Consider the following 69,180-nt stretch of genomic DNA (forward strand, 5'->3'; position numbering starts at 1 on the left):
GGTCCGCCAGTTGCCCGCGGTTCGCCAGTTGCCCGCGGTCCGCCAGTTGCCCGAGACCTGCCAGTTGCCCACGGTTTGCCAGTTGCCCATGGTCCACCAGAGGCCCACGGTCTGCCAATTCCCCAAGGCCCACCAAATGACCACAGACGGTCAATTCCCTGTGGCCCGCCAGTTGCCCCTGGTTCGCCGTTGCCTGCGGTCCATCAGTTGCCCGAGGCTGGCCAGATGCCTGAGACCCGCCAGTTGCCTGAGGCCGGCCAGATGCCCGCGGTTCGCCAAGTCGCCCGCCGCCCGCCAGATGCCCGAGACCTGCCGGGTGCCCGCGGTCCACCAGATGCCCACGGACTGCCAATTCCCTGTGGCCTGCCAGTTGCCCGCGGTTCACCAGTTGCCCGCAGTCCACCAGTTGCCCGCGGTCCGCAGCGGTCCGCCAGAGGCCCGTGGTCTGCTGGATGCCCACGGTTCACCAGACGCTCGCGGACCGCCAGTTGCCCAAGGCCCACCAATTCCTGGTGGCCCGTCAGTTGCCTCAGTCCACCAGTTACCTGTGGCCCACCTGTCATCCTGCAGCTTTGTAACTGCCACACGGGATCTGCGCTGATCCCCTAGGTCCCAGCCTTCTTTGCTTCTCTGTGATTCACCACCATCCACCTTGTTGCGACTTCTTGGATCTCCGTGATTCTCAGATCCGCAGCTTCTCATTTCAACGTACCTGCATGTAATCACGCCTACCCCAGTGGTTCTCGGGCAAATCTGTGTACCCTCTTGAGGATTTGCTGAAATTCTGCAGTGGAAATTGCCCCTTCCTCCTACTTAGGGAAACTATTTAGGGGGCTCCAAAGATCCAGTTCTCCTTCTGACAGCCCATGTGTAACCCCAAATCTTTCCCCTGACGGTTGGTATGGTTCTGGTCCCCCGCCCAGTGACTGAGAGAAGCCAGTTTGGGAGTCTCCAAAACTGCAGGACAGAAAACCCATTTCCTCGCACAGCTGCGGTAAACAAATGAAAGAAGCGTTGTAGTGTGGTTCCTGAAAATGCTACGAATTGTGTGAGCGTGCCAGAACCAACACCCTCAAGAACCACAACGTGGTTCTCTTCACGTCTGGGGAAAACAGTGTCACCAGAATGGCCCTGCCTGGGTTGTTCTGGCAGCTGACCTCCCACTGAGATGAACTCCTTAAATTTCATCCTTAGATGCTGTTCCTTGCAGCCCAGCCAGGGACACCCTGCTCCTTTAAGAAGAGAAAGATGGGCTAGAGAGAAAAGACTAACTCACCTCCCGAGCTCCAGAGGTGGGGTGGCCCCCAACCTGGCCTGCTGTTTTGCAAATGGCTCTCCCCTGCGGAGGCTGAGCTACGAGGTGGGGGGCAGGGGGACGGCCCGATTTGCTCCAAGAATGAGGTCGGCGGCATCTTCCTCTTTCAGGCCCGGGATCTAAGCTATCGAGTTTTGGAGGAGGTTTGCCTCCTGCAAACCTCCACTCTTCGAGAAAAGAGAGCACAGCTCTGCCGTGCCGAGGGTAGGCTGCTGGGTGGCTTGGGGGCCAGGGCAATATTCAAGCCCCAGACTCAAATTGGGGATTGCTAAGAGCTCGTGGGTCTGAGAAGAGGCGGCAATTGCCGGGCTGAAGTCCGTCAGTTGCCAGCGGTCCGCACCGTAATCCTGCAGTGCCGTAATTGGCACACTGGTCTGCCCTGACCCCCTGGCTTCCGGGCTCTTCTTCGCCCAGATGCATTTCTCTGCAGCGTAGCTCCCTGTGATTTACCACAATTCGCCACAGTTGGTGATGTCATGGGTCTCCGCTGTTCTCAGTGCTGCGGTTATCTACGGTCTTCGGGCAACTTTGTGCGCAGGCTCAAGTCTTCGGGAATAAGGCTGCGGCCAAGTTGCTCCAGGCCCTGGTCCTGCACCTCCCCCATCTGAAACTCTGCTTTTCCAGACGAATTGATACTTGACTCTTAGTCGACCCTCCCCCCCACCCCCGCCCCGAGGCTCTTGGTTCCCGGGGAATCACCCGCCTGTGGTGGGGCGGGGGGGATGGTGGAGTCAGACGGAGGTGCAGCCTTGTCTCCAGCTCCCAGGCTGACTTCAGCCCTCTAGGAGGTTTGAGCAGAGGTGATCGAGTCCTGGGGGCCCCCGTCAGCACTGGGCTATGATGCCAAGCTGGGTATCATACTCCTGCAGGCGTAAGTCTGAGCAGTGTCCTGGGCTGCAGCCCGACTCACTCTCACTGCCTCCACACCCACGTCTGGGAGCTTGTGAGAGGTGGTCCATCCCGGGGGTGGACCTAGGCCGTCTCCTAGTGCCGAAGGTGCAGGGACTCAAGCCCCGTTACTCTGAGGAGGATCAGTTCTTGTTCCCCAACACTGAGCGGAGTGCTGGGTCCTGCTTTTCCAGAAGACTCTCCTGCAGCGGTGAGGAGAAAGCCCTGGCTGTCTGCAGACTGGCCCTCGTCTTAGCCCTGCCAGATCATAGCTGGGGAACTTGGGTGAACCTCAGCCGAGGCTTTTATAAACGTGAAGAGTGGGCAGGATTTGGAGGTAAATACAAGAACACAGCACCACAGCACGATCCCTTAAATCACGATACATTGTAAGGAGAGGCCTGAACTGGTTCCCTGGGGACCCAGCAAGAGCCCTAATACAGTGGTGTTGCATGGGGTGCCAGCGCCTTCCCAGGCTGTAGCATGAAAACTGCACAGCCTGCGGGATCTGTGGGTTCCCTCCCCGAGCCTGGAGTGAGGGTAGTGCTGCTTTTAGCCCAGGAAGTGATTGAAAATGAATTCCCCCAGGGGAGGGGGTCTTTGATCCAGGGGCTGCTCCCAGCTGGGTGTGCTCTGTTCCTTGACGGAGGGGAAGAACTCTCCTGGCGCTGGGAGGTTTCAGGCCCCCAGCCCGGTCTGGCTAGTTTGCAAAAGACCGTGTCCTCTGTGGGGGAGGAGTGAGGCTGAAGGCTGCCCATCCCCCTCCTCCTGCTCAGCCCCAAGGACTGTGGAAAGGGCTTTAGGGTCGGGGAGTCTCAGAGGAGGCATGGCACCCGTAGGGTTCACCACCAGACCTCCGAAGCCCCTTAGACACTTGCTAGCAACATTTGCCCATTGTGCTAACGCAAAGGGGGCTTTGGGAAGCACCAGTGTGCGCCTGGGCTGCTTGATGGCCTTGAAAATACGGTAGTTTGAATGCTATAGCCTCCGAGGCAGTGATTTTGAACCCTTTAAGGTCCTGTAAGAGGCCAGGATCCTTGGCTGGTGCGTGCGCCTTGCTAGTTACCCCCGTGCCGCTGCGCTTCAGCTCAGCAAGCTTCCCCTGCACTCTGTGGCCTCCGGGGTCCTCGGTGGTGGGTGATGCGTAGGAACCTGCTGCCCTTGCCATGGGGCCTCTGTGTACAACACCGCGGCTCACTCGGACGGCAGCACTGGGAGCCCCAGGACTGTGGAGCTGGGCCTCTCGTTCACCGCACTCCCTGCAGCGCAGTTCACGGCAGCTCGGTCAGTGACCCCTGGGGCCATGTCTTGCCCCTTGTGGTGTTTGCTGAAGAGTCGGGGTGGGAGACGCTACAGGCCTTTCTCCCCAGTTAGGGAAACTGAGAGGCCCAAAGACCCAGCTCCTCTGTGGAGGGTCAGCTCAAACTGATTTCTGCGTGGAGCTCCGTCGTACACCAGGGTGCCCGCCAGGCGCAGCGATACCCCCTCCCCTGGCCAAATATGGGGGTGCACGTGGCCCTTATCATGGCTGGAGGAGAGAGGGATAACTCCCAGCCTGGAAAGTCCTGAGCCCCTGGGGGTTCCCTGTCAAGACCTGAGTTCAATGCCTTGAGCTTTTGCATGTTCCCTGCCCTCCCGGTGGGCAAGGGGTGGGGGGTTGAGGAGAAAATGTGACTACAGTGCGACAGGGAGGACTGCCTTGTGGCCCGAGTCCCAGGTCGGCCCTTCACTAGCCGTTTCTCGGTGCCTCGGTTTCCTTATCCACAAACAGGCTTGATCAAGTACATGGGTGAAGGTTAAACGAGCTATTAAATAGGTACGAAAAGCCTTGAGAACCCACCGTGCACAGTTTTTGGTTTGCCGACTGACAGGATCCAGATACCCCTGTGGCCAGATACCCCTGTGGCTCTGCGTCTCCGCACCCTTGCGCAATCCTTTCGGTGGGAATCGTTTCTAGAGGAAATGGCTGGGCTCAGAATCCTGTGCATTTAACTGTTTGGTCTCTTCTGCCAGAAGGCTTTTCAGAGAAGTCGCGCCCGTTTAGATGGCGGACGCGGTATCAAGTTGATGAGGGAACCTGCGTGTGTTTGTGTGTAGGGGGTGGGTGGAATTTTATGGTGAATCTTCTAATAGTTTAGTAAAAGAATGTAAATCTCAAACAAACAAGGTCCTGCAGAGACATCTTGACGTGGGCCAATCAAGCGTTTCCCTTTTCGCTTTGTAGCCCCTCTGCGGGATGATGCTGGCCCGGGACCCAGAATCCCACTGGCCATTACTCCTGGCTGCAGGTCGGGGGTGAGGGGTGCTAGAGAGTCAAAAAGCTGCATGTGGCCTCGGCACACGGTTTTGCCGGGAGCGAGTGAATCTTGGCGCGGAGTGGAAGGACGAGACGGGGTTTTTCACTTTATTTAGGAGGAACGTGGGCTCAAGTGTGAATCCTGACCTAGGGGAACGCAGCTCTGCATCTGTGCTCTGCTCAGCACGAACGGCCACCGGGGCGGCTGCCTGTTGGCCTGAGCCCACGTCCATGGTTCAGAGAGCCCCGGCCCACCCTTCGGGGTGAGGCCACCCTGAGCCCCGGAGCAGATGTTAAAGTCCTTCACACCTTCCTTCTGCCTCTCTCTGCCTTTCTTCCGTTGGGTTTGAAATGTAGGCACAGCGCTGCCTTTAACATATGGGAAATGGCACCAACTTCCCAACCCCCATCCCGAGACCTGCCTCGAGGCTGGGGCCCCCGGGATCGCCTCCGAAAGGCTGCGGTGTGAGTTGCTTCCTGTCTTCTGCTCCAAAGCATTTCTGAGCGGGAGGGGCACCACAGGCCCCGCCTTTTGGGCTGCCCTCCCGGACCCCCAATCCTCCTCTTAATTCACAGAACGTGCAAGGACCCTGGGGAGGCCCAGAGTGAACGGGGGCTGCCTCTGATCTCCAAGGTCCCCCTAGCTGTGTGTTGGGGGTCTCCCTGCCCCCGTGCCGGGACAGCCTCTGATGGGGTATACGACCCCAGACCTGGGACCCCGCTTTCTCCCATCCCACATTGCTCACGTGCAGCGCACATGGCGGCAGCATCTCCACCAGGCTCCCAGGCACCTGTTCCATCTTCTGCCTCATTCACTGGGGATGTTTGTTTTCAGCCTCTGCTCTCTCTGGTGAGCTGGACTACGGGAACTCAACTGGGACGTTTTAACACGAGACTGCAGTGATTAGGATGCTGGAAACAGAGGGGCTTCTCTTAGGACTTAGAGCCTTCCTTCCGGCCCCCTCGTTGGTCCACATTTCTTCTGTCGTGGTCGCTCCTGGGTGGGATTGGCCAGCACATCCCTTAGACAAGGTCCTGGGATGGGGCAGGGTGGAGCCTTCTGGTTCCAAGTGGACATGCTGTTCTCCTGTGGAAGCCTCGCCCAGGGAGGGGACTTTGAGGGGGCTTGCCGGTGAGCACCCAGTCACCTGGACCGCCTGCCCACCCTCCCCATCTTCCTCTCTGCACCTTCCGGCCCCTACCTCATCCCAGCTTCCTCTCTAGCCTGGTGGGAGATGGCAGCTTACACACGCCTGCAGCCGCTCCCCGCTCCCCGCCCTCTGCCCCAAGTCGAGATGCACTCAGGCTTCTCCAAATTAGGGCCTTGATTTGGTCTGTGGAAATCAGCCCTAAATCCGGGCCTGGGTCTGCACTGGCTGTTCAGGGAGTCTGTGAGGGCCCCGTGCGAACCCCCAAAGCAGGGGGCCAGGGGGTATACACTGAAGCCTTTCAGGGACAGTTCAGGCCGGGCAGCCAGACAGTTTTGCTTGGATCTCTGGGGTGGCCACGTGGCCATACGTTCAACGTTCTGAGATGTCTGTGCCCCGAGCCAGCCAGAAAGTGACTTACGGCCGAAAGCAGAGTTTGAACGACTTCTGCTGTGGGGAGGCCCCTCAGAGTAAACAGTGAGAATTTCTGGGAAATGTACATAAGGCCAGACTGTCGGGAAAGGACATGGGCCCAGGATTCCTGATACTCAGACCTGGGAGAGAGGTGCCAGCTTTTCGGGGGCAGCTCAGCCCCAGTGGCTCTCTCTTTTAGGTAAATGACAGTCTGCCACTAGTTGGTTCTTCCTTCTAGGGAGGGTGGGGCACACTCACGTGCTCTCAGGGCCTGGGCTGAGCACACTGTCTGCCTGAGATGGGAGCAGAGACACCCAGAGCCGAGCCCGGTGCACAGTAGGGGTGCAGCCCAGCTCCCGGAACTCCCAGAGGCAGGGAGCTTGCCCATCACTGGCCGTTTTATCCCCGGCACTTGAAACAGTGCTGGTCCTAGGCACCCAGTAGGTGTTTCTTGAACTGAATGAATGAACACATTAACAAAATTATCTGGAATTCATCTTTCAAAGTTGACAAAGCTCAGGCTAAAGATGCAGACCCTCAGCGGTGTATTTTGGGGGCATCCAGTTTTGAGTGTGCCCGGCCTGGCTCCCCTGCACGTGTGCCCCTACCAGGTGACTGGTTCAGAGAGAGACGCCACCACCCCAGCCCTGGACCGTTGACCCTCAGGGTCTCTCCGAATAAAGCAGGAGGCTTTTTGTTTTTAATAGTCTGTCAGTCTGTCTCAATCTGTGTTCAGGGCAGACCCGTGGTGTGAGTCCTGATTTCCGTATTTTTGCAGAGGAAACCGGAGCTCAGTGGGGTGAGTGGGCAGGACCCTCCTCAAAGGGCCTGGGCCTCCCAGAGTCTTCCTGAAGCCCTCCACCCCCACCAGTTCACAAAGGCAACGCTGTCTTTAGGTTGGAGCAGGCTTTGAAAGGTGGCCTTTGTTTGCTTTTCTTTATCATCAAATGTGCAAGGGCAGCTCTGTTTACCTAAAGGCAGGCGCCTTTAAGCTCATCCTTTCCGCAAACACCTAAAGGGTATGTTGAACGTTTGAGCCCGTGTCTCAGAGGGCGAAGCGTTTGCAGAGCATAAGCCCAAGCAAGTGGGTAGATGGGGGCCAAGTGCGGAGACCCGCGGTGACCTGCGGTGTTCAGAGATGACCCTCGGTGACCCGCAGTCACCCCCAGCAACCCTGGTGGTGAAGTTGCCCTTCAAGGAGTGGTGGGGAGAGGTTTTCAGGGGCTGAGGCTGCAAGATGCGTCTGCATTCTGGCTCTAGGAAGGGCAGGCAGCAGGGGCTGGCATGGAGGGCACCTGGCCACCCTCGGAATCTTTGCCACTGTCCCTATCCCGGGAGTCCCAGCATGGAGAGACTCACAGCTCTCATCTGCCAGGCCCAGAGCTGCTCCCCCTGAACCAGAAGACTGTGGCAAAGGTTTCATGCCCTGTGTCCCTGCGGAAAAGGTGGCCTTGTTAAATCAACTCTCTCTGTGGGCAGCAGGGCTGTCTGCGTGGGCAGGGGGAGGATGCCACCTTGGTTGGTTTACTGAGCCTCTACTGGGTACTTGGGCACGGTTCTGAGGGCTTCACATGTATGGCCTCATTTCATCTTCTCAAGAACCCTCGGGGGGCAGGTACGATTATTATCCCCATTTTATAGATGGAAAAACCGAGACACACAGAGGTATAAGAGACTCACTCAAAGTCAAGCTGCTAGTAAGTTGGTGGTATCGGAATTTGAACGAGCCTGTCTGATGTCAGAGTCTGTGTTTTCACCCACCTCTCCTCGCTGCCTCCTCGCAAAATGTTTGATGCTGGCCGCAGAGGGCTTGTGTCCTACCACAGACAGGAGAACAGCAGGGAAGTGGGGGGAGGCAGGCCAACTGTTCTGGGAATATTTTTATCTGGAAGATCTATTTCCCTACTGAGCTTGCAGGCTGCATCTCACATCCCGGTCTTTGGGACAGGGGTCCTGCCGAGGAAGAGAGTTGGCTCTTGTTGGCGGTGGGGATGGAGGGTACTGGTCCAGGTGGCTGCACTAGGGTGGCCAGCCCGGTCCACAGAGAACCCACGGGGCTCAGCCAAGAGGCTGAGAGGGGGGGGCATGTTTCTCTTTACATGCCTGATTGTGGGGACTAGCAGAGCCCATCCCCCAAACTTCAGCTTACAGCAGCCAAGCTCTCAGGAATTTTGGAGACAACGGAATTCAGGGGTGTCCCACCCACATAGGAAGGGCATGTCCATGTCCGTGTAAGGGCAACAGGGCACACGTGGCACAGACCTTGGCTCACTTCGAGCACGTATGTTGGATTTAACTTTGTAAATTACAAAATAAACGTATGCTTCATTGAAAGCAGCATAGAAAACAAGAAGATCTCTCCCCATCCCCAGCCCTGGTGTCAAACACACTGGGGACACATGGTGACTACAGCACACATTATTTTCTGCCCACTTAATCTTCCCTCCCGAAGGAGGCATTTACCCTCATTCTACAGATTGTGCATTGAGGTCCAGGGAGGGTAAACAACTAACTCAGGGCACGTGGGTAGCGAGTGGACTTGCATCTGAGGTCTGAGCTCAGGGCCCCAAACCCTCACCCACCGGCGAGACTGCTGGTCAACCCAAGGGCTGGGAAACAATGCTAGCAATCAGCCTCGTGATTATGGGGTCTTAGCCCCTCACTTCGGGTGGCACTGCATAAAGTGGCCCCTACCTGCATGCCAGGCTCTGCCCTCCGTTTGTTTCTTGTCTCCTTTCAACCCTAGGAGAGCCCCAGGTGGCAGGATATTATCACCCCCTTTCATGGTGAAGAACCTCCCCCGTCCCTCCCCGCTCCTGACCCCCGTTCCTCCCAAGCCTCTCGTTGGCAGACGAGCTTCTGAGCTGGGCTCTCAGGCAGGGGTCTTGTGAGTGTGGGTTCTTCTGGCTTTTTGGTGAAGGGGCGGGGGGTTCCTCTGTTTCTGGGTGACCTCTCTTGGGCACCGACTGTGACATGGACGTCGGCAAACCTAGGGTCGGCCAAGGAGGATGCTGTGCGCCCTGGAAGTCAACCTCTGAGGGCACACGGGCTCCAGCTGCGGAGTCCCCCAGGCGCCGTGGACTCCACTGGTGGGCTAGTGGCTTCTGGGTGAGCGCCGAGACTCAGGTGTCACCAGGCTTGGCTCAGGGAAGCCAACCGTGGGCTTTGGAAGGATCCAGACCTTGAGTGTTTAAACCGAAAGCGAGCCTGCAAATAGTCCCCTTCCCCTGGCCATTAAGGAGACAGGTCCCTGTGACAGTCTTTGCTGAAATCCAGCACAGATGTCTTCTCTTGGAGCCTCCTGGGTGGGGTGGCAGTTTTTCAACTGTTAGCAAATCTTTTAGTTTAAAAAAAAAAAAAAAAAAGCAACCTTCCCAGTCCTGTTCTACCTGGAATACATTTTCTCCTTGGCGGGAGGGGGGGGGCCCTCCCCAGGCCTCTGCAGTCTGTCAACACAGTGAAGCCAGCCCCCTCCCTAGCCGCAGGCAGTTGAATGAAGCAGTTCTTTGCTCCACCAAAGGAAATATTTCCATGGAGTTGGGCCAGGAAAACCCCTTGCTTGAATCCGGGCTGGCCCACGCCCAAAGCCAAGGGGGCTGCATGTGGGCGGGGCGGGGCAAGGTGGCCACCTTCTCCTGGGGTCAGGGTGTGACTCCTAAAATCCACCTCACAGTCAGTGGGCTGCTTCGCTGCCTCATTCCCCTAGTAAATGAGTTTCCTGAGGCCCCTCCTGTATGAAGGCAACCATTGAAGTTCATTTTCTTTTGCTGTTACCAGCTTGGAATTTGTTCACCTCTGCGGCAGGTTCAAGGGAGCCCTCCAGAAGTCGGGTGTGGCTGTAGGGCTGCCCCTGGACACCTCCACGCCCACTCCATGCTCCAATGCGTCCATCCAAGGATGGTGCCTCCACCTACTCAGGAGGGGGGTCCTGAGTCTCTTGATTTTTATTTACTTATTAGAAAAATACTTCCCATTTGCGGTCCATCAGAAAGAGGCTCAAATGGTCAGTCTTCTTGGGTTGTTGCATTTAAAAAAATACACATAATAAAAGCAATACATGCCAGTAGAGAAATCCACAAAAGTAGAAACAAGAGCAAATCATTCAGAATTTATTCACCCAGAACAACTAATGGTTTGGGGTGGGGGTGGTATTTGGGGGTAATTTGGGGTATTACCTTTCAGCTCTTTTTCATTGGCTCTAGTCATGAAAAAGATCCCTGAAGAGCAATGCCCACCCTCTCTCCCACATACCACACACCCCAGAGTCCCACACATAATGCACTGCCTGGAAGGCCAGCAGTCTACTGGGAAGTCAGCTTTATCCGTGGCCTTTTATGAAAGGCGCTGAATTTTATTTGTCTTTTAGTATCTACGGTTTGGCAAACTCTTCTATGCAAAGGTTGGGGCCGAACCCGGAACTCAGGTTTCCTGGGTAGAAAATCCACACGTGCCCAGGCGGCCGTGGTGCTCCCACTTACCAACCCCAGGATCACGACGCACGGCAGGGACCACCAAGCATCCAACTGGCAGGAAATGTGGGTAGGAGCAGTGTTTGGATAAGTGACCAGAAAGAAAAAAGGGAGCCCCTCCTACAAGTCCTTAAAAGCCAAACTCGAAAGTTTAGACTTTGTTTTGAAGGCAAAACCAAGTTCCTGAAACTTGGTTAGCATGGGAGCCACAGATTAGTGTGCATTCTAGAAGAGGTATTGTCAATTCCAGGATCCCAGAAGACAGGACTGTATTTGATCATTTCCCCCCAAACCCTTGGGGGCTTGATGCCCTGTCTTGTACTTTACAGAAGGCACAGAGGTGGTACCCGACAATTCCAGGCTCCCTCACTCCAAAGCAGCTTCATAGGAAGACCCTCTGGGTGTCCTTCTGCTTCTCTGACTTGGGCTGAGGTCTAAGGGTGCTGGGGGTGGTTCAGGGACGTGTGATCTTGGGTGGTTTGAATTGACAGAGGCTGGTACTGGAACTAGGAATCAGGAAGGCAGGAGCATCAGCTGTCACTGTAGCCACCCTCGGGATGTGTGGAAGAGGGCCTGGAGGGGAGATCTCTGGGGAACACGAGCATTTTACCTGGGAGGCTGGGAAGGCCTGCTGAGAGGGGCAGGCACTCAGGGGTCGCTGTTCAGTAAAAGCCTGAGAATTGTTTTTGCGAAGAGAGTACATGTACCCACGCCTGGAAGATGGCTATAGGAGGAGCTTGTCTTCATTTCCTGGCTGAATCTTAGGACGTTTGTATGCTTGCCCACAAGTATGTACATGTGGATAGGAGACTGCTCACACGGCTTTTGAGGGTTCCCAAGTATGAATTTTTAAAAAAAGAAGAAAAATGTATGCTTTGAATTAGATCTACGTGAAAAAAAGAAAAAAAAGGAGAGGCAGCGGGCTAAGCCCTGCCTGCGCCTGGGACACTGGCTCTCCTCCAGGGCTCTGCAGGAGAGGTGGGTTTCAGCATGTACAGGAAGAAAGTGAGCCGTTTCTCAAACCTGGATTTCCTTGTCTGTTTTGCCCTATAGATACGAATCTGAGCCCTCAAATGTCCTTTTCGAGAAAGTAAAGCCTGCGCGACATTGTTCAGATTGAGAAACAGTTCGGGTCCAAATAGTACCATAGATTTAGCTCCTTCAAGTTATTTCTTTTTTTGCTTTGGACCAACAGATATTTAACAAGTTAGGTTCTGAGCTCCAGAAAAGCCAACGAAAACATTTAAACATAGGGATTTTGTGTGTGTGTTTGTGTGTGGTTGAACCATGCTCAGGAGAGATTAGTTTACAGCAGTCTGTCTTTCTCTCTTTGCCTTTTTCCCCCCTATCTTTTTCTTTCTTTCTTTCTTTTAGGAAGCCAGAAGGATAAACATGTTGCCATGGAGTTCTGTTTAAAATAAAATACAATGGAAAGAAAAGCAGCATGATGAAGTAACCACATGGACGGCAGGATACACCTGATACTAATTACTGTCATGCAGAATGTTCTGGAAGACATTTGACTCGCCTGATGTATACATTCAAATCAAGCAAAGCAGGACTGGAGGGCTCCTTGGGGACCATCTTGTCCAACTCTTTCCTTTTTCCAGATGAGGAAATAGGGGCCCAGAGTGAAGGGCCTGGACAGCAGCCTCCCAGTTAGGAGGGAGGAGAGCTGGGATTCAAACCCGCGGTGTTTTTGTCAGAAACGTAGAATTTCCAGGGTCTTTTACCTTGGCCTGTCAGTGAGACCTTGAAAAAGAGGAGTGGGATTTACTGTTAAATTCTGAGCAGCAGCCTGAGGAGTCAGGGAGCCCGGAAAAAGAAAAAAAAAAAGCAGAGAGGCGGCCTTTGCGCTGGGAGGCCCACCTCTCCTCCCGGGGGCCAGGCCTTGAGGACAGAGATGCGCATTGGCCATCTGGAGTTTCTCCTTCCAGGGCCTCTCAGAGGCACCCCAAACAGCCGGGGGCTCCTCCCAGAGCATCACTCATGTCCTTTTGGGGCGGCAGGGATGTCGCCAGGAGGCTCTGTCTCTAGGACAGCCTCCAGGGACCCCGAGTGCGTGACTACTGAGCCTCTCTGGTGGCCGCCTCGGCTCCCACGCAGGCCTCCCACGCGCGGAGGGCGAGCTGGCGCCCCCATGACAATGCGCACCCCTCGCCTCTGCCCCCGAGAGGCTAGCAACCGGGCCTGCGGGTGTCTGATTGGCCGCGCCGGCTTGACGACAGGGGCTCCTGGCCGCTGATTGGTCCCCGCTGGCTCCGGCTGTTTCCTAGCTATTAATACCGTGGCTAATAAACGCTCTCCTGTTGACTAGGATGCTCGGAGCCATGATTTTTTGAAGCTTTCTTGACATCCGCGGTTGGTGCGGGCCTTTCTGTTTCGCAAGTCCTGCTGCTGCGGCTCTAGTCTCTGGGGCGCCGTGCATGCTCCGCAGGCTGTAAATGGGGTTCTCTCCCCGCTTTACGTTATCTGACACTTTAAGGTAGCTCCCCGCCATGGCCTCCAAAGGCCACTTTATCTTCATCTCCCCAATAGCCCGCCTGCTCCTCTATAAATGAGCCCTCCCACCAAGGCTCGGTGTCTCGTGCAACCCGGTGGCCCATTTTCACCTCCCTGTCGCTAGCCGTGGGCTTACAAATAGACCTGTCCCTTCTTTTCAGCCCTGGAATCTCCCGACTGGGCTATAGTTACCTACAGGATCGCCGGGCATGGGGGGCTCGCTCTGAAGCCGCTGCTTTGAAGCCCCTCAGAAGTGCGGGGGAGCTGTTCTAACTTGATACCCCCGCGGGGCCCCTCCGGCTTTCCCCTTTGGGACTCGTCACTCATCCTCACCCCTCTTCTGTCACCAGGAGCTTCAGCCTTGCCCTCCCGGCTGCCACCCACCTGTCGCCCTAAGATAGATCCTTAGTCCCTTTCAACAGCATTTTGACCTTTGCGAGAGGACATTTGATTGACGGTTCTGCCCGCTTTGCCACTCGGTGCCCGGCAGAGCTGCTGAAGGCGCCACCTGTTAAGGATTAAGTCTCATGTGCCAAGTCCCGGAGCACAAGGCCGTGCAGCTATGTTCTGCCGCAACATGTGTCGCTGCCTGTTTCCCCGGGGGCGGTGTGTGTGGGGGGCTTTTCAAAGTGTATGTGTGCGGACATCATCTCACATTTGGGGGGTACCCTGTGCATCTCCTTGTGGGACACAGTCCTCCTCCAAAAGTACTTTCCCTATAGGGACACGGCTCGTGTCTAGATTATTACAACCCTGGTTAGGGGGTACCCCCTTGTTAACGTGGAGGAAGCGGACCCCCTGGCAGAGGAGGGGGCATTGCAGGGTTCAGGGCACGCAGGTTGTAAGCGGCAGAGCTGGGGACTCAAAAGCCAGTTTTTCTGACTCGGAGATGCAATATCGAGTCTCCCAGTCGGAAATGGACGAGTGGGCTAAGAGGGGGGTGACAGACGCTGACTTACATTTGGGTACCGCTTATCTTGCCTGGGGCATTTTATTTCCCAGGACAAGAAGCAGAAAGCATCATTTTCTTTTCCTAAGCCGCATCCTCTGATGGAGGTTCCGAAATAGCCAGGTGTGTGATCTGCTGCCCCCGGTGCCCCAGCTTTACCCTCGGCCCGCCTGAGGATAACCACCCCTTGTCCAGTTCTCCCAGCAAATTGTGCACAGAAATCTGCCTGCCTGGCGCGCGGGGCTCATGCAGGAAAAAGCACCAGCGAGCTCAGGGTGTTGGTCATGGCGGCGAGGGGCACTGCGGCAGAATTTTTTCCTCCCTTCTTTGCTGCAATCTGGGTGCGGCTAGAGCAATTTGTCATAGAATCTGGGGGGCTCATTTTTCCGGCCAATCACTTTTGGAGAAATGAGCGCATTGCAGCAGAATGCGCTGACGTCAGAGACCACCCCTTCTGCGCCTCGATATAAACCCCACCCAGCCAGCCCCTAGCGCAGACGGCGGAGAGCTGGGATGGAGCGCGCCCTGGCCCGCTGGCCTTGGCCGCAGCTCCTCGGGAGAGCCGGGGCGCCCGCGCGAGAACCTCCCTACCCTGGTGAGTGGTTGGCCATCCCTTGCCCGAGAGGATGTGCAAAAGGAAGACGACACCCCCTTCTGGGCTGGGCTCCGTCCTCCTGGACATGCCGCAAGATAGATGCCGGGACCTTCCTGAAGGCGGCCACTTCGCCTTGTCCCCGAGCATCGGCAATGAAATTCTGTCAGGAAGGAAAATCTCGAGGCACATTTTCCTGGGGGGGAAAATCCCAGGGCCACTTTCCAGTGCTGCCCTTGAGGGAAGGCTGGGTGGTAGGAGCTCCTATGAGGATGAGTGGGAGGAATCTAATCAAAGCCCTGTCAGAGGCCAGTGTGCCGCCGCAGCCCCTGGGGTCCAAAACCCAGATTTTCTGTTTGAAGCCCCCTTTAGAATCACGAGTGGTGGGAGATATGGCGGCGGATGTCTTCTGCATGCCATAGAATTAGGGGGGAGAGCACCCGAAAAGAAGAGTCTCCTGGGCAATATTTTCCCGCTAGTTTTTGGCCAGGTTCTTGGTGGCCGTAGGCGTGACGAGTAGAGGTACTTATCCGCTAGGGATTCTGAATCCAAGTACACAGGTTAGTGCAAAGCCTACTCCAGTCAAAATTTAGACAGTAAAATTGCTACCTGGTATCATCTGTTTACTTAAATAGTGGAGATGTGGCGCCCAAGTGCAAACCTACCAGAAGCCCCTCTAGGATGAGTTCGGTAGAGAAGGGCGGCTGGGGGGAGGGTCAAGTAATTGGGGGCGAAGGCAGGATAGAAGCAGGAGGTGGGCTGGAGTGGAGATAAGCCTGTGTCCTTGGGTCTGGGAGAGGCTAATTAAGAGGGAAGAGAGAAATACAGAAAAGGGGGCGTGTTGGGGGGGGTCTGGGCACTGGGAGCTGAGAATTGGGGGTCGGGGGGTCTTTTCAGTGTTGCGTGATGGTCGCTGGAAGATTCTGACATGTTGTGGGCTTTTGACTTTTGACTTTTGACTTTTGCCAAAAGTCGCCTTTTGCCATTTCCTTTGTCCCTGTCAAGCCCCCCCCCACGTCGCCCCCTCCCCACTGGGCCGGCTGGCTTGGGGAGGGGAGCGTGAGAGGCTTGCTACGTGGCAGGTTTCTGGAAGGTTTTCTTGCTGGCCGCCAGAGGGCGCTGGTGGCACTGCGGAATTTTGGGGGGCGGGGTGGGGAGGGGAGGTGGCCTTTGTTCTCCTGCTGGAGGGGGTCGGGCGCGGGATTTACTGGAGAATTCTGAATTCATTTACCTAAGGGGGAAATGTTTTAAGACCCCCGGGTTCACTGGGGAGCGGTTGCAGGATTCGCGCTGGGCAGAGATGCCGTGATCGGCCCTGGTTGCATGACCTAGGGTGTCGTGGAAAAGCGTGGACGCAGATTAGTTTATTTTCGGTCGGTTTTGGTTTTGAGGGTCTTAGGAAGATGTGGCTCATTTGAGTTGGATGTAGAGGCTCTAAGATGGTTCATTAGGCGCCATCGTGCGGGGGTCTTGAAACTCTTACTGTGACGTGGAAGGGAGGTGAGATTTGGGGGTGGGGGGCTCGATGGTGGTCTGGATAATTTTAGGCGGTTTTGGTCGCCTTTATATTATTTTCTAGTGGTACCATATTTTGTAGCATGCGTCCAGAGACCATAAGTGAGTGAAAATAGTGTATTGAGAACTGGGGCTTTATAATTTTAATTAATTTATGTTTAATTGCATTTTCTGGAGGTTGGAGCCAAGATTTCTGTGTTTTTACCTATTAAAAGTGGAAAGAGTGTTCTGGAAAGACCCTTATGGCGACTGTCTCCTTGAAGTCCTCATATCTCTCTGGTGCAAGATGACAGTTGGGGGGCGCAGAAAGACCCCAGGACGTGTATGGGGGCGTGCTGCCCGATGTCCACAGGTGGATTCTGGCTGGTGATGGCAGGCGTGGCGTTTAGGGGACACAGCGGCCCTGCGCGATGAGCTGGGGTGGCCCCTGTCCCCCTTCCTAGCCTGAGACCTGTTGGGCCCCCCCCATCTTATGCCATATATGCCCCTGGCAGCTGCGGGCCAGGCGCGGGTGGCGGCGCAGAAGTTGTCTCCCGCGCGCACACCGCAGGTGTCTGTGCTCTTGGGCCCTGGGTGCTGGCCGCGCGCCCCCTAGCGGTCTATGTCTGAAAATGGTTCTCGGCCCGCTACACCGGGCTTCAGGTTGCGCACGCGCACACAGCGAACACTTGTGCCCTGTCAATCAAATTTTCCTTACCCCCTCCCATTTCTCTCCCTCCTCCCCTTTGCTCTTCTCTCCCTCCTCCCCTCCCTTTTCTCCTCTTCCCCCATCTCCCCTCCCATTTTCGTCCTCCCTCCTTTCCCGTCCCCTCCCTCTCTCCCATTCCCTCCTCCCTCCTCTCCCCTTCCACCTCTCCCTCTTCCCGCCTCCTTCCTCCTCTTTCTCACTAACCCCTGCCTCTCCCTCTGACTGCCCCCTCCCTCCCCCTGCTGTTCCTGTGCTGGCCATTAGAGGTCATCAAGATGGTTTCTAATCCCGCCCCCTCCCTGCCATAGGGTCTCTCTTCAAGGATGACATCATCCGTTTGCCTCCCTGTCTTCAAGGACCACCTCTGGATGCCAAGCTGATGCCAAGGTGCTTGCTGCTCACCTCCACCTCATGGTACTTCAACCCCTCCTTGTGGCAATTTACACACAACATGGTGGGCAGAATCCCTCACCCCTGCCACCCTCCTTGCACCACCCCCAGACCCATTAGCAGTTAAAAGGCAATTTAAAATTTTAACTAATTAGTTTTAGCTGTAATTAATTCATTTAAAGTTTAATTAATACTGAGACTTGGGCTTGTAAGTGGTTCCTCTAACCTTTGATCTATTGCAGAGGATGCTAGGAGCATGGATCCCTGGATGCCACCAGCATACAAAGCAGCCACTGGCAGTGACCCCTAGGACCAGGACGACGGAGGATGAAGAGGACCAGAAAAGACCAGCTGTCCCTCTTGGCTAACGGCTTAAACCAATGCCCTAGTGAGGGGGCATTGGTCCTTAACGCCGGACCTTTGCTATGCTTCTGCCTTGGTGCTATGACTGCTTTTCTATGTGTCTCTGCTTGTGTTAACATGTCAGCGACCTGGAGGGTTTCCAACCCCAGGGAGGTGTCAGTCTTTCTCAGTCCACCCCGTTGTTACCCCCATGATGCTCTGAATGGAAGAGTCCCTTTGGGAACTTCTCAGGAGGAGGACCTGGGCCAATGGCTTGACCAGCATCTCACTGGCAATTCCAAGGCCCAGGGTGGGCTTCTGGAATGAGCATGCGCCCCAACGCCATGCTACTCAACTGCCAAGGGCATCCCCACCACCTTTGAGATCACCCTGTCCTTTCTGGGAACGGGGTTGAGAAGAGCAACCTCCCAGGGTGTTGTGAGTTTGAATGAGTCCAAGCAGCCTCGGATAGGGCCAGGCATAGAGGAGGCAATCAACAAATGTTTGTTGAAACAGTTTGGTTGGCCAGTCCATCCCTACCCCTCTCACCTGTCTTACACCTCTTATTTATTTTCCCACAGCGCTCCGGACAGCCCTAGTCCACGGGGCTCTCCCTGCACCAGGTAGGGGCTGCACCCAGGTGGGTGCTGGGCTGACTTGAGTAAGGACATGCATGGTGCATGTGGTCATTTCCAGAGCACTTTCAATGTTCTGTGCCTATGTTATTTCTATGTACGATGTCCATGTGAGTGAGGCCGCCTCATTTACAGGTGAGAATGAATTTGGCATCGATTTGAGTAATTCTAAAAGATGGAGAGCAAGAAGACTGTATTTGAACAGAGTGCCCCTCCCTAGGGGACGGACCGATTCACATTTACAGTGAGGTCGCTGAGGCTGGAGGAGCGTAAGCATTTTGTCACGTTGCTGGCAAGAGAAGGGGTCAGAGTTGGACCCTGGGTGCCATTTGTGGCTGCCCCTTACCCCCTGCCCCAGAGTTATACCAAGAGCCCTTTGATTTCCAATCAAACGTTTGACAATGGGGCAGCCTGTTTGAAATCCCAGCTGCCCAGGGTGGTCTTGGGGGTCTTGGGTGGCCCCAATGCTGGTACCATGTGCTGGCCTCACCTCTCAATAATGGTGTGACCTTAAATACGTTGCTTAACTTCTCCAAGTCTCAGTTCTTTTCATGGCCTAAATGGGGATTAGGGAAAAAAAAAAAAAAAAAAGCAACACAAAAAAACACCCGCGTTTATCTACCCCACAGGGCGCTTTTGAAGGCCAAATGATGTAACCACTATGAAAGTGCTTTGTAAATTGCTGTGGAAATTGCGAGATACTTAACACCAGGAAGCTGTCCCTGATTATCGCATGCCCAGCCCTGTCCCCCCTCAGTAAATAACAGCTAGCACCCACTAGGTGCTGTGTTTGCGCTCAATAAATAAATTCCAGAAGAAATAAAAACAGAATAATTCAACAAACATTTTCTGGACCGCCTACAATATGCCCCGCACACCAGGCCTGGTATGTGATACAAAGATGATGAAAACAGTCTCTTGGAAGCTAATTGGGGTCCTCGTTTGACCGCCACTTTCTTTCGTCCCCTTTTAAGCCAACCAGTTTTGTCCGGACGAGACAAAAACAACTTGGGCTGCTTTAGAGAAACCCGGCTTGGTATAGACAATAGCTCCCGGGCTTCTGAAAGGGGCTGATTGGATTATGTGGCAAATGAAGGTGGAAGGGTGACTTGGAAGGTGACAAATGAAGTGGGCGGAGATCTGCTGTGAGTTAATCCAGGCTATTAGGAGAGACCTTTTGTCTTCCAGAGGCTAGCGGGAGCTTTTACCGCTGGGTTTTACATCCTTAATGTAAAGGCCGCATAATTCATGGTCAGTGAAAATCCAGGCCCCAGTGAGATTGGAGTGGGCTGTAAAATTGAGCCTAGTGAGTAATTACGGGGAGCATTTATGTCTCCCTTTGCAGTTGGCAAAGGCCTTGTGGCAACCATCAATTCATTTGAACCTCACAACTCCCTGTCCGGACCCGGGGCTGGCCTGAGCCTCCTAGGGGAAGAGGCCGTCAAGCGGCCTTCAGATTAGGGCATCTGAGGCATCTGACACAGTCAAGGGAGAGGCCGTCCCCTGCCCTGGCCTCTCCTGTCTCAGACCTGGCCTTCCCTCCAAATTCCTAACTTTGCTCTGAGCCTCCGGGCCCCTCCTGCCCTGCTTTCTAGCCACTCTCTCTTTCCTTTCGCAGCCAAGCTTCTCGAAAGGCCTGTCTACACTTGCTGTCTTCCTTCCTCACCTCCAGTTTCCTCTCCAACCCACTGCTTCCTGACCTCTTCCACTCCGCTGATCGGCTGTCACTAAGGTAATGACTTTTCTGGAGGTTAACCCTGGACACGTTTCCGGCTCACGGGCACATGACACACAGACACGTATCCAGTGTTTCTCTCACATTTTCCAGCTCCAGTCACTTCTATGGACAGACACGCCCCTGTAGACTTCACAGAGTCACCGGCTCCTGGCTTTCCTCCTTCTTAGTGGCTCCTAGGAACTGGAGTAGCCAGACCTCTCACCTTCTAGAACCTGCCTCTTAGCATCTCACCCTGGGGTGGAATCTAAACCACCTAGAGCTGAGGCCTTGGGGTAGGTCAGTTTTTCCAAGCCACCTTTTTCTCAGTTGCAGTATAGGGTGTCTTGACCTGGCAGGTCAGGTGAGCAGTCTTGCAGGTAAGATTTTAAGTCCCACTCTTTGAGGGACTTGAAATAAATTCAATAAAGTGTTCATGAGAAAGTACAATTGGGGTCATCATCAGATGTTCTTGTAGGTTAAGTTCCCACAGGGAGGACCAGAGAGAGAAGAAAGAAGTGGGGGGAGGGGGCAGTGGGAGAGAAAGAAGCAAAGAATAGAAAAAGGCACCAAAGACAAAAAAGTAGGAAAGGGAGACTTAGAAAATATGAAAACCCACCAAAAAAAAAAAAAAAAAAAAAAAAAAAACCACATCCAGAGGAAGGGGTTTCTTCTTGGGTTAGGCAAAAAGAAAGTAAACAGGAAAAAGGTTTAAAATTGATTATCCCAGTGACAAATCCCAGGAAGCTTTCAAATCAAATTGCCCCATTTTGGGTTTTTAACTCCTTCTATCAGGTTTAACCTCTTTACCTCCTCCGTCCTGGTTAAACGCCCCCTCGGCTGGTGATTAAATCCCGAAGCTACACGGAGTCTTTCAATGAATGAATGGCCGACAGAAAGAGCCCCCCCTCCCCCCAGCTGTGTTTTTCAGTTTTATTCCACTTTCCGCCCTTTTCCGTTAATGAACACAGGGCTAATCTTGGGCCTTGTCAAGGAAGAGGCTGCAGACGTTAATGAGGTAGCTGCTGGATTCCAATATTCGCCTCATAAGGAGGCTTCTTTGTCTGGGAAGGAAAAACACACTGATTATCATAATAAGTGCCGCTGGGCCGCGGCCGCAGGGCACGGGCTACGTGGGTCTGAAGCCACACTTCTAATTTTGCTGCTGGAGCCCACGATTCATTTTGCTTCCCATTTAAGTCTCTGCCTCTGTCCCAGCTCGCGATCCATTGAGCGGGGTGGAAAGTTGCAGGCAGCTTTGGGCCACAGATAGGGCTGCTTTGCAGAAAGTTCCTTTGTTTGACCCTACACGCAGACCAGCAATGGGCCAGGGCGTTTCAGGCTTCTGGGATCCGTTTTCCAAAAGCAGAGAGATGGGGGTGCATGTTTCCACCTCTGCCTCACACCAGACTTGTTTTTAGGACTCACTGGTGTTGAGCCTTTAAGATCCTCAAATGGTAGAAAAGTCAAGGCTTAGGCGTAGTGCCCGTGGAATGCTCCTTCCAGGTCAGGAAATGGATGGGTATTGGTACCCCAGTCCCCCCACCAAGGGAAGGGCATGGTTGGGGCTCACATTTGGCCCCCACATAGGATGAGAGGGATGAGAGGGCCAGCGATTTGTCAGGACCACTCAGATCCAGCACCAGAACCTGTAGTCACTCCTTTTATCCCCTAAACGTGCCCCTCCCATACGTCCTGCACGCCACCTCCCCCCCCACCCAAATTCTCCCTTTCTGTCCTGATTCTTAGACTCCCAGGAGCCCATGAATGTCTTTATTTTTAATTGTTATTACCTTTTTTTTTGGCCGCACCCTGTGGCATGTGACATCTTAGCTCCCCGACCAGGGATCGAACCCACGCCCCCTGCATTGGAAGTGTGGAGTCTTAACCACTGGACCACTAGGGAAGTCTCCCAGTAATGTTTTTAGAGCAAGTGTGCCTGAGTTGGAAACTTGCCCTTAGGAATCCCGAGTTCTGGATGTTTCTCACCCCAAGACAGATCAAGATGAGATCACTCCAATTAAACTTAAGGCTCTACCCAGACCTTCAGCCAAATTGGCGGGGGGGTGGGGTGGGCGGGGAACAACTAAGGGAAAAGCGAGGTGTTTGGTGCAAGAAAACTTTTAGTTGAAAACTTCCTTAACTTGTTGGCTAAAGGTTCCCTGGCCTTCATGGATCAGAATTTGATGCTCTTTCCAAGTTAACAAAACCAACCCTCGTCCAGCCCCCTAAATGAAAATGTTGAAGGAGGCCCAGGTGGCCAGTTGGGGCAACTCCACTCCTTTTGGTGGCAGTGACCTAGATGTTGCCTGGACTTGGGGACTGGATGAGGGTGAGCACCTCTGAGAATAGGGATCCCACAAAAACCTACTCCTCCGTGCACTTTTTGGAGAATAAAATAATAGAGCGGTTCCTGGTGTTTCTAAAAGAGGATTTATTTTAAATAGGAAAAAAAAAATAACCCATAGGCCCCTTTTCACCCTCACATACATACTAATTAAAATACATGTCCCAAAGTCATTAATATTCCAGCACTTGAGAACCTGGGGAGGGGTGGAAGGCAGATGAATTCAACTTCTGGGGCCACCAGCAGAGGGGTCTGTGCTACTTGCTCTTGAGTGTATGCAGCCTGTTTTAACCTGCATCCTTGTTTCTGTGGTCCCCCTTCTGTGCCTGGACGGATGCTGCTCCCAGCTGCCTATGCACACGGGACCCCTGTGCCCCACTCTTCCAGCCCAGAGGTCCTGTCAGGCTTCCTGAGTGGGCCCCGTGGCTCCCAGGGCCCACTGGTCTCAGCATTCACCATTAAGTCAATCCCAGAGGCTCAGGAGATCCCCTCGACCCCAATTCTTCTGATTTTCTGTTTTTTCTGCTTTTATTGCCCCCTTCTATTCTCCATCTACCTTTTCTTCTCTCCTCCATCACCATTTCCTCATCTGGTCCTCTGGGGGTGTCCTAGGCCAGCCACTCCTCCTTTGGGTGTCCAGCACCAGCCTGGCACAAAGTGGGGTTCAGTAAGAGTATGTGGGATGTATGTTTGGACAGGTGAGTCAATGAAGGAACTTGACTGCCTACTTGAGCTGCTAGGCGGGGGTGGTTGAGGATGCAAGAAGTTTTAGGTCAAAAGGGTGGAGGGTGGATGTCTTTTTACTGAGAGGAGTGGGCATTACCCCACCCCAAGCCCCATTTGAGTGGGGGCCTCACCAGTCTCACCCCTTTGTTCACTCATGCGTCCATCCCGTCATCCAACAGTTGATCCTTACTGAGCAAGCCCACGGCCCGGCCCTGGGCTGGGCACCTGCCACCCTAGCGCGTCCCTTGATGGCCTCTGCGTCCCTGGGGGGTGGTAGGCCAGGGGGTTGCTTCTGCCCAGGGTGGCCTCGTGGCTCCCAGGCGTGGGAGCAGCGGACTCCCGCTCTGCAGGCAAGGCAGGCGGGGTGGGGTGTGAGGGGCGGGCCTTGCTTAGCCGGTTGGCCCCCTTTTAATTCACACCCCGGGGAGGGGCGGGGGCGGGCCTGGAACCTGCCCTTCTCCAGGGCTCGGCTGCAGGTCCCAGCCCGCCCCTCCGGCCCTCTTGGCCTCCCACCCCATCCCGTAGCTGAGTGCTCATGGCTGATCTGGAACCCCATACCTGAAGTTCAGGACTGAGGTGGCGGCATAGGGGCAGCCGTGGTGTATGTCCCCTTGGGCTCTGGCCACACAGGTCTCCCTCTTGAGTTGGGGTCCGTGAGCTGGACCCCTCCCTCCATGATGCCTTCCTCCCCCTGGGGCTAAATCCAGCTCCTTTGCCCCCCACTTGTGGGCTGGGGCATGTCCAATGTCAAGGGCCCCTGGCCGGGAACCTCCAGGGAGCACTGCAGGCTCCGCCTCTGCCTGGCTGCCCACCTGCTCTGCTCTCCCTGGCAGCTCCTCCCCTGGCGCCCCCCCTCCCCGTTGCTGGGTTGACTGCCCACCTGGGTCTCTGCTTGCCCCACCTGACCCATTTCCCCTCCTCTGTGCCCCAGTCACTGGGCTTGGGACCCTCTGGGTCTCACCCATCCAGCCCTCTGCTTAACAGGTTGGGTTTCCTCGCTGAGCCCACACCTGTGGTTACCTGGCCCTGCCTGCTGCCCCGCCCACCTCCCACCTGCTTGCCTTTTGCCTGCCTCTCCCCCAGGGCTAGGAGGCCCTCCCCCTCAGGGTCACCCAAGTTTCCAGTTGGTCTCTAGTGCTCATGGCACACCTCCCCTACCATCCTCAGAGGCCTCCTCCCATGGGCCTGGCCTCCCAGGCTCTGAGTGCCCGTGGGCTGCGGCCAGACCTTTGTCCTGCTCCCTTCCCCCCACCCCAATCCCCCCAGACCGCTTGTCATCATGTCCTACCGGGCCTGCCTGTATGGCCGTCCTGTACCCACGAGTCCCAGGCTCTGCCTTGCCCCCGGCCTCATGGCCGGTCTGGGGGCTGCCACCTGGCCTGTCGCTTCTCTTCTTGCGCTTCTCTTGCACCTTCTCCTGTCATTGCCATCCCTATGAGCCACCTCCCTCCACCGAAAACCAGGCTGCAGGTGAGACTGGGCTCCGTGTGTTTTCTGGGGGTGTGTGTGGCTTTTCTGGGGGCTCGCCTTGCCGGCGTTCTAACTTTCTGCCCCTCCCCAAGGTCAGCCCGTCCTCGACACCCTGGCGGCGACAGTCGGCTGAAGAACTGGATGGAAGAGGCCGAAGAGTTGCCCTGGACCAGCGCTCCTTCAGGACGGTCACCTGGCATCTCATGCCCACCTGGTGCCTCGCGACTCGCTCCTGGTTTGGGGTGAGTTTCTTGCTTTTTTGGAACACTACGATTTCATTAGGTTCAGCTCACATCTCTCAGTTCAAGGATGTACGCATTTAACCTGGGAGGGGTCACTTCCAGGCAAGTCCTCTTCCACACCAAACATGGGGCTGGGGTTCTGGAAGCTGCCTAGAGCTGAGACCCTTGTGGGCCAGCATGGTAAGTGGGAAGCGTCCCCCTCAGGTCTGGGCCCCTGAGAACCAGCTCGGGCCGGGCACATAGTAGGTCCTCACAAAGCTTTACTGAGCATGTTAATGAAATGAATAATGGTGCATTTGCACTCCTCATCCCGGCTTGTGGGCTGCTTTGGAGACGTGGAAACAGGAACGCTTGTTTGCTGTGTAGCTGGGAAAACATTTCCCCCCACAAGCCACAGTAACGTCGTCAGTCGATGTGAGAAAGCTGGTTTCTCACACATGAGGCCTTGATAATGTCTTTTAATCAAATAGTGGTTTTTTGAGTGAGTTCTTCTCTTGGGCTCTTCTCCTCACCCCTGAAATGGCAATGAGGTGGGAACGTTTTGTTTGTTTAAATAAAATCAGTAATGGTAGAGCAGAAGAAAGCAGGGGATTACAGCCCCACAATTCACTCAGGGATTCCTCGTTTGTTTATCTGGAGTTCACTTATTCAAGATGCGTTAATGGAGCCCCAGGAGGCCCAGGGTTGGGACTCTTCTCTGGGTGCCCAAGACCAGCTTTGCCTTAAGGACTAGAGGGTCTAGTCGGGTGCCCCGGGAGGTCCCATGCGGTGACGTGGCTTGTGTGGCAGCTAAGCAAGGCGGACAGGGAGAGAGGGGGCTCCGCCGAGGGCACCTTGCTTTCTGCGGTCCGGGCGACTGAGCCCATGGCAGGGCTCACGGAGGGGCCTGGGGGTGTTTTCAGAGCCAGCAGCCCCAGTGGAGTGTGGCTGCCTCTGTGCCCCACAACTGAGACATTCGGGGTAGCTACTGGGGCACTTAGACGGCCGGGGTGGTCCAGGGGGGAGATGGGAAAGGCCTGGATGATGGGGGGCGAAGTTGACTCAACTCCCCAGATGTTTATGGAGGCTCCAGGGAGCCCAGCACTGTCCTGGTCCCGATGCCAACACCCCCCCCAAAACCACCTGATGCTCATACACGGCGTCTGTCTCTGTGACAGGGAAGGTGATGAACGGGGCTCACGTCAGAGCCGGGGGCCCTGCCTTGGGGTATGCCCGCCTGTGTGTGACCTGCTGCCCAGTGGGCAGAGCGGCTGGACCCCCTGCACTCCCTGAGGGTCTCCGGTTTCCAGCGCAGCTTCCATAAGGCTCTTTTGTCAACCCGATTTTGGAGACAGCTCTTCTGTAGCCCTGCCCTTCTCCCCTGACTTGCAAATGGGGTAGGGATGGTATTTTTTAATAACACCTGGCAGTGCAGGTAAAGAGGGGTAGAGGTATCCAAACCCGGGGGCTGATGCCTTTGTCTGCTTGTTTTCACTCCCCGGAGAGCTCATCAGGCTACAGAGAGGTGGAGAGGGTGTGCCCAGGTCTAACTCCAGGGAAGGGGCACCGGGCAGACTCTGCCCCGTGACATTTACTCCGCAGCTGGCATTTGCCATCTGCAAACACAGTGACGTGGAAGAGAGGCCCGGGAGGGGAGCTTTTCAAAGGGCAGGATGCGGGCTCTGGGGTGTCATATCCAGAGCTTACCAGAAAGATCCGTGTAGCTCATTGGACGGAGCCAAATGCCCACGGCTCCTGGACTCTGCCTGAGGGATGTCTCGGGACACCCTCAGGGTGGGCTGGGCCGAGGGGCAGAGTTGAGGTGGAGGCAGGTCCCCAGCCAGTCCCAGACTTTGCCCCCCTCCCCTCATCCTCCTCAGCATTTGGGGTGGCCTGTGTTTGGGGTATGTTGTATTTTAGAGACACTTGTGAATGCTCAGTCTTGGGTAAACACATATTCTGGGTTTTGTGTGTTGTTATGCAGAAAACAGAGAAAAATAGGTCAAGTTCTCCATTAAAGAAGTTGAAACATAATATCATCTATCAGCTTCGCAGCCGATCAGCCCAAGAATTGCAGAAAGGCCGTTATCCAGTGTTGAAAGAAATGATCATTTTCAGGAAAATTCTTTTTTGATGGATTGGCCCATCCCTGAGCAGTAAGGGGTGGAATGATACCCTCGCTGGCCAGACAGGCAGAGGACCCTGTCCTCTTGGCACGAGGGGTTCTCTGGCCATTTGTCTTTGTGCTGAGCTGGCCTCCGGGGCCACCTCTGGCTGAATGCTTCCACGTGGGCACAGGTATCAGGGAAGAGATTGGTGGTCTTGCCCGAAAGCTGGCCCTCGGGTTCCACCTGCTTCCCCCCAGGTGGATGAGAAAGGGGGCCGAGAGCATAGCTCAGCCTCTGCGCTCCCGGAAAGGAAGAAAATGCCCCCTCTCTCACCCTCCAATTTCCCACCTGCAGGTTGCTTTTGGGGCTGATTGCAGCTTTCAGGGCCCCTGACCTAGAGCCTCCTGACTTGTGATTCAAACCCCAAATGTATTTCCAAGTACATTTCTCCAAATAATGTCAAAAACTGGCAAGACTTAAGGGCAACAGGATGCATGTGTTTCTTATTCATTCATTTACATTAAGGAACTTAAATGTGGTTTTTTTTATGAGCAATCTGACTTCCAGAAAGAAAAAAAAAATCACCCGTCTTTAATGAGCTTGCTAATGAATTTTTCCTTGAAAAGAGGAAGGCGGCTTTACACAGAAGGGGGTGTGGAGGGAGACAAATTAAGGCCCCAAAGGGTTAAAGGGCAGTGGACAGTGTCGAATCCGGCATTGTCAGCTGAATCAGGAAGGCTTTGGGGGCACTGGGAGCATTTTCTTTTCAGAAGACTGACATTTAACAAGTTGCAAGTGAGTCCCAAGAACTGGTTCCCTTTTCTTTCTGCGTCTTTGAGCCCTGTCCCCTGTCCTCAAGGAGCTAGGGGAGTCGAGTCCAGCCTCATCTCCCATCCCCGGTTTGAGCAGATGGAAACTTCTGGAAAAGAGTTGTATCTTTCCAAATGAGGCCATCTCAAGCGTGGGGTCCCCATTTTGAAAGGGAGAGGCCAGTCTGGGTAGGGAAGGAGGGGGGACTTTTTACTCTGGTGCCCAGTTCCAGTGGGCAGTCCCAAGTCCCAGCTGCCTGAGTGTGTCCTCAAGAAGCCAGGGCCTTTCGGGGCGAGGGGCCTGAAGGAAGGGGTGTTGCAGAGGTGGCCTCCCCTCCTGGGTATGGAGTGAGTCAGTGTTTTGGAGCCAGGAGAGGAGGGGACGAGGATGCCCTTGGGAATCCACTGGGAGGAGGCCGGCCTCCGACGGTATCACCTACCAGGCATCCCCACACCCTGCGACGCCAGCGGGAGAGGTCCCTAGTTCATTTGGATCCAGCAGAGGTGAAGGGTCCCCTTCTCTGTGCCCAGGTGAGCACAGAGAAGTGCCCGAGAGCCCCATCTTTGGGATTCCCACACAGCCTGGAATTCCTAGTGCCTTCCAGATTTTAGACACTTGGTCCCTTATCCCAGGCTTCATTGCAGCCACGCTTTGGGGAACTAACTGAGGGCTTTGGCGGTCCAGAGCAGAGCAGGTGCTGGGTAGCCGAGGCCGGGGTCGGCCCTGACTTGGGGGAAGGGTGTGTGAGAGAGGAATTCATTATGGGGGAGGGTGGGTGGTGGAGGGTGTAGTCATGACTCTCTTAATTGCTCTCCAATTTCTTTGGGCTTCAGAAAAAAATCCAGATGGAGAGTTCTTAAGTCCTCCTTCCTGGGAGTGGGGGGGCCGGGGTAGCGGGGGAGGAAGGCTGCCCACCACCTTTTTGCCTGGCGTCTCTTTGCGGAGTGAATAGGGGCCTTTGGCGGGGGCTTACGGAGGAGACTTAGGCTGGGAGCTCCCAGGGCGGTGCGGATGGAAACAAAGGCCCAGCAGAAAGGAATGTGGGGAGCCCCCCATGGAGAACAGCCACCTGGGGATAATTGGGAGGCTGAGCACAGATGAGTTTTCCCAGGTTCTGTGAATACATTCTCTCAATAGAAGGTGCCTTTTCTTCCCATGAAAAGAAGGAAACCTCAATTACCTTCCCCTGAAACAGAGTGTGTGTGTGTTCCCTCTTGGTGGGGGGAGCCGGGGCGCTGCTGAGGGCCCCTAGCCCTTGTGTGTGGGTCGGGAGCTCCGAGGTGCGCAGGCGAGAGGTGACACGATGCACGTCTAACCAGCCACCCCGTTGGCGTGACCCTGGACATGCCCGTGCTCCCCCGTTCTAGGGCTTTCTTTTTGCGAGTTTCTCAGGAGGAGGCATCGGGGTAGCTGTGCCTGTCAACAAGAAGCTGATCAAACCAGACCTGATGCCCAAGAGACAGCCAAGGAGACAGAACTCAAGGGTGGAAAGTTGGGGCAGGAAGCCAGTCAGGGGGCCAGAGGCTGACTGCACGTCTGTGCTGGCCAGCCCTTCTGCATTCTCAGCCCTTTCTCAGTGCTGTCCTGTGGGGTGGGGGATAGAGGCATTCCTACCGGGTTGAGAAATTGGGGGTTTTGGGGCTCGGAGATCACGGGGCTGGTGTTTGCAGTTAGAAGGGGTAAGGGAGGGGGAGTCGGCAGGGCCCGTGGGGTTGGGGGCAGCCCTGAGCAAGGGGACCCTCTGAGTTGGAGGGAAAACAGTTTGCACCACCACTGCCCCAAACTGCCCAGAGGGCTCAGGCCCCTCTGGAGGAACCAGGGGCAAAGTCCCTGCCATGAGGGGAAGGAGTCCTGGGTCTCAGTCTTGGCCCGTGTCTTTGTTACTGCTGGCTTCTGGGCCTCAGTTTCCCCATCTGTAAAATGAGGCGGTAGCCTCTCCGTTCTCTGTGTTCTATGAGGCAGAAGAAGCATGGGATGTCAGCGCTAGAAAGGCAAGGGCCCTTTCCCCAGAAGAGGGGAGGGAGGGCCCCAGGTGTCCAGATTGGGCCCCCACGGGCCTCCTGGCTGAGAGCAGGGCACATCCCTGCTACTCAGGCCTTGTCAGTCAGAGGAGAGAGTTCAAATCGGGTGCTTCGGGCACCTGAGAGTCAGGCAGGGGCCCTGAATTGGCCCTCTAGGACCTGGTTCCAGCCTATGTTCAGCTCACACTGTGGGTGTGACCTTGGCCCCTGTCTCCAGCCCTCTGGGCCTGTTTTCCCATCTATGAAATGGGACAGTGCAGGCTCGAGGTCATCTGAGGGTCTTTGGGGCTCTGGATTCCTTCCAGTTGCTCAGTGGTCATCTGTGGGTGGTTTGTTTGCTAGATCTTTAGAATCAGAGGGCTGGAGATCTCTGGTCCTTTGCCTTCCAACCCCCCTCTACTTTATTATTTTTTTTAATTTTTAATTTTTTTTTGGCCGTGCTGAACGTCATGTGGGATTGTAGTTCCCCGACCAGGGATTGAACCCTGGCCCCCTGCAGTGGAAGGTGGAGTCTTAACCACTGGACCGCCCACAACCCCCCCGTCTACTTTAGAGATGAGGAAACCAGAGACCCGAGAGGTCCGGGGTGGCAGGCTGTGGATGTGAAGCCCACCGCCCATGGCCAGGTAGTGGGGGAGCAGTCATCAGCCAGTCTCCATGGTCAGCTTTTTGTGAACACAGATCTAATAGGACTCACACTCCAAAGCAGCTTCAAGGGGCTGCCTGCCTGCTGCGGTGCAGGGATTGCATTTATGGAACATTCTTCCACACAGGTGGGCTGCCGGCCAGGCCTGGAACACCTTTCTGGGCTGTGTAATGAGCCTGGCCCCGTGGCTGCAGTCCCAGGAGGGCGGGCCTGGCCGCACCATCCCCTGTGGCTCGCCCTGGGCCTTTTGGTGCTCCGGCTCGCTCAGCTGAGAACTTCCTGAAAAAGCCATCAGGGAGGCAAGTTCTGGAAAAGCGATCAGTCACCGGGCCTGCCCCGGCTGCCCATCTCAGACTCAGTTTTGCAAACATCTCTAGCTGTCGCTTTGTGCTTCAGAGTGTGGTCGTAAAGAACTCACAAAACCCTCGGTCAGGCCTGCACCCGGTGATTACCATGGTGGGCTGCAGCCTTTGTTTTGTGACCTTGGTTGCTACAATACCTACAAGCTGAAATGAGGGATCGAAAAATTGCCAGCTTCAATTAGACCAGCAGACTGCCTTTCCCAAGGCTTCCTCTGCCACTCTATCCATTAACGGTAAACATACGCCAAATAGGCCTTAATTCTCTCTAATTGCCCACTCCTGAAGCAAAGAGTGAAATTCCAGGAAGAGGCATATGTAAACATCCTCCATAGCCCGGCCAACTGAAATTAGAGGGCTGATGGGGGCCAGCAAGAGAGAGGGGGACATGATTTCCAAAGCTGTCCCAGTTACCTCCCCCCATTTTCATAAATGAGCCCATAATGTCCAGGGCCCTGGCCTTCACAAAGGTACAGGAAATTAGCTCCGCAAAGAGCTTGCATTTGTCGGGGAAAGTTGTAAGAGGGGGCTCTTTACTCAGCAGGTAGGGAGCGGAGATCCGAGGCGAGGCTCATGGCTATTTGTATAAACTACAGGCTCTATTTCTGGGAATCACCGTTTTATTAAAGCTCATCCTTTTCCATCTCTCCGTGCTCTCAACATCCACAAATGATTTGTACCAAAGACATGCCAGATCAATGAGGCCCCATTTGCCCCCAGAAAAGAGGAACTTTAAACACTTTGAGAGGCAGAGTTAGAATTGTCTAATCCTCTTAAGCCCCAGAGGATGTTTTTGGTGTAAGCGGCATCGCTTCCTGCGTGGATTAGGAGCGCAGCACACGCATCTATGAGGTCTTCGATCAGTCGCTTGCGACAATTGTTCCTCTGGACCCTCTAAGGACGCCTTGTGTTCTCCTTTGGTTCCAGACACTGACTCATCTCTGCAGTGTCTCCATCTGTTACGATTTCAGCCTGGCACCGCGGTGCTAATACATCACGGCAAACCCAGGGCTGGGACACGCAGCTCGGAAACCAAAGCACGACTTTGCCGGGGCTGCGTCTTCAAGGAGCAGCCTGGGGTCTGCACAAAAGTTAATTACGGACAATCGGGGACTCTAAGGGTTCCTGGGGCCCCTGGGCAGAAGCAGGAAAAAACCCAGATGCTCTGAGCTGCTTTTGATTTCCCTGGTCCTATTAAAAGACACCAAAGAGAACCAAACCGGAACGACTCACCACAGCCCTTTCCCGTGTTTCTTTCTCCCATGGGAAGAGGCAGTGGCTGTGGTCTTGCTGCATGTTCGGGGACTGGAGTCCGATTGTCATCTTAGGACCGTGGTGATGATGAGATGGCCACCACAGGGGCTCACAGGCTCCTGGGGAGGGCTGGATACTCTCCCGGGGCGGGGATCCAGCACAACACGGGCACCCAGAGAGCCCTTAGAAAACCAGTCTACCCTTGGTCACCCATGGGCTGATGACTGCTTGATTAACACTGATCTTTTAAAAAGACTCTCTGTTTCTTGGTTATAAAAGCAACCAATTAGGGGAAAACAGTGTTTGGGAAGCTCAGGGCCAGGGAAGGAATTCTTACAGGGATTGGAAGCCAGAGGTGAGCCTTCTGTGCCCAGCCAGGTCTTGGGCACCCCAGTGAGTGAACCACTGGGAATAAGGGGGCAATGGCAGCCGGGGGTGGGTACCCAAGTGGCTTAAGTCAGGGCAGGGGGGTTGGAGAGGGGTCTCTTCCTTCCTCGGGGTTCCTTGGAGGACCATGGGGCACTCCTTTTTCATTCTTCTTTTTCTCTAGGTTTTATTATCATGCTCACCCCTCCCCTTACAGTGCTGTTCAAACCTCAGCCATCACAGACCATCTGTCAGCCACACCTGCCCATCTTCTCTAGAGCCTACTGAATGTATGTTCAAAATCAAGTCCCTCAAAATATTCTTTTTTTTTTTTTTGCGGTACGCAGGCCTCTCTCTCACTGTTGTGGCCTCTCCCGTTGCGGAGCACAGGCTCCGGACGCTCAGGCTCAGCGGCCATGGCTCACGGGCCCAGCCGCTCCGCGGCATGTGGGATCTTCCCGGACCGGGGCACGAACCCGTGTCCCCTGCCTCGGCAGGCGGATTCTCAACCACTGCGCCACCAGGGAAGCCCCCCTCAAAATATTTTTAAGAAATGAACAGCCTCTTTTTTTTTTTTCTTCTGGGCAGTTTTAGATTTACAGAAAAAGTGAGTGGAACGTACAGAGACGTCCCATCCCCCACCCCCATCCCCTGATGTTAGCATCTGGCGTTAATGTGGCACATTTGTTACCACTGTGGAGCTGACCTTGATAACATACTTATTCCCTGAAGTTCATGGTTTATATCATTCGGGGTCACTCTTTGTGTCCTACAGTCTGTGGGTTTCGACAGGTATATAATGACATGTGTCTATCATTATTCAACGCTTTTTAAAAAAACTTTAAGGCAAATACTTGAAGTCAAAGACTTGATGTAACCGGTCAGGGCTTTTATATGGTGCTGATGAAAATCTGTATGTAATTGTTAAAGTGAAGATGTGTGTCCAGGCAGCATCATCCTTCATCTTCCGTCCCATGGTTTTAGGACACACTGCCCATTCAAGACTCCACAAGCCTGGTGAGTCCCTAGTCTCATCCAGGGCCAGGCGCCCAGCTGACCGCACTCCCATCATGCCTGAGCACATGCTAACGCTGGCTTGGCTGTGCCCCGCAGCGCCCTTCCCTCATGGTGGAATGCCCTGCCAGGAAGCCGTCTACCCAGCTTTTGGGTGTGTGCAGCTCAGCTCTCACTCATGAAATGGCCCTGAGCCTTTGGGTTCCATAAAAGGGCACTTAGCATCATGGGTAGTACCAACCAACCCAAGGGCTCTGGGGTTCAGAGCCATGTCCACACCGCCACACCTGCCCCATCGGCTTCAAATACCCCCGGAAGTTGTGGTGGGGAGCTTGGCGGGTGAGAGAGTGAGCCAGTGCAGTGCAAAGCGAAATGCTTGGTTTCACCAATTCCACGCTTGCTAGAAGCTGGGGCGTCCCTGCTTCCGTTGGGCGAGATTCTATTTCAGTGACCCAGCGCTTTCTCATTCCAGCTGAGGCCGTCTCGAATCCTCCGTGGGACAGGACCGTGGACACGCCACCCCAGTACCCTCCAGCTCCAAAATCGTAAGTTGCTGGGCCGTGGGGAGCACCTCTGTGGTTGGTCACCAGTGGGGGCCGGCTGCCACCCAGAACAGCCTCGTGGGAGGGGCTGGTGAGCGCTGGTCCGTGGTCCGCTCACGGGGAGAGGGGTGCCCAGCGAGCCCAGTTGAGCGTGGACCTGGGGGGCTTGCGTTCGGAGGCAGGACCCCCCAGCCTCCTCGTGTCGTCTCTGTGGCAAAAGAATTCTATAGGCGGCTTCAAGTGCCGGACCCCCAAAGAATTTTTCCTCTTTCACTCCTCTAAATGAATGGCCCTTTCATTGCTGAGTCTCCCTTTGGCTCTTGTGCCGCAGGGCAGACTAGGATGGAAGTGGCCTAGCTGGGGGGCCCTTCAAAGGGCCAAGGAGAAAACGCGGGCCAAGAGACCAGCCTCTCAAACGGGCTTCGAGCTGCAATGACCTTCACTTACCTTCCCCCCCTTGAAATGTCTGGAAAACGGAATGGACAGATTTTCTGTCTTCAAAGTTTCCGGCTAAACCTCTTCAAGTTCTTTATTGTTTGGGACTAAGACACTCAGCAATGGTAATGGGTAGTTCCTTTTGTATTTGCCTTGAAAGGCCAAAATATTTTTATATGGCTACAGACAAAGCCGTCTGTTTTAAGATGAACTCTATGTCCGTCGTTTCCCACTGGGGAGATCGTGTATACCGTGTGTGTCTCTGTGCACTCTCGGGTCTTGAAACAGGTTTCTCATGGGGATGGCCATTCACAGGGGTCCACGGGGAAGCACCTGCCCCGCCAAGGGGGCCTGGGGACTCTGACCCTCATCTGCGTAGGATGTGACCCCCGGGGGTGGGGGCGGGTGTTCTGGCTGCACTAACATGTACTCTGCCTGTGCCTGCATCTGCCATGCATATGTGTCAAGGACTGTGGGTTGTGCGCACCTTGGTGGTTAACTTGGTGGGGAGAAGCTGGAAGGTCAAATATACTGTGAATGTTCTATTGTTCTGGTTGGGAGGTCATTTTGCTGGGCTCTGTTACCTGGTCCAAATAAGTGAATGGATGAATAAATGAATGAAGGCATGAAAGAGTGAAGAAACTAATAAATAGGTAAAGAAGTGTACCCTGAAGGAGATCCAATTTGATGCACATGAGGTCAGTAGATAAGTCAATAAAGCATTGAGTCAATATATAAATAGGGAACTGATGTCAGGTCATCGTGGACTAAGGAACACGTGCAATTCAAGTATATAGCACCTAAAGTTTGTCCATAAAAGAATAAAACCTAGATGAAAGAATGAATAAGAAGTCGAGATGCATAAACTAGTGGTGAGGGTGAGATTATGCGGCCCATCAAAGTGAAAAGATGCCAGAGAAAGGGCAGAAATGATTGAAAGGAAGAAGAAAAATGGAAAGACGCAAAATAATAAATAAGCAGGAAGATAACTTTTAAAATTAGGGGGTGAGAAAATATATAAGGAGGGCTACGTCAGGTTATTATAAGCCAAGCATTAGGATTGATTAGTCCAAATACATGCTCCAGCCATAGAAAAAAAGATAAACAACAGAGGAAGAGTTCAAAAGATAGTTAAAACTGAAAAAGGACCCAGGGGACCAGAGATGAGAGTTAACTTTAACCAAATTTTTCTACCTCTGGGCACACATAAATAAATAAACACTGAAATGAAAGAAAGCCAAAAAAAAAAAAGAAAGAAAGAAAAAAGGAAAGGATGGGATGAATGGGCAGTGGACATACGTGGACCCAGATGGGAACATGGCAGGAGGGGTTTTGAGTCATCCAGTCCTGGGACCTGAGGTCTGTTCCATGAAAGGACTAAAAAAGAGAGAGAACAAAATAAATCATCTAAATAAAAATCAAGAAATATGGAAGAAAAAGTAACAAGTGTTCAGTCCAGGAATACATTAGTGGGTGAATAAATAAACATATAAAAGAAGGCAATGCTAGGAGTTGAGTAATAGACTGTCATGAATCAAGGGTTATGGTTAGTCCAATTCTAAAAGCCACAGTACTATCAAAAAATAATAAGTATCTCCATAAACGAGTGAATGAGTATCTAAAGAAACAAAGACATGATGGAGTGAGGCGGGGAGGGGCCATGGCCACAGGCACTCCTGAGGGGCCTGTTGGAAGGTTGTAATTAACCCCCCCCCCCCCACTGCCTGGGCACCAGAGATCCAGGAGAATGAAAGAAGACAGATGAGAAAAAATGAGAGAGGAGATTTGGAAAGCTGCAACAAAAGAGAGAAAGAAAGAGTTAAGAGGTGATAAATGGGTATATTCTTGGAAGAGGGTTAGGCTAGGAGTGATAATAAGGGACCAGCGCAAACTGTAGATCACAATGGGTCAAAATCTGGGCACTCATTCCATTAGTAGAGGAGTATATACCTAATAAGAAGAAAAAAAACAGCAGGAAGGAAGAATGGTATGAATGAATGAAGGAAGGAGTGAATGCATGAGACATGGAGAGGCAGGGCCCCAGGATGCCGTTTGCAGGTAACATTAGGGCTCATTAGTTCATGGCACCTGAGCTCCGAAGAATGAAAGAATGCAAGAAAGGAAGAGTGAAAGAGAGAAACAGTGAAAATGGGAGAGAAATGATAAATCAGAGATCAAATTAGAAATGAAAAAGGAAAAAAGGAGAAAGGTAATATATTAATAGACAGATAGATACATACATATATAGGAGAGAGCAGTTCTAGGAGTAAGAATGAGAGGGGGCCTGAACCAAGCACAGTGATGAATTCACATCTGGGCTTCTGAGATGGGCCGCCACTCACCCAACCAGGAGGCAGTTCAAAGCTGAAATGCATAAGGGAGGACCTCAGTGAGGCCAGGGAAGGGAGGGCCCACTGCTTGTAGATCATCATGTATCCAATTAGGTGCCCCTGCCAGCTAGAAGCGTAAAAACAGTCATCAAAAAGGAAGAAAACCTGAATGGATGCATGAATGCATGAATGAAAGAGTGAATGAGAAAAAAGATTTGCAGTGACCACGGAGGCCAGTCTAGCAGGGGTGTTAGGGTTCATCCAGTCCCTGGTGCCTGATCTCCAAGAGAAGGAAAGGCAGTAAAAAAAAAAAAAAAAAAGGCTGAAAGACTGGTAGAAAAAAAACAATTGAGATTGGAGAAGAAAATAAAACAATTTAAAAAAGGAGTAAAGAAGGTAATAAATAAGTAAGTCATACGGTGAAGTCTGTGAGAAGGGACTGGTTTAGCACAGACCATCCACATTAATTCAAATCTCTGGCCCCGAAGTTGATAAATAACAAAAACAATCGCATACATAAATGCCTGAAGGAATAAATTCACACATTCCATGAGAATGTGAGAAAAAGTTTGAAAAATTATAGGAGGGACCGGGAGAAAGAAAGATGTAGGAAAAGAAAAGAAAATAGACCTATGGAAGAAGAGGCACTTCCCGGATAAGTACTTACATATAATAAACAAATATTACTCATTAAATACAATAACTAGTAAGAGCTGAGGTTCATCATAAAGAAAAAGTAGAGGGGTGGCTGTGGGAACAAATGAATGAGAAAGATGATTTTGATTAATTCACGTCTGCACCCGAGGCTCGCGAGAATAAAAGAATGCAAAAAAGAGAGCGGTGAAGGAGGGGCGTAGACAATTATGACAGGATGGATATTAGCAATAAAAACATATTGAAGGAATAAATCAATACGTACATGAATCTACGAGAGAGAGGGCCATGTTAGAACAAAAAAACGAGAAGGCACCGTGAGCCAGGAATTATGACTGATTCAAAACTGGGCTCTTGAGATAGTTAAATAAATCCTCAACCAAATCACCAGTATGAGGAATTAACAAACAAAAGCGAGCCCCACATGGACCGGTGCTGAGAAGGCTCCGGGAACCACAGATTATGGTTAATCCAATTCTGTGCACCTGAGGTCCATAAATAAAAGAATAAATATTGAAATAAAAGAGTGACAGAAAGAATGAATGGTCCCATGAACAACTGAATTAGAAATGGAAATGCCTGGAACGGCCAGGAGCGCCTCGCCCATGGGATTGTCACTCATCTCACTCCGGACACCTGAGGTTCCGAAGAGTGAAATGATGCAAGGAAAAAAAAAAAAAATCAGTGAGTCAAAGAAAGAGGTGAGGGAAGGCAAAGTGAAACTAAGTGAAAGAGAAAGGCGGGGTGGGGGAGGGACTAATAAAAAGCTAACGAAGCCGTGGGTGTGTCTGAGAGGAGGACGTGTTAGGATTAGGGATGAGGCTGTCATCAATCCTAATGATGGATGAGACCATCCAATCCCCTTTTCTAGGGCAAGGGAGGATGGAGAGATTAAAAAAAAAAAGAAGTGAAAAAAGGAGAAAGGAAGGATGATAAACCCACAACCAGGGTGATAAATGGTTAGTTAAGAGCGGTTGTCTGAACAGGGATTATAATTAGTTTACATACGTACTCGTTAAATAGATAAATACATCACACCTTTCCAAGAATAAATGAAAAATAGAGGAAATACCCGACCCAAAGACAAGGCTGCATCTTCCAGCCTTTTATCATCTTTATGTAATAAAATATATGCAATTGAGGTCCATAAATAAAGGAATAAATAGCAAAGTGTAAAAGGTGACTAAAGGCAGGGAAGAAAGAAGCAAAGGCAAATAAACACATGGGCCAGTGACGGTTATTTTGCACATGCAGTTTTGACTAATACAATTATTTCCCAGGGGACTGATAAGTACAAGGATACCCAAAATAAGAAAGAAAGGAAGGGCAAATGCATGAGTGCATAAATGAATGAATGAATGAATGAATGAGAGGCGGTGCTGCCTGGACCAGGGACGGGAGGATGTCGCACGCGGGAGCCTGACTCATCCTTCTGCACACCTGAGTTTGTAAGAATGAAGGAACGGAAGGAAGAGTGAGAGAAAGGGAGAAATACAAAAGAAAGGGATAAGGAAGCAAAATAATGTATAAACGAATAAATAGGAGAAGGGAGAGCTTCATGAACGAGGGGCTGTGATTAATCCAAAGTCATGCTGTTGAAGTCGGTAAATACAGGCGTCAAATCTAAATGAATGAACGAATGAGCGACTGGAAGAAATGGATGAATGACAGGAAGGAAGTGAGGGAGAGAGGAAGGAAGGAAGGAGGGAAGGAGGCAAAGAAGGAAAAAGGAAGGAAGAAATAGCAGGCAGAGAGGGAGGGAGGACCCTTCCAGTTTGGGGTCCCTGGGTTCCCGCCAGCCGAAGGGAGCGGGTACCAGGGAGGCGTGGCTCTTGGCATGTTGTGTGCTTGTTACCTGCCCTTTCTTGGCGGGAGGAGCTGGCTCAGGAGGACCCTTGCCTTGGAGCGCCACTGTTACACCCTGGCTGTGCGGGCCATTTCACTTCATTGCTCTCATTCTCAGTTTCCCCATCTGTAAACTCGGAATGGCATCAGCTCCCCGCTTGGATGGATCGTGGGGCAGCTGCTGTCCTGCGTGTGGGTAGTGCCCCGTCTAGAGCCCTGGAGAGGTGGAAGGGCTCAGGCCCCGGGCCCTGCCGAAGGTTGTGGGAACTGGGCGTGGGTCACCTGCGAGGGAGGCTTTTCCCGCCAGGGGGCAGCAGAGGGTCAGGGAGCAGGAGGCCCTGGGGGCTGTGTGGGCCCCGCCCGCTGCGCTGTCCTGGGAGGGGCGCCACTCACATCCAGGGCCTGTGCAGGTGGCTTGGGAAGGGGGCCAGTAGGGGCCAGATCACCAGAAATCGTGTTCCCGCAACTTTCCGAAATGTGCCCGGGAGCCCTCCAGCCCAGTCTTCTACGGGGTGGGCTGCCTTCCCTTTTTGAGTCAGGGGGTCCTGGGGCAGGTGCCTCTCAGCCCGGGGTTTGCAGAAGTGGTCCCAGGATCCCCGCCCCCTCGCCCTGGCATCCCCAGAGCCGGTTTCAAGGCCTTGCTGTCTTTTTCGACTGTTTTCCGATGTACTCTCTGTATTTCGGCGAAAGCGCGTTTGCACTGTGTGTTGTTGAACTTGTCCTCTCCCCTCCTGACCTGCCTTCCCCCGCCCCCCCTCGCTGGGGTTGGGGGCTGTTTGTACTGGCGCTTCCGACCCCAGGGACACCCTGGTTCTGTGCAGTCTCCTTTCTCTGTACCGGACAGGATTTGTGCACTTGTGTGTTGTGTGCCCGTGTTTGTCTCTAAAAATGAGGACCAGAGGCCCTCTGGACTTCAAGATTCCTATCTGGGACATTAAAAAAAAAAAAAATTGGATTCCTAACAAGTGCCCTGAACAGGAGGAGCCAGCTTGGCTGGACCCAGGATCCGTGGCTGGGAGAGCGGGGAGCTCAGGGGGGTCGGGTGAGGCTGGGGCTAGTGTTTTGCCTGGTGGGTGGGAGGTGCCACGTGTCTGTGCCACATGAGCAGGGCCTCGTGGGCCTGAGGTGGCGCTGGGGCTTCAGGGCTCTGCACACTTATTAACCCTGAAGACACCTGCCCAGAGAGGGTCTCCAGAGAGCCCCCCACCAAACAGCCCAGGTGTCATCGTGTGGACCCCAGGTGGGGACAGGGAGTGGCCAGCCACAGGCTTGGGGCGGGGCGTAGCTCTAGTCCAGGCCAGTGATGACGCAGGTACGCTGTGAGGGCAGCGAGCTGGAGGCGCAGGATTCAAAGCTGCAGGGTTTGCGGACAGGATGTGGGGAGGGAGGGAGGGAGCGAGGGGGACCGGGGGCAGCGTCCATACTTTGAAGGCGGGCCCTGAATGGATGCAGACGGCATCTAGAAGATGGAGGACACGGAACCACGTGTTAGGAGCCCCCCTTCCCTGCCTCCAGTGCCATGTGTCTGGGCCACGTGAGCAGGACCTCGTGGGCCTGAGGTGGTGCTGGGGCTTCAGGTCTCTGCACACTTATTAACCCTGAAGACACCTGCCCAGAGAGGGTCTCCAGAGAGCCCCCCCCCCCAAGACAGCCCAGATGTCATCGTGTGGACCAGAGAGGGGGTGGGAGGGGCTTGGGACAGGAAGAGCCTGGGAGGGTCTTTTTGAAGAACCCTTGTGTGGTTTTAAAAGTCAGCTGTGGGTCAAGAAGACTTAGAAAGTATTGGGGAGAAGTGGGGGGCCACGGCCATGTGCACAGAGGAAATAGGGAGGGACAGGAGCAAACCTCTCGGGGAGCCTTCTCCCCAGGTCCGAGGGGCCGTCGAGGGGGTCACACGGATGGAAACGGGCTGGTGGGAGAAGGCCCCCGGGGGAGGGTGGGTTGGGATTGGATGAGTTCTGTCGGTTTAGGAATGTTGAGGGCCTGAGGGTCATCGGGTCAGAGCTCTGAAGAGTTTGGGATCCAGCATTCTAAGGGTCTCCAGTTCTGAGATGCTGAATTTCAGGACAGGGCTTGAGGGCTGTAGAAGCCGGGGGTGGAGTTTCCACACGGGCCCCCATCTAGTTCCGTCCACGCCCGATCCATGAGGTCCAAGATGGGATCTCAGCACTCCTCTCTGATCAGGGCTTACCTCAAGTGTGTGTTTCTTCTTCTCACTTTTTTTAAAAAAAGACAAATTTTGTCTGTTGACTTTGACCTTTGCATGCACCCCTTGCACAAATCCTTCCCCTGGTGCCACCAGGAGCTACAAGTCTCCTTGGATTTCTGTACAACTCCCAACTCCCTCCTCAGGAAGCTTGGCCTCGGGGCTGGCCTTCCAGAGGGTGGAGGACGGAGGCCGGGCCTCTGGGGCCAATGGGCCAAGGGCTCCCCCTGTGATCCTAATGTAAATGGTGTGGATAGCACATGACCTAGAGCAGGAGATCACCCATCATTCGACATGTCACCCATCTTTATTTCTTCCCTTCACATTCCTGTTGATGAGCACACTTGTTTTAATGGACATCTAATGTTTTTAAGTGAGTGTCCATGTTTTAAACCTAATTGCCATTCTTCACCACATACACTTCTTTTGTTTTTACCTCTCGCCTTTTCCACTCAATATTCCATCGTCAACATTTTTCTTTCTTCCATAGACTTCATCACGTCACTGGCTGCCTTGTGTCTCATTGAGCGGCCATGTCAATCATTCACCACATCAACCTGCTATTGTTACTATTGCTATGCATAATTCATCTTCTTTTTAAATGTTACAAATTATGCCACAGCTAATGGCTGAGCACACCCACTTGTTTTTTTTTTCATTCTTACGAATTATTTTCCCACACCTAGAAATGATCGTTGTGTCATGGTATGTCAGTTTCTCCTGCTAGGCTGTGAGCCCCTTAAGGGCAAGAAGCTTGTTGAATTGATCTTTGTATCTCTAATGCCTGAAATGTTGTAGATGCTAAATGTTAGAGGAGAGGATGGAAGGGTGGATGGAGATGTGAGTGAGTGGTTGGTTGGCTGAGGAGGAGAGGATGGAAGGATGGATGGAGATGTGAGTGAGTGGTTGGTTGGCTGTTAGAGGAGAGGTTGGAAGGGTGGATGGAGATGTGAGTGAGTGGTTGGTTGGCTGTTAGAGGAGAGGTTGGAAGGGTGGATGGAGATGTGAGTGAGTGGTTGGTTGGCTGAGGAGGAGAGGATGGAAGGATGGATGGAGATGTGAGTGAGTGACTGGTTGGTTGACTGTTAGAGGAGAGGATGGAAGTGTGGGTGAATGAACAAATGAACTTCTTAGGATTGAGTTTCTTGAATGAAAGGCCAGGAATTTTTGTATGAATATTGACTAGTAGCAGAAGGCTTACAGCATTTTATAATGTCCAGTGATGTATTAGCATTTTGTTATGATATTGCTACTTTATCTCTGTTAAAAAGTGTTTTTCTGTCATTTTAACTTGCATTGCTTTGATTACTAATGACGGTTGAACATTTTCACATGTGTTTGTTAAAAAATTGCATTTTATCTTCTGTGAACGGTTTGTCCAAGTCCACCGGGTCATGGCTTTGTGATGAGGCTGTCAAGGATGGAACGAGTGTCCTCAGGACGTAGTGAGCCCTTCTTCTCTGGAGGCATTCAAGGGCTCGATGAGGGTGGCTTTAAGGAGATTCAATTAGTGGGAGTGGGGTTGGCCTAGATGACCCTTCATTTGACTTTAGGATTTTGCTTCTTCCTGGGAAATGGGCATATTCCCTTTGTCAGCCCAGCGGTATCTCAGGCCACATCCCCCTGGTGGGCTTGTGCATTAGTGATTTATGAACTCTAACCTCACCCTCTGTAACTCTTGTGGGGCAGGAATATCTCTTTGACCCTCCAGGGTCCAGACAACTGTGCTACCGTCTTGTAGAGTTCAGTGGTGGACTTCCCACCCGCCCCCTCCCCCATTTCACCTTGAGGAGGACAGGCCCCCGCACCTCCATTTGCCACCTCTCAGCGCAATCAGCTGAGGCGATCAGCTGCCGTTTACGTTCCCGGGGTCCTGTGAGCAAATGTCCCCTAGGCCTGCGTGTTGGTCTTTGGGGTTTAATGGATTAAGGAGGCATGTCGGATCAGATGTGATACTGAATCCTCCTTCAGAAATGGGGCCGTTCCGTGAGCCAAGGAGCAGAAGGGACCCTATGTTCTCCTCAGGCTTCCCCTCCTGGTCCACCCCAAGGCTAGCCGGGGCTCAAAGTTCACCGTGGCCATTCGGGGAGGGCACATGACCCAAGGAGGGCTTGCCCCTGCTTTCCAGAACACCCTCTGCTCTCAGCCAAGGGCCGCATCTTCCCACTGACCCTCTACTATAGCACCGAGTGCTGTTTGCCTGCATCGGAATTTCTCACCCACGTGTTTGCCCCAGCATCGAAGCTTGGGAGGCCAGCAATGATCCCCAACATTATTTTGATCCATCCGTCCATCCATGCATTTGGCCTACGTCTCTTGACCTGGTGCTTTGGCCTTTCCCTGTCCTGAAAGCAAACCTTTTCCTCTTGGGCAGGCTGTGTAGTGCCATGGGCTGTGGTTATGAAGTGAACGCCCTTATCTGTGGCTTCTTCCTCCGGGGTCACTGCTCTGAGCACGTCCCAGCTGGATGTCATCCGCCACCGTCACCCACACGGCTTCCTTCCCCGTGGCGCTTTCCCATGCATCACACACCGTGAGGGAAGCAGGGCCAGGGTCCGAGAGCGGCCCCCCTCCCCCGCCCGTGAGAGGAGATGTCCCCCCCCCAGGCCACCCTGCCTGGTGCATGGTCCCTGCCATGAGCTTTGCCCTCAGCCTTTCAGCTTCCTCCTACCAGATGGCAGTGGTTGTAACTCATCCCTTCATTCTTTCATCCCTTCATTCGTTCACTCAGTCCACAAACATTTGAAAAGATCTGCCGGTGCTATACTAGAGCTGGCTCACAGGACACATTCCAACCATCCCCTTTCGAAGGAATAGATGAGTGTGTTTGCCAGGGGCCATGTTTGTGTGTCAGTAACAAGGCGGGACCCTTGATTTAGCTCCCAACCCCTAGACCCGAGTTCTGGTGAAAGGTTGATAACCGTCTCCAACTTTGTTCCTCCCCAAACTAAGTTGATTAGCAGTCAGCAAACTGTGTTCCTTTGTGCTCAGAAATCGTAGCCCGTAGCCTCAAGAGGCCAGAATGAGAGCTGGGGGGTCTGAAACGAAAGGCTGATTCTGCCCGTGAGCAGGCTTTCAAGTCATTAGAACACCCTGATCTTGCTCAAAGGGGAACTTAGAGTCATTCCTGTCCCTTTGAGATTTGCTAATTCTGGGCTCTATTTAGAGAAAATTGGGGAAGATGATTGCTTGCTTGGATGGCAAGGATCGTGCCCCATGCGGGGTCTGCACAGAACAATCTTCTGGCACAACAGGGCATCCGAGGCACACAGCGCTTGGCGAACCCTGGATGCAGTCCCCAGCATCAATCAGGTCCCAGGCCAGGCGGCATCCACCACCGCACCCCCCCCCCCGCCCCAACTGCAACTTAGCTCACTGCTACCTGCTTGGGACAAGGCGTAGATCTAGGGGCTCTACTGAGAATTCTGTATTTGATTTACTGCCTTGGACAGTGGGGGTGGAGGACAAAGCCAGGACCCTGGAGCTGGACAAACGTGCGGTTTAAACGGATGGTGACAGCTTGAGTCTGTCTCCTGGGGAGACCTTGGCACACCCACCTCGCAGGGCTGTTGTGAGGCTTGATGTAACTAGGATTTTGAACTGTGACTCTGAAAGGCTGTGCGCATGCCCCCAGGGGTGGGCTGGGGGCGGGATGACAGGCCAGGAGGGGCAGCCTGATTTGGGCAGGTTAGTGGGAAATCTTTTCGTCAAACATGCAGTGGGTATCGTGGGAACGAACACTAAATTTGTATGGCGTTCGAAGGTTAGATAGTTGTAACTTTGGCAGGAACCTTCATGCTGGGTAATGACGACCCCTTTGGGCAATGCCCTGGACCCCCTGGGGTACGCGTTCACACCTGTCTCCGGAATCGGAATCGGTTGGAAGGCCCCATCTGTGTCTTGCCTACCGCTGTGTCTGGCCTGTGGGCGGCACTTGTCCTCCACGAGAGACCCCTCCCAGCAGTGTCCTCCCCCCAAATATTAGGCACCAGCTGTCAAAGACACTATACCTCTCCCTGCTAATGTCCCCTCTCCCCATTCACAACATTTGGGCTCAAATGTCAGCAGCCTGGGTGCCTAACACAGTACCAGGCCAGTGGTAGGGGTCACCTTCCATGTCTGTTGAAAGGATGGATAGGTAGATGGTCAAAGAACAAAATTGTAACCCAATGCAAGCGACGGTTGTTTATAACCTTTACTAAGAGATTGTATTTTGTTCCTAATTAACCTGTTAACAGTTGTTGTATCTTACGGACTTTTGTATGATGTGTGTTGTTCGAAAACCAGGACTCTTGCCTCGGGTGTCCCTTGATGGAACTTTCGCTGTCCGATTAACGAGTCAGTGTTTTGTGTTAGAAATGGGAATCCGGGGGGCGCTTAACTAACTGTGTGGTGTTGGGCAAGTCACTCCTCCTTCCTCTCTGACCCTCGGTCTCCTTTTCTCTAAGCCGTGGGTCACCAGAAAGCTTACCTCACAGGGTTATTGTGAGGGCCCAGGGCTGCTAACGAAATGCTGGCTGTCACTGAGAATGGTCGCATGTTGGGGGCTGTCTGGAAGGGAACAGGGAAGCCCTTCCTAGTTCCAGGTGAATAAAAAGTCAGCCTTGACCTTATGCTAAGATTGGATTTCCGACAGTCAGTGGGGTGTGTAAGGAGAGGCCCAGCAGTCTGCCAGCGTCTAGCGATGTGGGCCCGGGGTAAATACTGGTTTGGTTAATGTGTGATGGCTTTTCCCCTTCCTCGGAGCCTCCCTTCCTCTCCCCTTGCACCCTGGGCTGCTGCTTGTTGCGTGCAGGGTAGGGTGACTGCTCTGGGTTTGCCCTACCTGTCGCTGCCTGGTCTGTGGAGGGGCTTCTGCAGACGTCTGTGGGTGCCCCGGGGTGTTTCTTAGGGAGGAAGGTGGGGGGACAGTTTCGAGAGAGCCCGAGCAGGTTTCTGGGTAACATCTTTAGGGACTAAAACACCTTCTGCCTTTTAAGGGAAAGGCCCGTGCTCCTAATTTCCTCCACCCGCTTCCTTCTTTCCCTGACTGTAAGGTAAATAAATGAGTCTTCAGCCCCTTCCATGGGCCTGGAACCAAACTTGGGGCTGTTCTACGCCCACAAGCTCCCTGCTTGATTGGCGTGTGGGCCCATTTTACAGATGAGCAAGTTGAGAATCGGGGACCACGGAGCGTCAGAGCCAGGACTGAACAGTCTTCCATGAAAAGCCGTGGGGCACTCTTTCCACTTGGCCAAACAAACCCTCCTGGTTACCGTGGCCAGCATCTGCCAGCCCAGATGTGCCCCAGTGTGTTTCTGTCCCCACCACGTGCCTGGCGGTGCTCCCATGGAGGTCACGCTCTCCAGAGCTCAGTGTGACCTGGAAACTTGGCCGAATTAGATACCGCCCTGCTCTGGAGGAAGTCCCAGGAGACACCCCTGCAGGGGTCATTTTGGATCGGGGGTCACCACGTGACCACGGAATTCCTTTCCTGGCCCTTGTCTCACGTGCGTGGGACATCAGTGTTCTGCTAGAACATCCCAGATTTCATTCCAGGTGGGCTTGAGCTGGGGATCTTGTTGAGTCCCTCCCTCCCGGTCTCTCCCTCTGTGGAAGCCTCACCACCCTCCTGGTTTGGCCTCTGCCTTTCACAGCTGCAGTGGGCTGTGTCTGCACCATGGCCACCCCATGTCCTTGAGAACTTGTCCGAAGCTCCCGAGGGGCGGGCCCCACTGTAGGGACAGGTTGGTAGGGTCCTCCTCTCGGTAGAATGCGGGTCTGTGTGTAGGTGTCTGCTCCCTGATGGACCTCGGTCCTGGTGACCCAGGGGGAGGGACTTTCTCATGTGCCTGGTGTTTTCAGGGCCTCGTCCTCTCGAGGGGGGCAGGCCTGGGTCCCTGCCTCTGGAGGGCAGGTAGAAAGTCGAAGCTCAGTGAGGTCGTGCCTAAGCAGCTCTTAGACCCCCTCCCTGACTCTGAGACCTATGCTTCTCTGACCCTAACAGCCCTGCTGTCTACACTAGTAGGTGCCTAATAGGTGCTCGCTGACTGATAAGGCAGGGTTTTTAGTGGATGTGAAAAGCTGAATTGACTGTTGGCTGATGTACACGTTGAATCTGCATGCGTTTCTGTAAGAGAAAAAGGTGTGTTTTCTTGGCAAAGACTCTTCAGGGCAAATCCTGAGGGTCTTTGTCTGCACTGCGGGCTCACCCCAGGGGGTGCAGCCCAGAGGGCGACCGTCGGACAGACACTCCTGATGGAAATAGCTGTCTTCTGAACATTGTTGGAAATATTTATATCTAGAATAAAGCTTTATTTGGGCTAAAATGTACTCCTATGTGTAGTGGTCCAAGTGATTTTTTTTTATTAAGTATAGTTGATTTACAATATTGTGTTAATTTCTTCTGTACAGCAAAGTGACTCACTTATACATATATATATTCTTTTTCATATTCTTTTCCATTATGGTTTGTCACAGGATATAGACTATAGTTCCCTGTGCTATATAGTAGGTGGTCCAAGTGATTTTGATGACGTGGCATTTGGCAATTCCCAAGTGGGAGAAGTGTCCTGGCCCCACCCACGGCCTCTCTGGGCCTCAGGAGCCCTCGCCCTTGGGGAGGGGAGGTCTTTTACCTGAAAAGTCTTTGTCCTCACCATTGGTGACAATCAGCATTAACCTGTAAGGCACATGCCCAGTCTGGGATGCAGCCCTGGTCAGCCAGCAAATGAGGGGGGGGGGTCGGACCCCAGACCTTGATTCCTTTCTTCTCCTCTCACCCTCCTCCCCACCCCCTCAAGCTGAGGGGCAGGACACTTACCCATTTGAGTTCTGGTTCTGGCATCACCATTTGCCAGCTTAGTGGCCTTGGGAGGGTTACTTGGACCACCCCGAGCCTTGGTTTTCACCCCTGTAGAATGGGTACATAATAACAGTGTCCACTCCAGGGTTGCTGGTCTAGTGCCTTGCTGCACTCCGTATATACTGGCTCTGAGATCAAGGTCTGGGGCTCGAAGCCACCTAAGCACCTTTATGTGTGTGTGGCCTGGATGAGTTGCTCACCTGTAATCTGGACATAGTCACATCTACCTGGCATGGTTACTGTCAGATTCAATGAGATTGTTCATGTGAAAATAAATGCTTTGTTACCCGGCCTCCCAGCTGGGGCTGGCCACAGCACCCTGCAGCCTGTGGGCCCTAGTCACGGAAGCCCTGGGCTTTCTGGAACTGCCAAAGGGGGGCTGCAGGGCGGAGTGGAGGGCGTCAGGGGAGCACCCGGCCAGCCTTGGAGGGACAACGAGGGAAGGAAGGGTTTGCTTTTCAATACAGAGATGTCGCAGGTTCAGAGGGGAGGGGATTGAGGTCCAAGCGGGCAGGATCAGGGAGAATTTTTAGAAAGAGGAGGAAGCTGATAGTTTAGAGAACGCCCAAGTTTAATTGGCAACGGGTTGGACGGGAGAGCTGGGGTGGCTTTTAGCAAGGCCAAGCGTTCTAGATTTGGGTTAGTGAAGTGAGGACCATCAGAGGTTCCTGGTGCAGGAGGGTGTGATGCTTCTGGAACTCTCTGCAGCAGGAGGAGACCAGGTGTGGGATGCCAGAGTTGAGGGGCAGCAGGTAGAGGGCAGGGGCTAGTGGCTGGGTGCTCACCTCGCCCCCATGGCTGCTGGGGGCCAGGGCCCTCTCCCCATGTGGTCCAGGCCCCCGGGCGACCCGTCTCCTAACCCTCTCTCTGCTCCTTGCCTCCAACGTGCCTGTGTGCATGAGAACTCTTGTCTGCCAGTGAGCCCAGGAGCGGGTGGCCTTCATCAGCACCTGTGTCTCTCTCAGCCTCCACAGCCACGGGGATACCTGCACGCGTTCCCATGGGACAGGCCGGACCCAAAGACTCTGGACCCGGGCCACTCCCCTGCATGGAGGGGCGTGTCCTCCCCGCCTCCCCGCCCTCTGACTGATGGACTTCACTGATTTGAGTGTCAGACACGCGGGCTGGACCCCTCCCCACCCCTCATGAACCCTGAGACTTGGGGGAGCGCCGAGCCTCGCTGTCCGCATCTGTGAAATGGGATCGGACGCCTACCTCACAGGGCTGTTGTGAGGGGCATGTGACGCGGTCGCAAAGTGCCCTCCCAGGGGCTTGGCACACCCCGTTGTGTCTCAATAAATGTGTTTCTTGCCTTAACAAAAACAGTGATGGGTGTGCTACTAATCTGAGGAGGGGTGAATGTCGGGATGCTGTCTGGCTGGGGGCTTCTCCTCCTCTCGGGCCCGTCTGATGGGAGGGGAAGGGGAGCCAGCTCCGGTCCCAGGAAGCCACCTGTCCCCTGCCCACTGGATACTCAAGGGTGATGGGATGCCCAGAAGCAAAGCTGACCTGGGGGGATCCTGAGATGGATGCACGTTTGGATGAACTAACCCGGGCAGGTCCCCCTTCTTCTAATGGTTTGAGGAAGCCAGGTTTCTTTCCAGAAAGGAATATAGACAGGAGGTGGAGGAAGTCTGTGCTGGTCCCTGGAGCCCCGGAGGGGCCGCCCCCAGAGCTGCAACTCTTCCCACCCCCGCCCCGCTCCTCACGTATTCCCAGGGCCCTGGTGGGGGCCTGGTAGAGCAGTCATCCTGCTTAAACTAAAGGGGAGCGGATGGCCGAGCTGTTCTGCTCCAGCCTGGCCGCGACCTGGGGCCAACACTCATTCCACACGTTGGCTACTGAGCAGGCCCTGAGGGACCGCAGAGGTAGAGCCCAAGATGCAGCCCCTGGCCCACTGGCAGGGCACCCAGCTCAGGAAGCTCAGGCTGTTGGCCAGCAGTGTGTGGCTGGGGCCGAATGGGGACAGAGGGGGGCAAGGGCAAGGGAGCTTCGGACTCGAGTCCATGAGGAGTCCTGGGGTCAGCACACCTGGCGTTGCCGGAGCAGATGGGCTGGACACGCAACCAGTGGGAGAGAGAGGCTGACCGCTGCCATTGCCACCGTCAGTGCCATTGTCAACGCCAAAGCCGTGCCAACCACCACCACTACGGGCACCTCCTCCTCCTCTTTCTTTTCCACCTTCCTCCTTCTCCCTCCCCCCTGCCCCCCTCCGCCCCTCCACTCCCCACAGGGAGGTGCCTCAAGGGAACTACAGGCAAGTCCAGCCATGACTGCACGGGGCTGAGCATGGCTCCCTTGCAGAAAGAAAGAACGACCTCGGGGATCGTGGGCACATCTCAGCCAAGGAGACTTGACCCCAGTCCCTGATCAAGATGGAGACATGGATGGTGCTGCGTGAGGGTCCAGGCAGCACTGAGATGAGAAGAAGACAGCCTCCAAGTGTGCTCACCTGGATGAGTCCACGGCCAGCCAAGGGGCAGCTGAGAGTCCAGGAGAGTCCTGCATGCGGTGGGCCCCCAACCTCTGATGAAGCTTGTGCATCCAAATGAAAGTCCCCTTGATGTTCCAGAGCTGAGAGCCCAGCTCTAGCCTCTGATGAACTCAGATGCCCATGATGAGGGGCCCCCTTGATGTTCCAGAGCTGAGACCCCAGCTCCAGCCTCCAGTGAACCTTGGGCATCCGGAGGGAGGGCCCCTGTGACGTTCCAGAGCTGAGACCCCATCTTCAGCCTCTGATGAAGCTCAGGTGTCCGTGATGAGTGACCCTTTGATGTTCCAGAGCTGAGACCCCAGCTCCAGCCTCTGATGAACTCAGATGCCCATGATGAGGGCCCCCATTGATGTTCCAGAACTGAGACTCCAGCTCTGGCCTCCAGTGAACCTTGGGCCTCCAAAATGAGGGCCCCCTTGATATTTCAGAACTGAGACCCTAGCTGCAGCCTCTGATGAAGCTCAGATGTGCAGAACTGCTGAGAAAGACTCAAGGCCATGGGCTTGCCTGGGCACGACTGGGTGTGGCCAAGGTTTGACTTGACGGGAGGTGGCAGAGGCGACTCTGCTGTCCACGCGTGGCCTGCAGCTCTCTTCACTAGCAAGACTGGAGGTACTGAGGCCCGCGGGAAGTTGGGCTCCAGATGCCTAAGGAGAGATGTGGAGCAGGGGCTGCTGGCCGGAGGAAGAGTGTTAGGAAGAGCCTGGCAGCAGAAGTCATGGATCGCGGGCGGGGCCCTGCTGACGGAGCCTGCCCGTGAGTGTGTATCTCGGCAGCAAAGTGCCGTTTTATGCCTTTTAGTTGTGCCGGACTCATGGCTGGCCGCACACCAGACTTGACCCACGGGGCTGCCAAGTTGGCTGGACCCTGGAATGTAACCCAAGCTCGTTTCTGCGGCTTAGCTCCTCTCCCAGGGGAAGGTGCTAAACGCCCACTCGCCAGCCCGGCGTGAAGCCACGACCTCGGGGCTGGTCAGATCTGGTCGCCTCTTTCCAGCAACGGAAGTTCGCTGAGGTTGGGACTGAGACGGGGCCAGGCCATCGTGATGGGTGGTGCAGATGGCGTGGACAGCAAAGGAGGCGGCCCCCCAGTACACAGGGACATGATGGCAGCTTCCCAGATGCAGCTACATTCTGGGCTGGGACCCTGCCCCGAGCACCTTGAAGGTCACTGTGGCCCTTCAGACATTGGGTTGACACCAGACTGTCCACTAAACTGGAGAGAGATGGCAGTTAATGAAATAAGGCTGAAAACATTGCCGTGCTCAGAAACCGTAAGAACGCCGTGGGTTGACACAGTTGAAGTGATGAAAAGTGTCAAGATTGGAAGAAGAGCATGCTGAGTGTGATTCTGGATGTGCTGACTTGGAAATCTGTAGACTGGGAGGTTCTGAGAATCTGATATCATCATTTATGCCATTCAGACATAGCTACAATAATATATCCCAGAAACGGACTTATTTTCTGCAGTTGGAGTCTGCAGGAAAAGGGAGCAGCTAGCAAGCGTTCTTGAAAAACACATCCTAACGATGCCAACATCATTTTGGTGATATTTCCTGGAAATTCATACGAAGTTGAAACTATGCACACAAAAACTTCTTTTATGAGTAACTGGAACTCGAGACCTGGGATGGAATGGAGGAGAAATGTCCTCTTAGAGGACCGCCCTGCCCCTTCCCGCCCCCCCCCCCTCCCCGCCACTCTCATTTGGCCAAGTTATTTTAGGAGATTTCCAAGAACAAGCAATTATTAGAATCACCCGTTGCTGATTTCCTAGAAGTTTCCACAACAAATTCTGAAGCCAAATGCAAAATGGGTGAGCCAGCGGGCTTGTAATGTTTGTGAAGAAAATGTGAAACCACTCCATGACATCATCAACTTCAGGGGACGAGGCTCAAAGTAGAACCACAGTAGTGGAAAATAAGGACAGATGGAACTTCTGGATCTCCTGACTTAATATAGGTCAGAGATTATGATACAGCCCCTCCCAGGAAGGTGGTCGAACTCTTAAGATTTTCTGGAGTGTGCTAGGCATTGTGCTGCGACTCTGGAGGAAGAGATGAATTTGATTCAGTCCCTGCCCTCCAAGTGCAAAAGACCAAATTCCAGGTGCTACTGCTGCTGTGGTCTCAGTGTAGAGGACTGCCCTTTGGTCAGGGCTGGACGGCCGGCCATCGTGCTCTCCCAGTCAGCTCCCACTTTACAGATGAGAACACTGAGGCTGAGAGAAAGGTTGGTTACTTGATGTCCATTAAGACCAGACCTCTCTGGAGGTCAACATTCCCCACCCCAGGCTGCCTCTGATTGTACTGAGATTCAGGAAGAACCCAGAAGGCTGAGTGGATTGCCCACAGACACTCATCGAGAGAAGTAGGAAGGCTTGGCGCCGGAGTGACTGTGTACCCGTTCTCCAGGAGCCCAGCCCCAGCGCCATCCTGGAAGACCAGGCCAGAGGGAGTGAGGATGCTCGGGGGTGGGGGGTGGAGGGGATGGCACAGGAGGCCCCCCGCCCGGGAGTCTAGGGAGCCAGGCCCGGCCACTGTTTGTCTCTGACTCTCCCTCGGGGCTTTAGTTTCCCCATCACTCACTGTGTCCTCCTCCCGCTTTTTGGAGGGACATCCTCTGGTGGGTTTTCCCACTCCCGCTTTGTGAGAAGTGGCCACTTGGTGAAACGGCCTCGTGGCAAAGAGGCAGACGAGTACTGAGGGAGAGGAAAATCAGGGCCTTCTTCCTTCCCAGGAGGGGTCGGGCCGTGCCTCAGATTTCACAGACACTCCCAGCTCAGCTCCTAGAGGAAGCAGGGAGTGAAGACGCCTTGGGCTGCAGTTTTCTCCCAGCGGATTGTAATTTTCCCCCCGTATCCACACTGGCGGCCATCGCTTTGGAGCTGGGAGCCGGAGCGAGGCAGGAGCAGGCGGCCCGTGGAAAGCTTCCTCTCCAGCTCCCTTCACGTGGAGGGGTGTTCTCCCGTGCAGGCCGCTGGGAGACAGGGCCCTCCCTGTACACCTCAGGACACGGTTTGGGCCCTGCCCCTACTCCTGCACTCAGCCGTCATGTCAGCTCTCTGGGGAAGCCAGTCCCAGTAGCGGCCAAAGCTCTCTGCAGAGGCTGGGCCCACCCAGGGGGTGGGTGGAGGTGGGTTGGGAGGACAGATGGCAGGCAGTAAGGGGTAGGACAACAGCCAAGTGGTCTAGAGTCAGGCCAAATTCAAGCCAAATGCTACAGCAACGGAGGGGGAGCCCCTACTCCAGAGAGACATATTTTAGGCTAATTTGATAGCTGTGTGCTTCCCAGACAGCCCACAGTCCCGGAGCTGTCTTCTGCGGCTGAGAAGCCTCCAAGGCCAGAGCTCCCCTGGACTCCGAGTTGCCCTCGGTGGGGGGCTGGGTGAGGGTCCGGGGGGGCTGGCAGGGCGTTGTGGAATGTTACCTATATACCTGCACTTCACAAAGCACTTTATCTGTTTGCTTGGTGGTGGCTGATGGTGGAAGGAGTGGACGGATGTGTGCCTGTCAGGGGCTGGGTGCTCCTCGGGCCCCCCACCATGTCACGGTGGAGACCGTGGGCTCAGAGACAGGATACTCACATGTGCGTAGGGCGATGGGGCCAGGAGCGGCCTTTTCTGCGATGTCCTGGCCGGGGCCTCAGTGCACAGCAATCAGAGGCCGCTCTGCTAGGAAGAAAGCCCCCAGGGCACCCCTGCTTGGCCGTCTGGGATTAATTACCCAGGCTGGAACTTGCCTCTTTAGAATTCACTGTGACTCCACAGGGGCTTATCAAACCCCCCACGCAGCCTGGGCTTCTGCCACCTGCACGGGTGCTGCTTCCGGAGGTTTCTGCAACCTGGGACCCCCGATCCGGGGATTAGTCTGCACCCCTTCACCCCAGCTCCTGCACTGCCCCCAGTGCCAGATAGATGCCCGGTTGGTGTTGGGTGGCTGCCCCAGGTTAGGCTCAAGCGCTGTCAGCCCTGGGGGATGGTGCTCAGGATGCAGGGGGGTCCTGGCCTGGGCTGGGGACAGATGTGAGCCTGAGCCTGCCTGTGTGTGCCTGGGTGTGCATGGGTGTGTGCGCCTGGGTGTGTGTGCGCATGTGCGCATGTGCGCGCGCGCGCATGTGTGTGAGAGAGAGACAGGGTGGAGAGTGACGGGAGATGAGAGACACTGCGTCTCTCCCTAATGCCAGACGCCCTGACTGTGGATTCCACATCCACTCTCCTCCAGACCCACTCCCCGCAGCCACCCCTGCCACGTGTCCCCTGTAGCTTTCCACCAGCCCATCTGTGCGTCCAGTGCAGCCACGGCAAGCAGAAAAGTGGCAGCCTTGGCCCTCACCCCTTACCCTTCTGTGACCCACCCCCTCATTGCCTCTCCTTGGTGATGTGCCCACAGGTGGGGGGGACCTTGCGCCCGTGAGTTGCTGACACACCCACTCACCAGCTCTGCCCAGTGTCTCGGAGTGGAGTCTTCCCCGCCGCAGCCCCCCACCTCCTCCCCACCCACCTGGGGTTCTGCTCGGCTCCCCCATGCCAGGTCCCAGACCCCAGCTTCCCCAGCAGCTCGCAGGACACGTTCAGCCACCTCCTGGATGGAGACACAAGGATGGCTTGAGCAAGGTGCACTGGGTCTTGTGCCGGTCTCCGCAGCCTGCCCGGCCTCCCTGGCCGCTGCCTGGGAGCGGCTGCCACCCACGGGCGCTGGCCGGGACCTCTGGACCCAGATCTCCCAGACCTTGGCTGCTGCACTGTGCCCTCCACAGAGCCTCGGACCCGGAGTGTGCCTGCGCCCCCATGGCACTCAGCCCAGATGCTGCACCATCCAGGTCAGTTCCCGCCTGCCCCACGGTGCCCCACCCCCTTCTCACCCAGGTGACGCGTCTACCTGAGACTCAGAATCCAGAGGGGCAATGTTTGTCGTCGCGATGCATAGAACGCATTGGCCTGGATTGCAAAGTGCTAAAAGTGACAGACTTGCTGATGAAAGTCTGTTTTGTCCGGTTGATTTGCCAGCGAGGTTGAGAGTGGATGAATCCAATGAGCTCTGTGCTTTTGACAGATATATATCTACATGTTACATATCTAGTATGTGATACCCAGGAGGTTATATCCTTGCAACTCTGTAAGCTTGGCATGAAAGCTTTGGTGCCAATTTAAAAAGGGGCTGGGGGAAGGCGGGATGGCTTTTCAAAATTCCTTAATGGGGTCTGCAAGCAAAAATGTTTGCTGACCCCCAGTCTAAGGCATCCACTGCTCCTCACTGGCAAGGCTGTCAGCTTGGTGGTTGCTCTCTGAGCTTTGCACACAATGGGTATTCTGTTAATGCAAGTGGGCGGGGGGTGTAGAGCAGGACGCCCGGGTCTTGAGCCTCAGAGGTTTCCACGCCCAGTTCGTGGGGTCCTGGGTTCCTCCTCCACCCCCTCTAGTCTTTGGGGTCCATCTCACGCATGTCTGTCACTGTGGGCTCCATCCTCCTGGCACCCATCACCACTTCACTGTACCCTGCAACTACTGGGTCCCGGGGCCTGGCCCATCCTTCCCCGTGGGCTGGCCATCTCGGGCTCCCATCACCTCCACCTGGCCTCTGTCATCCTGCGCACAGCATCTCACCTCTGTCACTGTGGACCTGGCCATCACCCATCCATCATCCGCCTCACCTCCATCATCCTCGCTTCGGGGCTCACTCTGGCCCCCAGGGCCTTGTACATGGTAGGCTTTCATTCATTCATTTGCACATTCGGTGAAGGTCTACTGTGTGCCAGGCCCTGTGCCAGGCAGCAAGTAAATGGATGTGGCCCGTGGGAGTGCACACCTCGGGGAGACGCACGAGAGCCGGCGGATGGCACAGAACCTGGGCCAGGGCGGCTTGGGGACGTGGTGCAGAGAAGGGAGGGTCTGACTGCATGGCGGTGGGGAGGTTCAGCCCAGGTCCTGCTGAAGGAGGTCTGCAAGGAGAGCCTACCTGTGCCCGCTTTCTTCTGCCAGGCCCCTGGCACAAGTCCAGCCCCTCTGGCGGCCGGGGCTCCTTGCACTGTGCACCCTGTTCTCTGCTCAGCCTCCTTGCTGTCCCCTTAGGTGGGGATCACCCAGTCCTGCCCAGATCCTTCAATGTTGGTCACATATTTCCCCTTTTTAGATGGTAAACTGATGCTCAGACGGGTTCCCCGAGTGTCACGTGTCAGTGCCACGTGTCAGTGTCACGTGGAGGGAGGGTTAGGGACGAAATTTTGTGCGCTTTCCACCAAAGTTGAAATGAATGAATGACTGAATGAATTGACGATGTAAGAGAAAGGAGGTGGGTGGCGGGGAAGATGTGGACTTCTCAGTCTTGGAGTGGTTTCAAGGCAGAGTTAGACCACATTGGAGGAGGGGGAGTCACAGGGGGTCGGGGGGGGCAACCAAATCTGTGATGGAGGGTGAGGGTTAGGGTAACGCCAGACAGTGGTGGACGAGACAGTGAATTACTTGTAAAGCAAAATTTATTTCATTGTAAAATTCTGAGCTGTGTCCTTGTAGTTTGGTCTCTTACAACGCACTTCTGTTCTCTCAAATCATGGTGGTCAAGGATGGTTTGGTCTATTGACTTGAATGTCTTTGCTTGGCCAGGTGGTGGTTGTCAGATACCCATCTGGGCATTTTCCAGGTCTTGGAGAGTCAGAAACTGGGACCCTCTAGTGTCCACCAAGACCCTGTGGATGTGCTGGGGGAGGGGCACCAGTTTGTGGGGAGTGATGTCGGATGTCTTCAGGTCCTCTTCAAGTATTGGACTGGACTCAGTTTTAGGGGACCTTGGGTGTCAGTCATCAGGTGATTTAGGTTTGGTTATTTGGAGTTCTCCCCTTGGTGAAGGAACTTCTGTAACTTTCAGGATCGTTAAATTGCCTGTTAGACTCTGAATCTGAATCAGAATTGGTGTGGCATGTGCATACTGCCTGGGAGTCTGTAGGGATGAGGTGGACCCATGGGGTCCCGCGTTGACCTGAGAATGTCTATCATCTCGCAGGGTGGGGCTGCACTTCATGGCAGTTGGAGGCTGAAAAGCACTGCTAGGTTCATGGAACAGCTATGCCTGTCCCCACTCAGGGTAACAAGACACCCTCCTCCACTCAGGTGTCACACAGACCACTCCTGCACTCATGTGTCACACACACCCCCTCCTGCACTCAGGGGTCACGCAGACCCCCCTCCTCCACTCAGGTGTCACACAGACGCCCTCCTCCACTCAGGTGTCACATAGACCCCCTCCCCGATTCAGGTGTCACAGAGACCCCCTCCTCCATTCAGGTGTCACACAGACCCCTCCTCCACCCAGGTGTCACATAGACCCATTCCCCCATTCAGGTGTCACACAGACCCCTCTCCCCCACTCATGTGTCACACAGACCCCTCCTCCACTCAGGTGTCACACAGACCCCCTCCTCCAATCAGGTGTCATACAGACCCCCTCCTCCATTCAGGTGTCACACAGACACCCCTCCTCCACTCAGGTGTCACACAGATCCCCTCCTCCACTCAGGTGTCACAGAGACCCCCTCCTCCATTCAGGTGTCATACACACCCCCCTCCTCCCCTCAGGTGTCACACAGACCCCTCCTCCATTCAGGTGTCATACAGAACCCCCTCCTCCACTCAGGTGTCACACAGACCCATCCTCCATTCAGGTGTCACACAGACACCCCTCCTCCACTCATGTGTCACACAGATCCCCTCCTCCACTCAGGTGTCACACAGATCCCCTCCTCCCCTCAGGTGTCACACAGACCCGTCCTCCATTCAGGTGTCATACAGACCCCCCTCCTCCACTCAGGTGTCACACAGACCCCCTCATCCAGTCATGTGTCACAGAGACCCCCTCCTCCACTCAGGTGTCAGACAGACCTCCTCCTGCACTCATGTGTCACACAGACCCCCTCCTGTACTCATGTGTCACACAGACCCCCTCCTCCACTCAGGTGTCACAGAGACCCCCTCCTCCAATCAGGTGTCACACAGACCCCCCTCCTCCACTCAGGTGTCACACAGACCCCCTCCTCCATTCAGGTGTCACAGAGACCCCGTCCTCCATTCAGGTGTCACACAGACCCCCTCCTGCATTCAGGTGTCACACAGACCCCCTCCTGCACTCAGGTGTCACACAGACCCCCTCCTGCACTCAGGTGTCACACTGAGCACCTTCCGTGCTCATCTGTCCTTTGGAGTCCTCCTTCTCCCATGTGTTATGCTGACCTCCGCTCACAGGTCACACGTGTCCATTCTTCTTTTAATTGTAACACAGAGCTACTCCCCCATCCAGGTGTCACACCCTTCCGCTCTTCCTCCCACAAGTTTTATGGAGCCCCTTCACTCGACTGTCACACTAGTGGCCCCCTCCCTTCCTTAAGCCGCACTGACCCCAAACCGCATTCATGGTTCACATAATGCGTCTCCACTCCCAGAGGTCGTATTGAGCCCCTCCCCACCATGTGTCACCCTAGGCACCGCCTACTGACATGTCACACCGAGCCCCCGCCCCATATTTATGCTTCTCCTCGAGCTCCTCTCCCTCTAATGTGTCATACTGAATCCCTGCCCCTTCTTGTGTCCCACAGCGTCACTCTTGACCCTTTGTCAAACCTCGCCCTCCCCACTCCTCTGACCCTGAGCCTCTCTCCTATTTATGCATCACACGGGACCCTCCCCCACCAGAGTCACGCATACCCTCTGCCAGCGTGTCGCACTGAATCTCTCCCCTACCAGCGTGTCACACGGAGCGCCCCGTTGTGTCATGCCGATCCCCTCCCCCACGTGTGCGTCACACTAGTCGCTTCCGGCTCATGAGTCACATGGAGCCCCTCTTCACCCAGATGTCACCCCAGCTGTGTGTCTCACTGAGCCTCTTCTCCACCCCTGATGACACCAGCCCTGCCCCAGTCATGTATTATATGGATTACCCCCCCACCATTCAGGTCACAGAGCTCCTTCCCCAGTCCTGCGTCTCATTAAGCCCCCAGTGTGCTTGTGTCACATTGCTCCTGCATTCCGTGTGTCACTTCGTGCCCCGCACCCTTTCATGTGTACGCTGAGCCCCTCCCCTGCCCATTTGTCACATGGAGCCCCTCCTCCACACATCACACGGAATCTCCCCACTCATGGTCACACTGAGTCCTCCCCCCATTACTGAGTCACACTGACCCTCTCCTGCTCATGTGTGACACCGAGTCCCTTCCTGCCTCAGGTATGACACTGGACACTGAGCTTTTCCTCCCCAGTATGAGTCACCTCGGCCCCTTCTCCACTCCTGTGCCAGTGGAGCTCTGTCCCACCTGTGTGTCACTAAACTCCCTCACTCATGTGTCACACCAGTCCGTCCCCTACCTGTACATTACACTGAGAGCCTGCAACATACATGTGTCCCACTGAGCCCCTTTCATGTGTCAGACTGAGTTACTCACCCACTCGTGTGTGGCATGGAGCCCACCTTCCACTCATGCTTTACAGGGAGCCCCTCCCCCATGTGTCATGCTAAGTCCCTCACTCGTTCATGTATTGTGTGGAGTCCATTCCCCACCCATCCTGTGAGCCCCTGGCTGCACGGGGGCGTGTCCTCAAGCTCGTTGCTGCCCCGCCAGGCTGGTCTGCAGTCCTCGAGTCCCTGGAGGGGAGGACCTAGGGCTGGGCCATCTCTGAGGTCCCCTCCTTGGAGGGGAAGGTTATGCCCCCGGTGGGACACTCCCCAGGGGTGGGCCCAGGCCAGAGGTGGAGATAGGGCCTGACCTGGGGCTTCTCCCACTGATGGGGCAGCGGCTGTGCTCCTGTAGGGAGCCCTCTGAGAGGACCCCGCTCCTAGGACAGACAGGTGGACGTCAGAGAGACAGTGCCCTTTTTTTCCCAGGCCTGGCCCTTCATACTGCCCCTGGATGAGGGTCTCCTCAAGGGGCCTTAGCCTCTGCCCAGGACTCTTTCATGACCAGGAGGCTGAGGCCCCTCACAGGCGGCTGCTTCCTCCTCTCTCCTTAAACCCCATCTGGAGACTTCCCTGGCTCCCCAGCTATTCCTAACCCTGGGTCCTGTGTCTCTCGGCTGGAAGCTGTCAGCCGGTGCCCCCTTCTTCTCCTTGTCCAAGCTGGGTGCCCGAGGGTGCTAGACCCCTGTCCCCCTGGGCCCTGGCTGCTGACTTTGGCTGTCCCGCTAACTTAGGTCCCCTGCGTGGCGGGAGGAGACCGCACCAAGCCCCTGTGCAACTAGAGTCATTTGCCCACGAGGCGGACAAGGCAGCCCGCAGCACAGAGCCCCCAGCCAGGACAGGAGGGCCTTCCGCCATCCTCCTCCTCCCCTGCCTCCACCCGGCTTTGCATCTTTCCCCACTTTGCAGCTTCAGGACGTCCTTGTTGAGGTCAGGAAGGCCCTCCTGGCCAGGGGACCGCTTGAGCAAAGGCGGGGCCTTCAGGTGGTGGTGGGAGTGCCATGTTTGCCTCCATCAGGTGCAGTGTGTTGGAGCCAGATGTGGCACAGGGAAGATGGAGGTCCCATCGCGAGAGGCCTCGATGTTGGCCAAGGAAAGGCCTCCTCCCCGGCTCGGGACCTTGGATAGAAACCAGAGCTCTGAGGAGTGGACAGCGTGTGCTGCTTGGTGGATGGGTGGAGTGGGGGCTGGGGTGTGGGGATGGGCTCTGTGTGATGCTGGCTCCTTGCTTACTTTGGGCGCAGGCGGGTACCGCCCTGGTGGGCAGGGAGGGGCTTTCAAGCTCCTATCACACCCCCTAACATGGGAGCCTGTGTTGGGGGGCCCGACAGAGGCTGGACCTGCGGCCGCCTGCAGGAAGGATGGGCATAGCAGGATCCGAGTGGTGAGTAGCCATCAGCTGCCGGGGAGTGTGTATTGTTACATGTTTCCAGAAACAGGCCCATGTGTACTAGGCCTGGCGGCTGGAGCTCTTGGCCATGGGCGGGCTGGGGTGGGGGGTGATGGGGGGGTGCTGGGAAAGGCAGGGAGGTGGCAGAGAGGCTGGCAGCCTCACCTGGTTGGAATCCGGGGTCCCCTGTGTCCCTGGCCGCTGTCAGAGCTCACTGGATGGCAGTGGTCTTGGGGACGGAGTGGGGGACCTGGGCACAGGCGGTTGTGTAACCTGTCTTTTGTCTTGAGTTTCCACCTTTGTTGTGGTGCCATGATGTCATAACCCAGCATGTCATTCAGTACTGACTTTTTTCTTGCTTTCAGGAGAAAAAAGGTTTGTACTGTGTTCTCTAAACTCTTTTTCTAGGAAGGACACTGGGACGCCATCACCCAGTGTTTTTTTGCCTTGTCAGTAGTTTGTCCTCCTTGGCCTGGGAGCTGCCTCTCTGCTTCTGTCTGTAAATGGGGATAAAGCCCCTTCTGGCTGGACTGGGGCAGGGGACCCAGTTAGACCAGTACACTGCCGTCCACTGTGTCCAGACTGCTGTGCCAGCAGCCCCACTGCTCTACGTGTGTGTGAGTGTGCAGGCGTGTCACCGTGGATAAATGTGTGCACCTTAGTGGGCGTCTGGACTCCCCACTGAAGGCAGGGCTGGTTGTTTGGTGGCGAATTCTGTTCGACCTTAGCCGAGAGGTCGTCCCGTTGCCCCTCCACCTGCACAGGCCTGGCTGGAAAGACTGGCACTCCTGGCAGGTCCTGGGCTGCAGGGATGGGAGGGGTCATCTTCCATCCCATTGGCCAGGGCAGCCCCTACCAAGCAGGTTTGCGCTGGAGGTTCAGCCCCTAGGACTCCCCGGGGGTGGGCTGGGCGAGGGGCCAGTGCTGGGTGTGGCCTCCCCACCATGACCCCAAGCCTCTGCTCCAGGGGAGCTCAAGCCAGGGGATTCGGGAACCCCCAGAAGAGCGTCATCTGGGAACAGAGGGGATTTTAGGAATCAGAGGCCCTTGGAGATTGTGTCTGGTTGCCCCTGAAACTCCCCTCCCCTCTAACCACACCCCCCATTTGATGATAGGAAAACAGTCCTGAAGACCAGACAGCTGCTAGCCAGGGTCACCCAGCAAGTTGGAGTCAGGGCCACTAAGGGGGTCTTGGGGTTCTTGGAGATGAGCCCTTGACCTTGACCCACAGGGCTTGCCCGTGGCTTCTTGGAGTTGCTGTCAGGTGGTGGACAGACAGACAGACAGGTAGGGTGCCCTTGGCTCCTGGGGCCTCGGTGATGGTGGCTGTCTGTGGGCGTCGTTCCTGGGTCCGTGACTGCAGGTGTGCAGGGTGTGGAGGGGATGGAGGGGCCCAGGGTGAGATGGTGGAGGCCACCGGGGAGGACCTTAGTCCCGGCTCTGTTCTTGACCCCTTCTCAGCCAGCATCAGGTCAGCTGCCCTCTCTGGGCCTTGCTTTCCCAAGTTTCTCCTGAATAAATGGCCTAAGAAGTCCACACATGGTGGGCAGCGGAGGGCAGGGACTCCGAGTATGACTTCCTTTATGACAGGAGCTCCGATGGCTCGGAGTGACAGAGGAGGAGGATGAGGCGGGGAGAGGGGGTGCAGCCGGTCAGCGGGGGCCAGGGGGGCGGTGAGAAGCCCGGAGGTGCAGCCGAGCCCCCAGCTATGGACCTGGGGATCCTGACCATGATCTCACGGTGCTGCCGTCAGGGGCAGATGCCTCAGACAGACGGGTGGGTGGTGAGCGACCCTCCGTCGCTCCTGGGGACCAGTGAGGGCACCGGGCATAACTCCGGGTGGGGCCGGAGAGGGCACAGAACTCGGGGGGGTCCGTGAGGGACACGACTTTCCTTAGGGGTGGGGAGGGGCAGGCCTGTGAGGGGGATGGGGAGTCAGGCCCCTGCAGAGCCCCTGACCTTTGAACCTGAGATCTGCTTGGTGGTCTCATGGTGCCACTGTCAGGGGCAGATTCTGTGCTGAGAGGGCAGACTTAAGGCCCATGACATGGTGTGTGAGGGCCCACGTGCACGGACCTCCGTGTTGGAGCCCCTCCCCAAGTGGAGGTTCTAGGTCGCCCGCAAGGAGTGGTCCCAGTGTGGAGAGGTGGCGGATCTGGGAGGTCCAAGGCCGCTGCTGGATGGGTGGGCCCTGAGGCCAGGCAGAGGGGCCCTCGGTCAGCAGGGGCTGGGCTGTGGGATGAGCGCGCCCTGAGTGCCCGAGTGCCCAGTCACCGCTGTCCTCCCTACCCGGGACTCCCTCTGCCTTCCCAGGGCAGTGCACCCTCAAAAGAGCTTTTCTGCCACTTTTATGGCCATGTGACCTTGGCCTTCTCCACTAGAGGTGGTGGTGGGGGAATTGCTGAAGCCGAGGTTCCTTGGTTCGAACACCCTCCGAGTTAGGGGGGCAGGGTACAGCCCACGCACCCCTTATTCCTCGTGTGGGACGAATTGGGACTTGGATTTCTGGGGTCCCTGATCCCGACCCTCTGGAAGAGGCAGCTCCCTGTGTTGCCCTCCTCCCCCGCCCCCTGCAGCTTGCGTGCCAGGCGCCTGGTGGGCCTGGTCCGTGGGGGAGCCCCACCCCGCCCCTCCCCCACTCCACCTGCCGGCCCTCCATCCCGCCTGTCCCCACCCTCCACCTTCAGAACAAGCCACAGAGTCAGATCATCTTTTAACTCTGCTTTATTTTGGGGGTGGGAAGCGGTGAGGAGGGGCAGGCGGGGAGGGTCTCCTCCCCGTAGCAGAGAGCGGTGGTCTGGTAGGAGGGAGCATTCTCAGCTACTTGGCTGTCTCGGGCCTCTCTCAGTCTCTCTTGGAGCCCCTCCCCTTGTCTCAGGCCTCAGGCCCCTGTGCTGTCAGTGTTGGGGTGGGGGAGGGAGCCCCCCCCGGGTGAGGTCACCCCGTCAGCGTCCCAGACAGTCGCAGGGACGCCTGAGGCTGCGCGTCCGGTAAGTACAGGCACGTTGGGACCCTCTGTGGAGCAGCACCGTCCAGGTGAGAGCCAGAGCTCAGGGTCAGACAGTCAGTGTCGAGGGAGCTGGACCAGACGGTGGGGTGGGCGCAGCTTTGCAGGGAGGTGGGGTGGGGGAGGCCCCCCCAGCACCCCACGAGGCGTGGGAGGTCAGGGTTGGGCCCAGGGGCGCAGGAGCACCGGTGGTGGAGGTAGAAGAAGTCAGTGGAGCACCCGAGGTCAGTGTCCCAGGGTGGCCCAAGGTGGCCACTCGTCACTCCAGGGGGGTGGGTCCCTGGCACCTGCTTGCTTGGCTGCGTCTGCTGTGCTGATTCTTCACCTGGCCTTGGGTCATGGGGTCATTTCCTGCTCATCACTCCTCTCTCCTGTCATTGATCTCACGCCCAGTTGCAGGCCTGGGTCCTGGAGAATTAAGACGGAACTGGGTAGCCCTGAGCTGACTCTGGGTCTCTGATGGTTGGACAGTCCACTGGATAGTCCGTTGGCACGGATACTGTTGCTGGTTGATGAGTCAGTCGATTGTTTGCCCTTCTCAAGTGTTTCCCCTTGGGTCAGGAGTGGCAGGGAGGGGGCCCGGGGTCCGAGCGAAGCCGGCTGAGGCACGGGGAGGCTGGCGGGAGGTTCTGTGGGGGCGGCGGGGCGGAGGAGAGGAGGCGTTTTCAGTCGAGGTCCGCGTCCTCCTCTTCGCTGGGCAGCTCCTCCAGCGTTGCTCCTTCCCTGGGGGGGCTCACCCCGACGAGGGTGGGTGTAGACTGGGTGTAGACGGCAGTCAGGAAGTGGGTCAGGGCCCTGGCTGCCAGCTCCCGGTTGATCGGGATGGACCCCCGTCGGGCGCTGCGGATGTAGAGCAGGCGGTGGACGTTGGTGTTGCTGGGGAGGTGCTGGCGGGGCCCGAGGGCGCCCGAGGCGTCGGTGCTCAGGCTCTCCTGCACGTCGTTCTCCTGCTCGTCCTGCGAGGTGTCTTGCAGGCCGTCATGCAGGCCACACTGACGGTAACGTTGCAGGTCGTCTTGCAGGGCTTCTCGCAAGACGACATCCTCATCAGCGACGACGTGCAGCTCCAGGTAGCGGTTCGGGCGCGGGTGGGGGTGGGGGTGGGGGTGGGGGTGGGTCCCCTCCCGGGGGGCGACTCTGACGGCGAAGAGCTCGCACAGCATCTGCCAGAGCTCGGGTGTGAATCGCAGGCCAAGCAGGGCGTTGTGCTGCCGCTGGCCAGGGCCCAGGAACAGCTCGGCCAGTTCCTCGGCTGGGATGGCGTTGGCGCCCGTGAGCGGGGGCATCTGGGTGAACAGCTGGGCGACGGCGGTGGCGATGCCGCTGCCAGCGATGAGGGACGAGTCCAGCAGCAGGCACAGAGAGCGCCGTGGCGGTGGCCGGGCCGTGTCCGAGGTGGGTGCGGGCGGCAGGGCGAGGCGCCTTCTCAACCTAAGCAACACCAGGAGGGCGGCCACGGCCAGGAGGTTCTTCCAGAACAGGAGGCCTCGGAAGAAGTGCAGAATGACTGCCCTGATCTGGGCCATGCTGAAATGGGCAAGGAAGCTGTTGAGTATTTGGTCAGCTGGTATCAGAGCCAGGATCTCCTGCTGGACGTGCTGCCCATTCGGCTCGTCCTGATGAAGGGCATCTTCATTCTCCTCTTCGTCCCCCGATTCCGGGGACTGATCCCTGGAGGACCTTCCCATAGTGAAAAGCATCATTGGCCGAGTGGCAGCGCGGTGCTGGAAGGCTCTTCTCCGGAGAAGTCTCCGCGTGGGCGGCAGGGGCCGGCCACCCTTCGGTTCTGGCCGCTCCATGACGTCAAAGTGGAAGTGGGAGAAGAAGAAGACCCAATGCCCGGGGAGAAGTACGGTGAGCCTGTCATTATTCAGAGAGGCCAGATCCTCTGTGTTGAGAAGGATCATGATAGGCTCCTCGGTGTTCTCCAGGTAGCGGCACCACACCACGAAGGCAGCCCGCACCGGAAGGGTCTTCATCTCCGCTGGCGAGGCCTCGACCTCGATCGGGGAGATGTTTCGAGAATAGAAAGCGCAGCAGACTTGCTTGCCGGTTTGGTCGTCGACTTGGATCAGGGAGGCATGCAGGGACGTCTTGGTGACGCCCGTTTCCAAGTAGAACGGGTTCTGGGGCTTGGGGTGGTGGAGGAGGGGCGCCTTGCGGAAAGCCCGCTTCAGGCACTCGAAGGCCTCCTGTTCCTCGTCCCCCCAGCAGAAGGGCCGGTTGGTCAGTAGCTGCCGCACCAGGGGCTCCGTGATGACGGCGAAGTGCTCCACGAAGTGCCGGTACGGGAAGGCGAATTCGATGAGGTTTCGCAGGGACTTCTTAGAGCCCGGGATGGGGTACCCTGTTACAGTGCTCACGATGCTCTTGTTGAGTTTCACCCCTTTGGGGGTCATGACGAATCCCAGGAATTCGGCGGTGTGTCGGTGGAACTGGCTTCTGTCCAGGGAGCAGTAGACGTGGTGGTAGCGGAAGCGGACCAGGACTTGGCGGACGTGGTGGAGGTGCTCCTCCTGGCTCATTGAGTAGACCAGGACCTCCTGCCCGTACGAGAGGACAAAGAAACCGAGCATGTCCTTTAGGATAAAGTGAATCACGCCCTGAGGGATGATAGGGTCTGCGCAGATCGGGAAGGGCTGGTAGCTCGTCATCTCTTGAAGCTCCAGACCGAACGCCGCTTTCCACACGTCTTCTGTTGGGTGAACGTTCATGCTTCCCTCCACGACGGTGCCGCGCAGCTCCAGCTTTGTGAACCATGTAGCTCCGTGTAACTGGTCGAACAGTTCTGGAATCATCTGTACGTAGTCGTGCCTGCTGGTCAGCATGTCCTGCGGGTCCCAGTATTCCTCCCGCCTGGCTCTTTCTTGCATCCTGGCTCCCACAGGTTCCCACGGCGCGGTGCAGGGACACTCGTAATAGGTCTTGCTGTGATCACTGTCTCCAGCCTGCTGAAGCTCAGAGGGCTCTGATTCAGAAAGATCATCGGATCCGTCTGAGCTTGGCTGGTCGGAAGTCTCCTCATCTGCTTCCTTCGGGTTAAACACGTCGGCCAGGTCGGAGTACAGGGGCGGCAATCCGGGCAGCAAGCTTATGGCATGTCTCTCCAGAGCGATGCATGGTGGGGGCGGGCGGAAGCAGTTCTTCAGGCAGTAGGGAGAGTGGAAGGTGCAGCGGCCTCTGACCCAGTCGACCTCTGGGGCGTGGACTCGGAGCCAGTTAATGCCTAGTATCACGGAGAAGTTGGGAGACGGGATGATGTCGAATTCCAGGGACTCGTGGTGGTTCTGGTGGATGCACACCAGGGGTTCGGTGTAGAACCAGACGGGCTCGTGGCCGACCAGCGAGCCATCCACAGACTGGACCGACCGTGGGGAGGGCTTCTCGTAGAGCTCGACGTAGTGCTCTTGGGCGAACCTCTCATCCATGAAGTTGCCCCCCGCCCCCGAGTCGACCAGGGCCTGAACCGCCACGCTGTGGTAGGGGTTCACCCTCACCATAAGCAGCAGGAACAGGTGGTTGCGGTTGATGGCGGGGTGGGCCTCGCAGGGCAGCCAGCTGCTCACCACCCACCTCTCTGGAGAAGGCGAGTCGATCCAGGTCAGGTTCCGCGGGCGGGCCTCCGGGGGCAGCCTGAGCATCGCCCTTCTCTCTGCCAGCTTCTCTTCTATCTGCAGGACCAGCACGATCAGACTGCCCAGAGAATCCGGTTGAGGGACGCGGAACAGGTAGCGCCTGATCTCCTCCTTGAGACCCTGGCACAGGTGGGCCTGCAGGACTTCGTCTGGCCAGCCCAGGGTGGGCACCAGGCCCTGGAACTCGTTGATGTATTCGATGGCGGCGCGATCCCCCTGCCTGAGGTTGAACATGGCCTCTTCCGCCACCCGCAGGGCCTGGCGGTACTGGAACGTATCGGACATGGCCTCCAGGAAGGCTGGGAAGTCGTCAATCAAGGGGCTTTCTCTCTCCACCAGATCTTTGGCCCATTCCAAGGCCAAGCCCGAGAGGTGGCAGATGACGTACCCCACTCGCAGGCGGTCGTTGTAGAACATTCTTGGGTAGCTCTGTAAGATCAGCTGGCAGAGCACGATGAACTCGTGGTATTCTCTGCGATCGCCCGAGAATGTGCCTGGGATCGGCAGCTGGCCAGCGCTGATCCCCTTCATCAAGATCTCTTCCGCCACCCTCTGCTGCTCCCTGAGGTCTTGCATCCGGAAGTACAGAGAGATGATGGACCTCACCATGCCCATGATTTCTGCTGTCGAGCTGTCCGTCGGCTCTTCGGGATGCTCCTCCTCTTTCCACCCAGCCAGGTCAGTGTGGTCGTCTCGCTCTTCCCGGGCTCCCCATGGGTTGACTGATGGCTCTTCCATTCTGCCAGGTGCCCCACCGAATGGACCCCCCACTTCCAGGTGTGAACCATCGCGTGACTCCTCCAGGTCTTGGAGTAGGTCATTGGGTGGATCCTTTATTTCCCTATGTGGGCCACTGGATGGCTCCTCCATGTCTTGGAGGAGATCAATGGGCAGCTCTTCCATTTCCCGGGCCAGGCCAGTGGCCGGCCCTGCCGCCGCTGCCGCCGCCTCCGCTCTGCTGCCTGGTGTCTCCACGGTGGTGTTGGATGAGCCCTCGGAGGACTCCATTTGTTTTGATGATGGATTCTTACGCTCCATCATCGTCTCAAATGAGTCTTCAGAGGGTTCTATCATTTCGTCGGATGGGAAGGAGTGTTCTCTGAAGACTGGTAAGGTTGTGACGCGTCTGGTCAGTGACTGGGATGGCAGAGATCAGAACCTGG

General features: G+C 55.3%; 2 protein-coding genes and 1 long non-coding RNA gene across 8 annotated transcripts; 2 read left to right on the top strand and 1 right to left on the bottom strand.

Moving 5' to 3' along the window:
• Positions 1-14,496: 14,496 nt before the first annotated feature.
• On the top strand, positions 14,497-23,240 carry LOC308614180. Its single transcript, XR_014015363.1, has 3 exons — positions 14,497-14,576; positions 17,085-17,190; positions 17,409-23,240. It is a non-coding gene; the product is annotated as an uncharacterized lncRNA (long non-coding RNA).
• Positions 23,241-23,370: 130 nt separating this feature from the next.
• On the top strand, positions 23,371-49,378 carry LOC308614917 (uncharacterized protein). 6 transcript variants are annotated; one of them, XM_081229820.1, is made up of 5 exons: positions 23,371-24,400; positions 24,493-24,642; positions 33,133-33,202; positions 33,672-33,744; positions 49,021-49,378. In XM_081229820.1, the coding sequence occupies exons 1-5, from the start codon at positions 24,071-24,073 to the stop codon at positions 49,139-49,141; spliced, it is 744 nt and encodes a 247-aa protein (XP_081085946.1). In that variant the 5' UTR covers positions 23,371-24,070; the 3' UTR covers positions 49,142-49,378. The 6 variants fall into 6 exon arrangements, with proteins under 6 accessions (XP_081085946.1, XP_081085947.1, XP_081085949.1 ...); XM_081229821.1 differs by having other exon boundaries at positions 33,170-33,202; XM_081229823.1 differs by lacking the exon at positions 49,021-49,378 and adding an exon at positions 34,073-40,068.
• A 15,669-nt stretch (positions 49,379-65,047) lies between these two features.
• On the bottom strand, positions 65,048-69,091 carry RTL1 (retrotransposon Gag like 1; the record flags this gene model as incomplete). Its single annotated transcript, XM_081228319.1, has 1 exon — positions 65,048-69,091. The coding sequence occupies one exon, from the start codon at positions 69,089-69,091 to the stop codon at positions 65,048-65,050; it is 4,044 nt and encodes a 1,347-aa protein (XP_081084445.1).
• Positions 69,092-69,180: the final 89 nt, after the last annotated feature.

The sequence above is a fragment of the Mesoplodon bidens genome, assembly GCF_964165515.1.
Source record: "Mesoplodon bidens genome assembly, chromosome: 3".
In the NCBI taxonomy this organism is placed as follows: domain Eukaryota; kingdom Metazoa; phylum Chordata; class Mammalia; order Artiodactyla; family Ziphiidae; genus Mesoplodon; species Mesoplodon bidens.

Excerpts from the sequence above, each read along its gene's own strand:
- LOC308614917 (XM_081229820.1), top strand. The coding sequence starts at position 24,071 with ATGGCACACCTCCCCTACCATCCTCAGAGGCCTCCTCCCATGGGCCTG. Across the intron at positions 24,643-33,132 it reads CGACTCGCTCCTGGTTTGGG|GCAGCATCATCCTTCATCTT; the intron begins GTGAGTTTCTTG and ends ATGTGTGTCCAG. Across the intron at positions 33,745-49,020 it reads TACCCTCCAGCTCCAAAATC|CCTCCACAGCCACGGGGATA; the intron begins GTAAGTTGCTGG and ends TGTCTCTCTCAG.